Genomic DNA, 72,089 nt, shown 5'->3' with positions numbered 1-72,089 from the left:
AATATATCGGATGGGGAGGAAGAAATGAGACAACTGTTTCAAGAGAGTTGTGTTCGTAGTAATAAAAACGCTGTGTCTGGCCGTGATACAAACCAAGACAGTATCACACCAGCAGACAATGGTGCTAATAATAGTAATGTGTCCTCACAAAGTGAAAGTAAGAAAAAGACTCCTAGAAAGAGTGCAAACTCGAGACAGAGATCAAGTTCTAGTACAAGTAAGGGAGAAGGATCAAGTAGATCAAGTAGTTCGCGAAAGGGGAGACAATCCAAGACCCCATCAGGATCTCGACATGGAAGAGATAGTCGTGGAGAGGTATTTGTCATAAATTTTATGTTTATTTTCAGTAAATAGAAGATTCTAAAGTTTGGAATAAATATTTTATGTGTCTTCAAAAAAATTATCTCCCTTTAACTGTATAACGTGAGAAAGAAATTGTTACAAAATTCTTATTGCTCCCATTGTAAAATTGTTCTTACCCCCTAAAGAAACTGTAGATAGCTAATATTAGTATTTAATGGACTTTCATTAGGCTGGTTTGAAATGCAAATAAAACAGTTTAGGTTTATTTCTTTGCAGTTCTAAGAAATGGACTTTAATTATAGTCAATACCTTATACCTACCTCCAAACATGCAAATTTTATCACATTCTGTAGGATAGACGAATGTGTTATTTACCCTAGCCTGTTATCAACCAGGTGGCTGTAGATTTCCAACATATTTCCAAGTTTCCATTTGCTTGAAATTTTACGGTTTTAACAACATTTTGACATATCATCTATACGTTTCCAGTTGCTTGAAAGTTTATGGTTTTAACAATTTTTTTTAATTCATTTTCTGTTGTGTGAAATTTTTTTTCCAATTATTTTGAAACAGGGTGAATACAGTACATCACCATGTAAAGATTCCCTACCAACTTTTACCAGTGATATACATGTAACAGATAACAGTTTTAAACTTAGTTTACTTGATGAGGTGTTAACAGAGAAAAAAATGGTAAGTCTTAAATATTAGATTAATTCTTCAGTAGCATTTAGAATTCAAGCACATTAAGTGGAATGAAATGAGTTTAACGTCCTACTCTTCTGCACCAATGACGGAGCTAATGAAGACCGGCATACGACATACAGTGTGCTATGAGAGAAATTTTGCCCGGACAGCGGCCAATGTGTACGTGGGATCTCAGATTTTCATCCCATCGCAGTGAACCAGTGATGAGGGGGAACCACGTCCGAAAATCCTAATGAACTTTCTCGGTCAACACAGAGATCGAAGACATGACCTCCAGGTCAGCGAGCCAACTTCTTACTCACTGCACCTATTCAACCTCATAGGTTTTCTCTGAGTACAGACACCCAATCTTGCTAGAAAATACTGGATTACCCCAAAAACACCCATGGGGCAAGCACTGGACAAAAATGTCAGGATATCACTAACTGGCAACCCAACTGTTGTCTGCCAGCTTATTGTGTGTTAGCTAGCGTTTTTTGGGAAATTGATGTGTGTCAACGTACAAAAGACTCTGCAATTAAACAGCAGAAAAAGTTCACAGAAAATAATAAAGAATTTACTTAGGCCTCAACATGTATAATAAATGGACAGTAAGTAATGAAAAATACATTCTGAAAAATGGACCCTCCCACTATGAATTGAGTTGACAGAAATGTCCAACAACAGTGTATTTATAGCTTGAGGTATCTGCCCGTGAAAAAAAAGTTTAGAGAGGGATTTGAAGCAAATTTTTGATAAATTAATTAGTTTGAACATGTTTTTAGTCCAGGGGGATCACGTGGCTAAGTGGGTAAGACGCTGGCTCGCTAGCCTGGAGGTTGGTTGTTCGATCCCTGCATCGGCCGAGAAAGTTCATCCAAATTTTCCGGCGTGGTTCCCCCTTGTCAGTGATGCAGGATGGAGGGCCTGACAAGGACAGCCGTCTATTCCTTCGGATAGTCCAAATATATCATCAAATCACACAGTTTGTACACTGGAAATTATCTTTAAACCTCTGGCCAGTTAATACTGCACTATTTAGCACAGTATGGGCATCAATTTTCAACTATTGTCGAATATAACTATACGAGTCATGGGTACACCCACAGATTATGAAATTTTCAAATTCTTCAGGTTAGATTTGTCTTTTTAAATTCAAATTAGTCAATTCTTAATAAGACCTGAACAAAAATTGAAAAAAGGCACACATGTATTTTTCAATGCTTGGCAAATTCTATTTTAATAATTTGTTGGTGTTTTTTTGTTTTAATTCAGGCACTGATGAAATCACCTGAGGTTGTTAAGTTTTTAAAAGAGCAACAATCTGGTATGTTAGCAACAAGTAAACAGAAATATGAACCGAGTGGATCCTGACATAATCATATTCTTATAATTTCATTTGTAAACATTTTAATATTTGAGAATTTGTATATAAATTCCTGTCATTAATATATATACAGACTCAAGTGGAATATGTGGATTTCAGCTTTACTAAGTAATCATTTAGCCAGTTGAGGATAATTGGCAAAATGTAATGCAATAAACTGAATTGTTAAACATACATTATACAAGAGCTAAATCTGCCTATTGCAGGTCTTTCTTTAGATCTGAAATGTTATATAAACTATTAAATAGACATTTATTAACATGAAAAGCCAGTAATCAGCTTTCTATACCATCGGATATCTCCTATGTTAAGTATATTAGAACAGTTCAGCCATATTTTGATTTAATTCAAAAATGGAGAAGCAAGGCTTAGCTTCGAAGAACAACTAGTACGGTGGTTGCAATTAATGCACACATCTTGTTAAACCTTCAAAGGCTAATATCTTCGCTCGCAATAGAGTAATTTGGATGAAAGTGAAATATTTTGTTACCACACATTACTTAATGTAATATTCACTACAATCACTGATAAGGATGACATCGATGCGACTTAATGAGCCACAAATACTTTTTTCCTCCGACAAATTAAATTCTAAAACATTTTTTTTTTTATGTATTAGAAAAATAAATAAAGACGCTTGACGTATTTGTAGGTAAAAATTATTTCCTATTTAGTGTAAATGGGTATTAAAATGAGTAAAAGGCGCCATTCGCCCGAACCAGTAAGGTCTTATGTAAACAATGCACGCGCCAATGATTGATGCTGCGTGATGAGAAGTCACGTGTTGAAGGTAGTCATCTTTTACAGAGATATTAGATGACTTTCGTAATCCTCCGTGAAACAGATTGCCCTTTATGATGCAGTTAACATTGATGTTGTATGGGTTTTTTATTCACTGTATCTGTATTAAATTAAATGTATGTTGTCAATACAATGTTTTTTTCATCTTTGTATATTTGACATGTGTACATCGTTTTCAAGGGAAGTAACTCTACATAACGAACATATTCTTTAATCTGACATTTCAACAAATTTTGTAGGAATCTAAATTCAGTGTATAATGTAGCAGGCTTGTTTTGTTTTTAAAATCTTTTATCAGATAAATAAGTTCAATGGATGAATTCAACAAAAGTCGGTGGTTCGAACAGTTATTTGTCTTATCAGATGGTCAACTTGCTATTTGTCATTCTGAATAACTTCCAGCAGAGAGGCTCTTTTCACATTTTAATGAGCAAGACAAAAGTCACTTATATGGGCTGGTGGTCAACTGCTGGAAAGTATATGTAAATGTCTAACTGGTGACTGATGCAATCATTCATTTTTCGGTAGCATCAAATTTGACAGGGTGGTTTTAAACTTTTGTTCATAACCGTTTGATCACAAACCTTCCTCTCTAACCCTTGCACCACATCCCCCACTCTGTAGGGTCTAGTGATCACTTAACTAGGTTAAATGGGATTAGTTTTAATCAAACGAAACACTGATGAGTATGGTTATTTTAGTAATTCTCTTGCATTTAGGGGTTTTTAGCAGTGCAAGGAATCAAGAGAAAATACCTTGTCACGTACAAGCCAGAGATCGAAACTAGACAATTGGCCAGGTTGACTCGTATTGGACCACTCGGCCAATAATTCGCCCCATAAATACATTGTCGATAGTTAGGTCTATAGGCAATCCAAAAATCATATTCAGTGAATTCTAATCAAGTTAGGCTAAGGGATTATGAAGAAATGAAATGGGGTTTAACATCCTACTTTTCTGAGCTAACAAGGCTAATGAATGGAAATGTTGCCCAGACAGTGGCACTTTGACCTACTCTTAATCAAATTCCAACTGCTAAGGAAGGGATCTTTTGTGTACACGCCATTGTATACCTTTGTTTTTGATCTCATCCAAACAACCATACTTGTCCCTTGCCAGGCTTTTTGTCCTCCACTGATGAACTTTCTTGGCCAACACTGGCAATCCAACACTTTGTCATCCTGATGAACTTTCTTGGCCAAAACTGAGGATCCAACACTGGACATCCAGGTTAACGAGCCAGTGTCTTACGGAATCACTGCGCCTCCTAGGTTCATGAAGACTAAGTTTGACTTTGAATGTGGCAACACAGTGAGTATAACACAGTGAGTATAAACACAAGTATGTACCTGATGGACACAAAAAATTTTTTAAATGATAAAATAAACAAGTTTATATTTGTTTGAAAGAACACCTTTAATCCACTTGCATACATTTTCCTTCACATAAACATATAAGAAATCGCAGATGACTCCTCCAAAAATAGTAATATGTATATATATGAATACTTGTGTATATTTTTTTGCTACTCCTTAAGATTGGCATTGGCTACAATAAAATGTTAGTAAATGCATTCAGTTTTCAGTAGAATGGGTTAAAATAAAACTCAATTTCATCGTTACTGTTTTGCTCCTTTTAGTAGGTGTAATTAATCCAACAATTGAGAATTATCAATAATGGAGGTAGATTAAGAGAGACTTAAAACATTGTATCACTTCTTTATAATAAAATAGGTTGTCGAAACAGAGATCAATAAATGATTTGGGAGTTTTTTTTAATATTACATTCAGAAATCAAATTACATTCAATCTCGTTGTCTTACGTCACTACATGTTTATCCGAAATAGAATGTGAATATGCAAGACTAAGTGCACGGTTTGCGTTGACTCGGGAAAGACGTTTTTTTTTTAGCTCTTGTTCAAATTGATCAATAATTATTAAGTTTATCAAGTTTTTCGAAAAAACAATTTTTTATATTAAAATAACATCTTTAATTGTATTTATCAAATATTTTTTCAGACTCCTTTAGAACTGTGTGCTATAAATGGTCCGCAGTCCTACACAGTGACATGCAAAATATCTCTAGAAGAAATACTTAAAAACATTAAATTTGAACAATATGGATAGTTATTATGACCTCTATAGTGTCCAGTCTGCGAATCAAAAAATAAACATCATACAACCCAATTTGCGCGTAGATTTATAAATAATTAGCTGCAACCATCTACCAGTTTTCTTTTCAATTGTTGCATAATTTCAAATGAACATCTGATTTTTCAAATTTCTTTTTGAATGGGTTATTTGATCACTATGATTATTACACATAATAATACCCACTCTACTGACAACCTGCAGATTGAACAGCCTAGTATCAAATGATATGATATCAAGTAAAATAATATCACAGTTTGGCATCTGAAAAAAAGTTGAGATCAGAAAGATAATAAAATAGAAGTATTCGCTTTATCTTAAAATTCCTAGTTTCAGAAACCATTCTATATTGGTAAAGTTAATAACAATGGTTAATAATAATAATATAATAGCACTAGTATTCGTAAATTTCTGGGAATAACATAAAGCCTTTAAATAAATATATCAATCTTTAAAAAAATAAGTAAACATCAAGGAGAGAAATCATAACAATAATACTGTTTAGTAATATAAAAGACAAATATTTTTTTTTGATAGAATTGAAAATGCAATTATTGCTGTAAATTTTCCAGTAAATTATTTTCAACTGTTAAAATGTTATGTACTTTGATTATAGTAAATTTATTCTCCGCTAAATTATATTGTGTTTTTGATAAATTATATTTTCCATTGGATAAATTGTATATTTTTTTTTGTTACTTCAACATAAAATTATGTTCTCATATGGAAGACAGTAAAACAAACATTTGAATGAAATGTCATTAATAAATAAGCACTATGCTAGGATTAATTGGTTTCAAATTGTGGCAAAATGTGTAATAGGTCAAAAGATCAAATTTGCCAACCACAGTAGTATTCAGTATAAATTTGCATATTATGAGCATAAAAAATATGTATCACAATACATAAATATAAAGATATAAAATAGTATAATAATCCATTCTATAAACCAATTAAAATTAGAAACTGAATCATAAGACCAGTTTTAAGTCATAGATGTAAAAAGTGGATAACTTTGCCAATCTTAAGGAGTGGAATATATGTCAAATCAGTGTATAAAATAAGTCGGAACATTGATTCAACACATTTCAGTAATAATTGTATATTCAATGCAAATGTGATTTTTAACATTTCAACGAAAAACTAAGGAATGGCAAAAAATAAAAAATAGAAAGCACATGCTTTGCTCTTTTTTCTTTTTTAAATGTTATAACAAATTTTAATATTATTAAACTGTAACTTTTAACAAGAAAAAAAAATTCTCAACATTTCAAAAATAAAAGTCAAAATTAACTGTTAATGGAAAGGAAATAAAGAATCTCATCAAGTCCTCAGTTTTTTGCTAAAGATATAAACTGCTTTAGAAGGAAGTTCCCAACCCAAGATAATATAACTGGAATAAGACGGTTATAAAGTGGCTAATTAATTTATAACATTGCTGATCATATTTAATCAAATAATAGTAGTAAATGAGGGTTGAAATAAATCAAAAGGAAAAAAAAAAATATTAGCTAAATATATATATATATAAAGGAAAAATAACATTGCAAAACATCAAATTAAATATATATATATAATTGTATATGAAAAGTAATTAAGAGTAAAGAATTTCAAAAATAATACATAATAATACCAAGTAAAAAGAAAGGTCGGCTAAGAGGCCTTGTTAAACTGTTAATAATAATAAACTATATTTTCAACTTGGCTAAATACTGGAAGCAAAGGGTATTTTTCCCCTCTGTAAGTTGTTATAAACTAAGGACCTAAAGTGACAAAACATCACAAACTAAGCCAATTAAAAACAACTACAAATAATAAAGAGAGAAATATTAAACTAAAAGCTGATTAAAGATGGATAAATTATATAAACCGAAAAGATGGAAAAAAAGAAATCCCTGTCTCGATATACACTTAATATAGAATAAAATTGATGCATATCTTCTGGTTATACTTGTAACAAACATAGTTTGTATTCTTGGTGATTAAGTGAAGAATATAAGCTATGTCTATAGGCGCATCATCATTACCCTTTGTTTATGCTCATTTCTTGGAAGCTAGCCTCCCCCATGCTTTATACATTATACTCAGATTTGTAAAAGGGAAGAAGAGATATGATATAAGAATTTAACAGAATCAAAATTTTAAACATCAAATGCAAAATGTTCAAAACTAGGAGGAATTTAAGAGGAAAAATATTAATAAAAACCATCAAAAAATCAAAACTTTTTTTTTGGGGGGGGGGGGGTGTTAAGGGGAAGGGGACATTATATATATTATATAGTTATATTATGATTTAAATTCAAACTGGAATAATTGAAAGAACATGAACACCATTAAACATTTTAACTAATAATGAAAAAGCTCGTTGTGAAATTTAAAACCCAGACAATCATAATAGGAAAAGTCCAAAAAAATCTGAAATCGCAGGTTAAACACGAAGAGAGAACATGCTCAAAAGGGAGCAACATTCTCAAAAAATCGCAAACTGCAGTCCAAAAATTAGTTTGATAAAATATATTTCTGGAATACCTTTGAAAAACCAAATATTCACATGTGTTATCAATCGCCCTAAGGTTTAATAATGATATAATTATATGGCAAAAACCAATATGAAAAATTAACACGAAAACAATTAACAATATATATATATATATATACTTTTGATTAGATACATATGCTAATATAAGTATGGTGGGTAAAATCTATGTAATGGTCTTGTATACAAAAATCGGCATGAGCAATTTTAGCATCTACATGTATGTATATAATATATATATATATATAACTTGGTTTACAATTTAAAAAAATGTAAATATCTAACATAACATGTAATATTAACATCTTAAAAAAATATCAATCTATCAATTTGTAAAGCTTCTTACACTATGAACACCAAACAAAATAAAATAAATCAATATTTTAAATTAATAATCAAAAAAATAATTAGTTAATTAATAAATGAAAAAAAAAAATCCTTAATTTCTTTTATTGGTTAAAAAAAAATTTGTTAAAAAAAAAAAATTGGGAAAATAATTAATAATCCCATTAAGGCACGAACAGGACAAAAAAAAAAGAAGTCATGTCTTGACTGAGTATATATGACTAGAAAATAAGCAATTTGCATATTATAATTGTATTTGTATATGACAAAATAGATGTATAAGGGCAAAACGAGACCAAGATTACAATTTTAACAATTGCTACCATGTCTCATCTAAACAGAAAAAAACATGGCAAAATATATTATTTTTTAAAATGTGACTAATACTATTGATTGCTTACCACTATATAATTCTTTTTTTTTCTTTTTTTTATATAAATTATTCAAAAAATTAATACAATATAAATCATCCATTTCAGGAATATAATTTTGGACTGCTACACAAAAAAACATAAAACAAAAACTGTAAATATAAACTAAATATAAGATGGGTGTTAGTGATAAAGATTTCTATAACCCCAATCAGATAACATAGTAAATATAGATATAATATATTTATTTATATATATATATATAGTATATATAATATAAATTGGCACATTGTTTAAGTAATATATAAAGTATTTAAAACCAGCACATGATGATTATTCTTGGCAAGTGTGACAACATAGCCCTCTGATGTGATCTTCAAACCACAACATCTACTAACTTTAACATAAGGACATTGAAATTCACCAATTAGTGAGCCATCTCTCTGAAATACGCCAACATGGAAACGATTTCCGTGGCTATCTCCAATCAAAACATCTCCTGCATCACTGATATCTATGCCATTTGGGTAGTTGGTAATGTTTTCACAACCAATCCTTCGCAGAAACTGCCCCTCTTCGCTAAAGACAACAACGCAATGTCCCTGAAAAATAATTACCAATTTTCAAATTAATTCTTTTGTGCCGTCAAATAGAGAATAATATTTGTCACTGCACAACTGACCAGTGCAATCACTTTGATTTGAATTTAACTGTACTTAACCACTAAAAGCCATTTTGAGATAATTGATATCTGACATACTAAAGGGGAGAATTTTGCCTGAACAGCAACATGTCATCCCTAATGTTTTCTATCTAACCATGACTATTAGTCCTACCTTAAAGTCACAAACAAAATATTCTGTGCCGCTGACAGCTATGTCTGATGGTTCTCTCATATAGTCACTACAATCAAACCATTTAATAAGGTCACCTGATTCTCCAATACAAAATACTGTTGGTGATACACTATCAACAGCCACAATATTACCTACAAAACATCACAATATAAGTTCAAAATTCAATTAGCTACTCCTATGCAAATCTCTGTATTTAATAATTACTGCAATTCAATTCAATCAACCACACATGTAAACACCACACACCCAATTCTAAAATGATATGACTTTTTTTTTGGGGGGGGGGGGGGGGGGGGGGTTGGTTACATATCAATTACATAAGTACTCTAGAGTATAAAGTTTTCCTACCTTGGGAAGTAATAGCTAATCCTGCTACAATATCAATATATCGTATAGCTATCTTCTTTACGAAATGACCATTTCTAGTAAATATCTGCATTCGAGATCTTTCATTACCGCGATCACATACAACATATTTACCAGATGACCTCATCACAGCTATTTTACGTGGATACCATAGCTGACCTTCTTCACGACCTAAAATAAACAGTGCCTGGTATGAATTGTTGATAAAACCTGAGACATTAATTAAATTATAAAAACAGCAGTTAGGATCATGTCTTTTATATGCTAGAGTAAGAGAGGGGGTTTAACATCCACTTGACACAAACTAGGTCCTTTAGGGACTAGCATATCGTTCAATAATTCGTTGCGCATAGGTCTTTAGCAGTGGGAGGAAACCAGAGTTCCTTGAGAAAGCATACAAGGTTGGACAGACGAACCTACTCCTTGTCACGTACAATCAGGGAATTGATACCATGCCACTTGACTCAATGACACACCTTATGATTCAACACGCACTTTCAACCTATCAGCCACCCTTTTTATATTCTAGCAACATATTGATAAAAATGTTCTGTATTTCTGCAGCAGTCAGGCTAACGATGACAGGCATATGCTATGAAGTGTACTATAAGGGTTCTTTTACATGCACACCAACATGTACATGAGAACTTGATTTTCCGTACCATCCAAATAACTAGACGATGTTCCTTGCCAGGCCTCCACTGACAAGGCGAAACCCTGTGTGAAATCCTGAGCAACTTTCTTGACCAAAACTGGGAGTGAAATAGACCAGGCCTTGAGTTCAAAGTATTCTCAAGACTTCAGAATTTACTCAAAATTTTTCGCCTTATTTTAACTAAACTATAGCCCTTTGTCAAACTCTTGACTCATGTCTGGAAATACTTTGCAAACGTAGAGCCTGGTTAACAAACAAGCACCTTACTGAGCCAGGACATGTTCAAAGAATATTTTATTAAATATTTACCTGGAATACCAAACTGGTATTTAAAATCTCCAGTCTTATCAAATACTTGTATTCTATGATTGTTGGTATCAGCTACAATAATATCTTCTTCAATACCCAGGCAAAATCCATGTGGTGAGTTAAACTGGCCCTTACCTGGACCTAGTTGACCAAATTTACACCTGTAAATAACATTCATCAAAATTATAACAAATCTAATTATCTGACAAGTTACCCCAACCGAAACTAATTATCTGAGACTGATAAGTCACCCAAACTGGAACTAATTATCTGACAAGTTACACTAACTGAAACTAATTATCTGACAAGTTACCCCAACTGAAACTAATTATCTGCAACATTATATCATGCACCATATAAATCATATCAATAGAATAGACTAAATCTTATTTTTAGGACGGCCTCAGAGTAAGCACTTATATAGAGCTGTTAATGAAAGCTTAATTCAGTTAATGTCTTCAGATTGAGACATAAATGACATAATATTATTCTGTACGGGCAAAGAGCAAACCACACCAAACTGTTGTCACATATCTGTGTAATTTAACTTTTTGTAAACTGACCTATTTTGAAGATTACAATTAATTTCTATATTTTGAACACGTTTGTCCGTTAATAAAACGGTTACTTTAACCTGTATTTAAATGGTGTGATAAATTACCTTATCTGCATGGAGCTCATCTGATCTCCACGTCTAATAGGCGGGTATGTGAAGGTATTACCAATAGTCGGGGTTGTGATACCAGCTGAAAAATAGAATGAGACTTTTTTATCTGATCAACTTCAATGATTGCAAAGATTTTAGTTTCCTGAATGACCAGGAAGAAAAAGCCAAGGGTCAGATACTTGAAGAAAAAGTTAATATGAAAATTTTGAATAGCAGTTTCCTATCAAAATCTGTTACCTTGTATTTTGTCTTTATATAAAACAATTAACAGGCTTATTAGTTACCTACCTATATCTCTGGAACCACCAGCTGCACCGGTGATCATATTGTCCATTCCTGGTCCACCACCACTCACGCTTATACTTCTCATATTATCAATAATTTTACTGAATGATGTGGTATGTGGGTTAAATAAGCTTGCCAAATTATCTAAGTTTGTGTTTTCAGCTCGTTCAGCTATTGATGGTAAACTAGCCATACTGGTGGGAGACATCTCATTGTGTGAAAGAGGTGTTTGTGTTCTACTACTACCATCAGATGATGTGGAACCAGTATTAGTGTTCATTCCACCAGATAGACCTGATAACATGTGGCCACCCAATGATACTTGGCCTAAATTTAAACAAAAAATTAATGAAAATATAATGGCGTCACAAAGTAACAGCATAAGACCTACATGTAGAGTCACCACATAGCAAATGAAAGAAGTGTCATTTTCAGTATTCCGAAAATATGAAATTTTCTACAGCTTCGCCGACAAGATATTCTCAATTTTCTTCAAATATTTGGGAGGATACAAAGCAGGAACAAGCCAACAGTGAGGCTGATGTCCCCCGCCGAAATAGGAAAATAATTAGAGGACACATATAAATTTATCACAAATTATCTTTTACAAAGTATTGAACAATCAAACAGTATATCTTTACTTATAGTCTAAGCAAACAATGTTTTTGATGGAATAATTATAGCATATTAAGGGGAAAACATGCTCTATGCCTACAGATCTAGAGTTTGGTTGTATCAACGGGTCTATTTTCCATCTTGCTGCAAGTTGTGCAAAGTTCACTGTTTTCTTTCTGTCATTAAATGTCAATTCATTATTGCATACTACATATTTAATTAATTTATAAGTTTCTTTTTCAATTTGTTTTTTCCATTTATTTGTTTATTTACCTTGCCTATATTCATTGTATTGGATTGTATTGGAATTGCTCAATTGATGCTTTTATCAATACCTGGTTATAATATTATGACATGTAATGTGGCAAGTTGAGTCGGGACATGTAGGCTATAAGGTAACCTAAATGTATACATAAGTGGATTTCGTTTCATTTTTTTCGAAAATATTGTACAGATAAAAGAGGAGGAATTACAGGGGTAATACATTGGAAAGCTTCTTCAAGAACTAAAGCATAAACTATATAAACGAGCTTATAAAAAGGAAAAGTTTGTATAAAGACGTTTCGTTTGCACAACTGGGTGATGATAAATCACGTTTTGTCTTTCTAGCAGACGACACCGTTTTACGGCGAAAGCACGCGCTCTATTTGTGACGCTTAATTTATTTTATTATTCACTCGACGTCATCACTTAGTAGACTTACTATTTTTAATATGTTGTCTTCGGTATAAAGCTGTTTATGCACAAAACCAAATACTATGACATAGAATATTTTGTTTCATGGTTTATCGGCATTCTATTTGTCACTCATTCTATCGCTATTTATAGAATAGGCTACCTTTGTTACACAACTACGGTACCAATTGTATCTATTAATAAACTGCTCCCACTCCCAGGCTACAATTTGTACATGCTGTGTCTGCTAACAGGTATTTCCTAGATATCAACGGTCAAATTTCCCCGAATATTATTTTACATTTCTGTGATATGTGAAAAGGTTTGTTAAAATTAAATATTGAATACGATTTTATTGGAATGTACGATTTATGGGGAAGAAAAGATTTTACAACAGTGGAACGATATCGTAACCGAACAAAGCACGTGGTTTATTTAATGAGCCATTGATTGGCATTGTAATTGAATAGCGGTAAACGTGCGATATAAGCAAACTGACATGAACTCGCGATTTGTATTTTTCACAGATTATAATTTTTAAGAAGTAAACGAGAAAATATTTGTTACATTAAAGGTCTGTTGTAATATGCCAAGTCCGTGATTTTTCACAATCACAAACAATTACCCCTCCGATAATAATTGAAATTGTCGTGTCTAGACGAGTAGTTCAGTATTATTCAAAAATAAAGAAAACGAAATTCTTGGTGTAAATCATGTTGACCAAGTGTTGAAAAACTGATGCATATTTCTTTTTTTATTCAGGTAAAAAAAAAGTATGGCAAGCAACAGAGACACACACTCAGAACAGACTCCTCTCGTCAGCCCTGTCTCAATACCAGATGAACTTGAAATCGACCAATCAAATTGCGTATCGCTCTGCTTACCCTGAGCAGAAAATGCTCATTATCAAACTTAGTCAAGGTATTACTGTAATGAAACTATACACCAAGTTTCATCAATCTCACTTAATTAGAACTAAAGTTATCGTGTCCCAAAGCATCAACCAATCAAATTGCTTATCTCTGCTTACCCTAAGCGGAAAATGCTCATCTTCGAACTCCATCAAGGCATTGACCTAATCAACACATACACCAAGTTTGAACATTCTAGCTCAATTAGGAAGAGAGTTATCGTGCCCCAAAGTATCAACCAATCAAATTGCTTATCTCTGCTTACCCTAAGCGGAAAATGCTCATCTTCGAACTCCATCAAGGCATTGACCTAATAAACACATACACCAAGTTTGAACATTCTAGCTCAATTAAAAGTTATCGTGTCCCAAAGCATCAACCAATCAAATTGCTTATCTCTGCTTACCCTAAGCGGAAAATGCTCATCTTCGAACTCCATCAAGGCATTGACCTAATCAACACATACACCAAGTTTGAACATTCTAGCCCAATTAGGAAGAGAGTTATCGTGTCCCAAAGCATCAACCAATCAAATTGCTTATCTCTGCTTACCCTAAGCGGAAAATGCTCATCTTCGAACTCCATCAAGGCATTGACCTAATAAACACATACACCAAGTTTGAACATTCTAGCTCAATTAGGAAGAGAGTTATTGTGTCCCAAAAAGTGTGACGGACAGACAGACGGACAGAAAGACAGACGGACGAACCCATTTTAATAGTCCCCTGCTTTCTTCGAAAGGCGGGGGACAATAACTTATGGTTATTTTATCGAGGACTACAAAAAAGTATCAAATATGAAACTTACCAAGGCTTGCCATAGCTGCAATGTTGATCATGGTAGCACTATTATTACTATTAGTGCTGGCAGCATCTCCTACAGATATCCCACTGTCTGACATTGCTGGACTGTGTGAGTTACGTGATAAGCTGGGATCATGCATTGGATGTGACGGTCCAGTTAAATGGCTGGGAATATTGGCTATCAACGAGGAAAGACTCTGAAGGTTGCCACTCAATGAGACAGGGGGCAATGAGGCCATATTGGACATAAACCCATTGGAAGATGAAGGCATCATGTTAACGTCTTGATTCAACACACCATGTGGTAGGTTAAAACCTTCATTCTCAAACGATGAGTGGAGCGGTGACAACTGATTTTCACGCTGGAAGAAAAATTAGAATCATGTATTGAAAACAAATCAGATCACAAGAAATAAATTAATAATTCATATAGCAAATCATGCAGTAATATCTTCATAATAGAAAAGTTATTTCATTTCAATTTTATAAACAAAAAAAGCAGAAAACCACAATCAACAAAAGGATTAAGAACTTATTTGTTGCCTATTATAAGTAAAATGAAACATTACCTTTGGTTCATCTCGTCCAAAGCTACCAAAATGGTCCTCGACCATTTTTTCAAAGACAGCTGGGTCGGACTTAAATTCAATATTCAAATCAGTTTCTACAGCTGGTGTGTTGTTAATTAAGGACATCAACTGAGTTGAAATAATACGTTTTAAAACAGCAATTTGTAAGGAACTGCCATTTTTCAGTATGTGTTCGGTAAATTTACAGCTGTCCTCTATCTTATCCATCATGTTGTTAACACTGTGACATAATCCCATTAACTCTAATTCATGGTGAGAATGGATTTCATCTAATTCATTAAGAAGTGCAGTCTGTAATACAAATTTTAATACATGTATAAAATATGAAAAGAAACTAAATAAATTTTACAAATGAATACTTTGTAATTATTTCAAGTTCTAACTAGACTCAATCCTACTTGGGATATTTTGAGGATTCTAAAAGAAGAATATTTTTTTTTAATATTGGAAATAGTTAAAATTCATTAGGCTCTTTGTCTTGTGAACTTAAATTTGTGTGTATCCACAATCAATTGAGGGCACCAGGAAGAGGTACAGGCGTATGGGAATGACAACCATCAAATATTATATTTCTAAAAAGTAGGCGTCATTTTATTTCTTTCATAGAAACAATAATCATAGAAGAGTGAAATTATTACGGATAAAAATGCAGAAAGGTCATAATAACAAACAATTGATTTAACGTGGTCTAAATAGCAATAATTACCTTTCTTTTTTCGAGGATAGCTTTATAGCTTTGGAATGTTTCTTCAATGAGACTCTTGGCATCCTCTTGTTGACTTTGCAGTTCAGAGAGGGCGCCCTCAGCTCTAGATGCAGCTGATCTACACGGTTCAAGTTTACTTTGACATTCTGTTACTAGGTTCTCCAAGTCCTTCTTTTGGTCATCTTCGACATCAGCCAGTTTCTCATAGTTGTGATCTGGCATTCTGTGATCATTGACCATACATTCACTACAGATAGGAATCTGTAAATAAAATAACAGTGAAGATGTTAGTTTGGCTTAATAGAAAACCGTCACTACCACGCTTTGATTTTTTAGAAATGGCATCCATCATTCTAAGCATTTTTGACCACTGAAGAACCACCTCACTCAGGATATTGATTAAATGATCAACAGTATTCTTACTATGTTTTGGGGATGAAATTGAACTTTTAAGCATTAAAACTAAACAATAATCAATCTAATGTCAAAACATTTGTTATGTTGCATGTACACACACAGTAACTTCACCCACATGCTCTACCATTTATTACTCACAACTTAACAAGTCTTGAATAAAAAGCCCTCCTGGGAAACACGCTAGAATTAAACAATTCAAGTTTTCTATGCAAAATATGTCAATTCAAAAACTCTACTTTTACAAGTGGGAAACGAATTCAAAATTCAAAAATTCTTGATAATGCCTGAAACCCCAATGATGGAATTATTTGTCTTTGTTGAAAATTCTCCAACAACCATCCCTAAGAAAGGATTTCATTCTTTTATAAATTGTGAATCTGTACAGGCACTCACCTCACATGTGTGACAAAAATACTTCAAGTTTTCTGAAGAGTGAACAGAGCAGAATATTGGCTTGTGTATAGAAAGTCCATCACTACTCTTTAATTCATCAAAGGACAACACCTGAAAAATAGATAGAATTCACATTACATTTAAATTGTTATACGTCCACAGTAGCAAGCTAACCACATCGGTAGTTGCTTTGTGAATCTCAAGACATAACCAAGGGCAATAATAATCACCTGGTATACGAATATGTAATATGGTCTTGTAGCTACTTTCAAGAGCTTAATCTGCAACATTTTATTAAATCATTAAAGTCATGTTTATTCTGTTCATTGAACTGATCATTCTATTCAACAGAAAAGCTTTTTATTTTTAAAAGTCAAGCAGCCTTGACAACTTATTGTTCATGTAGATGACTTAAATAATAGTTACCTTATGATTTTCAAAACAGCGCATAAATTTATGTGCCGTTACACAATTAGGGCAGAGAAAGTTAGCACAATCACTACACCTAGCTACAGCCTTTTCCTTAGCTTTACAACTGGTGCAGACAATTTGCATACTCTCTACCCCGGACATATCCAACATGTCGGACAGCACATGTTCCGTCTGTAAATCCTGAACCCCTTTCATTGGAACCTGGGTGTCCTGCTCGCATACTGTACATTTCACCTTCAACGGTTTCACACCTTCAATAGCCTTTTCTTCCAACTGATTTTCTAGACATGCTTCACAAAACACATGAAGGCATGCAAGAATTTTAGGTTGGGTTAGCTTCTTGGTGCATATTGGACATTGCTGTTGCTCATTTACCAATGTTGGGGAGGAAGATGGGGACTCCTCAAGTTCCAGATCAAGATCGAGGTCAAGGTTAGTTTCTTCTTTGGTTGCCATTTCTCAGTTAACCTGGATAATAAATAAAATAGATAAATTAAATACCTTTCTTTGTACAGTATTAAAATGTGCAGAACAACAATTTTATTCTATAATCATCTAACAATTGCTGAAAACCGAAATTCTGTTTTATAGCACTAATTTATCTTCAACAGGTCTCTTCATTCAGACTAACATCAGAGATTATACGTGCAGACATAATTTATTCCTTATATTTTCATCCACAATTATCATACCTGTACAAGGTACATAAAATATAGTCCTCATTGTTTTATTGATTATAGTCATGATGACATGAGTATGTACAAGTTCAAAACTCTAACTTAAACTGGTTAATTTCTAAACTGTATTAGACAATAATCCCTCATATCACATAACAATCTCCTATAGCATATAATTATAATAGACCTGCATGAGCTCTTGTTCTAAAAATAATTAAGTACCATTAAGCTTTATTAATATATAATAATATCTGCTTAAACTAATCCAGTAATCCTTTCTTTTGTCTACTTTTATGTTATGTTTATACAGGGATCACGATGGCTAAGTGGGTAAGACGCTGGCTCGCTAGTATGGAGGTCGGGTGTTCGATCCCTGCATTGGCTGAGAAAGTTCATCCAGATTTTCCAGTGTGGTTCCCCCTTGTCAGTGATGCAGGACGGAGGGCCTGACAAGGACAGTTGTCTAGTCGTTCGGATGGGACGAAAAACCGAGGTCGCGTGTATACATTGGAATGCACGTAAAAGATCCCTTGACAGTTGGAATTCGATATAAGAGTAGGCTGTAGTGCCACTGTCCGGGCAAAATTTCCCTCATAGCACACTGTATGGCATATGCCCGTCTTCATTAGCCCAGTTCGGAGCAGAACAGTAGGATGTTAAACCCCTTTTCATTTCATTATATTTATACAATTAATTGATGGGCTTTGCCATTTGTAGCATACAAGTAAGTGTCTTAAATACAGGATATCGGATTTACAGACTAACTCTCCACTTTATTAAGCAGTGAACAGAACTAAAGATAAATCCAATACCACACAGATTCTGTAAACTTAAATAATAACTACATGCATCAAACTGACACAATCGAGATTCCTTACAAAGAGAGATGGGGTTTAATGTCCACTCAACACAAACCAGGTCAGGACAGTCATCAAGGGTTGTCACATGTTTTTTCTTTTGTCAGTAAGGGGAATGTTAAACACATAAAATCTTATTACAAGTAATAACCCATTAAGTAATTATAAGAAATCATTAGTATTTGTTTCGATTATTTGTCTCATGACCTTGAACAATTTATATTAACTTTTGCCTCTAGAGCATCCACAAAATTTTTCAAAGTGATCAAGGGTCGTAACTCTGGCAGTAATTATCGAAAATTGTTGAAAATGACTAGCATCCTTTGCCTCATGACCTTAAACACTGTATAAATTTAAAGACAATGGGATATTATCTTTAGCCTCTAGAGCTGAAAAGTCAATCAGGTTTTACATGTAAGTTTAGCCACTAGAGCTTCTACAAGATTTTTCAGAGGTCACAGGCCATAACTCTGGCAGTAATTATCAGGAATAGTTGAAAATCAATGGGCTTCATCGTTTCACAACATTTAACGGTGTGAATAAATTTGAAGTCAATAGGATATCAACTTTAGCCTCTAGAGCAGTGATTCTCAACCAGTGTGATGCAAGATCTTCACAAGTGTGCCGCGAAATTTTGAAAATGTAAATGATAGGTTGCCAGGCAACTAAACATATGCCCACAATGAAACATTTATAATACACTTAAATGTGATTAAGAGTAACAACTTATTAAGTAATTATCAGAAAACCATTAGAATTTGTTTGTTTTTATAAAGTTCTGCCCCATGCTAACGTTTAGTATACAAAACTTTTAATATTATGGATTTAGCTGTTCAAGTCATAAAAATTCATTGAAAATCAATATACTTGTTCGTCTCAAAGTCTTAAACTCTGTGTATCAATCTGAAGTCAATCGGATGATAACTTTAGCCTTTAGAGCTTCCACAAGATTTTTCAAAGTGATCAAGGGCCATAACTCTGGCAGTAATTATTGTAAATCGTTGAAAATCAATATGCTTCTTTATCTCATGTCCTTAAACAATGTGTATAAATCTAAAGTCAATTGGATATTAACTTTGGCCTCTAGAGCTTCCACAAGATTTTTAAAGTGATCAAGGGCCATAACTCTGGCAGTAATTATCGAAAATCGCTGAACACTGACCTTAAACACTGTGTATAAATTTAAAGTCAATCGGATATTAACTTTAGCCTCTAGAGCGTCCACAATTTTTCAAAGTGATCAAGGGTCCTAACTCTGGCAGTAATTATCTGAAATCGCTGAAAATCTATAGACTTCTTCGTCTCATGAGATTAAACACTGTATAAATTTAAAGTCAATCGGATATTAACTTTAGCCTCTAGATTGTCCACAAGCAATTGTGGACGCCGGCCCGAGGGACGGACGGGGGCAATGACAATATACGACCCCATTTCAATGTGGGCGTATAAAAACCATGTGATCACAATTCACTGGTGTCTACTGATAAGTTCATAGCTGTGTTTTTCTTTGTTTAGTTTGAATCATTCTATGTATCTATGACTTACCATGTTTTTATTTTGCGAAATTCAAATATTTTTCACATATATTTAGCCAGGTGTGCCACTATTTTTTCATGTGTTCCAAGGTATGCCGTTGGCAAAACAAAGTTGAGAACCATTGCTCTAGAGCCTCCACATGATATTTCAAAATAATTCTGGCAGTAATTATTGGAATTTTTTGAAAATGACTAGGATCCTTCAACACTGTATAAAATTTAAAGTCAATCAGATATCAACTTTCCCCTCCAGGGCATCTACAAGATACATGTATCTTAAAGTGATCAAGGGCCATTAACTATGGTAGTAATTATCAGAAATCGTTGAAAATCAATAGGATTCTTCGTCTCATGATCTTAAACACTGTGTCTAAATTGGATATTAACTTCAGCCAGATTTTTCAAAGTGATCAAGGGCCACTACTCTGGCAGTAATTATCGGAAAAAGGATTCTTCATCCCATGACCTCAAATACTTTGTATAAATTTAAAGTCATTCGGATATTAACCATAGCCTCTAGAGCGTGCACAAGATTTTAAAGTGATCAAGGACCATAACTCTGGCAGTAGTAATTATCAGAAATCGCCGAAAAAAATAGACTTGTCTCATGACATGAAACACTATAAATTTAAAGTCAATCAGATATTAACTTTAGCCTCTAGAGCGTCGACAAGATTTTTTCAAAGTGATCAAGGGCCATTACTCTGGCTCTAATTATCGCAAACCGTTCAAAATCAATAGGCTTCTTCGCCTTATGACCTTAAATACTGTGTATAAATTTAGTCAATCGGATATTAACTGTAGCCTCTAGAGCGTCCACAAGCTATTGTGCACGACTGATCGTCGGACTGGGGCAACGACCATATGTCACATTTCAATGTGGGTGTATAAAAATTTACATGTACCTGTGCTTACATGTATGTAATGATTGTAACATAGCTGTAGGATGTAGATAAGGTTATAATTGAAGAGCCATCCAAGTACTTACACACTCAGTGAAGAATAGTGAAACACTGGTTGACAATCTAAAATATTTCATTTTCCCTTGGTTGTTTACAAATGAGCCAGTGGCTCAGTGAATGGTGGTGAATCAAAAGCCGGGAGGTCCTGACTACAATCCCCATATTTATTAGATTGTCAGTTTTAGATTCAACTGGCTATTTTATTAACTACCCGTATGCAGTAAAGGAGTAGCATTCAAGTGGATGTCTTAAGAAATATAGCATGATGGAACAGGTAGCACGTCATGTCGGTCCCGCGTCATTTCGGACTCAACACAGACAACCTTTCGGACTTACTTGACAACTTTTTTGACTCTGTCTGGTGATGTTTCAGACTCGGATGAATAATTAAAAGACTGTTGAAAATTTGTGTGATATATTTGTAACAGCTGGGGTTTTTTTTTCATTTTATGTGAGGCTGTCATTTGTTGTGTTTTATTTAATTGATCAGCGATTCATGAGACCGGTGATAAAAAAGATAATAATGCTTGTTCTATTTTGTTTTGTTTCATTGGCGAGTATTGAACTTGACATTAATTTATAAAATATTGTTGAAAATTTGTGTATATTTAGTAATATTGCTAATGTTTTTATAATTGTGAAAGCCTAAATGTCTTTTACACGAGTCGGAATAATCGAATCAACACACGGACGATTGACAACTCGCATTTTTCCTCGTAAACTAAAGAACTGTAAGGTTTCTTTGCACATACTACAATAACATAGGGATTATTGGTTAATCAGCTTTAATTATCCCACTTTGATCGTTGCCATTTATAATATTTTCCAAAAAGAGTTTTCTTTGTAGGCACTAATTTATCGATTGGTACTGCTATCTATGGCAAGCTTGTCGACGAATGCATGTCAATGTGTAGCCTACAGATTATCGTTAACAATTTCTAGGGGCTTGTAGAAACAGTGCATGTCGAGTAAATATTTACTTTTGTTTTTTGTGTAGGTCATTCTGAAATAAATTCTACAGCATATTCTTTTTTTTTTTCAAAATAAATTACTTTTACAGGAAAAAAATGATAATGAACTGTAAGTGCAACTAAATTAAAGTTATATCGTTTCATAAACATTCAACATTGAAAATTTTGCAGTTCCTTGAGAGATCTCTTCAGTGCAAAGATCCACGATTCCACGTGCTGTACTTGATTGCGAGCGGTAAATTTTACCTGCATGTTTATTTTATATAAAATAGCTTTTGGCTCTATACATTTTATTATCAATTAAGGATTGAGATTATTTTCAACATGGGTCCGAAATGCTACGAGTCGGAAATGATGCGGGACCAAAATGACATGTAATCGATGTAACATAGCTGAGAAGGAATCAAGGTAGGTTTGTTGTATATCAAACACAGTTCTATAACTATCAATTAAGGTTTGAGATTATTTTCAACATAGGACACCTAAGTCACACCTTATTACTCAAATTAGCCTCGTTGGTACAGAAAATACAGGATGCTTAAAACTCCAACTCATTATTATATACAATTTGGGAAAGTCATACTTCAGACATGATGCTGGCAGCTTTACCAGACTTGATGTGCGAGTTGGTATTTTACTGTAGTTTACAGTCTTACAATTTTCATCTCTCAATGCCTTGACTCAGCCCATTGGAAATTTTCCTGATCAATAATTTGCCATGTACTCATCTTATTTTTACTACATATCCTGGTAGGACCTACTAAGTAGTTGCCTACTTATACATCTATTTATAATTATTATTATATTTTTGACTGTAGGTCACCACAAAACAGGATCTATATAAAAGTATGACTAAGGAATTTAGGCCAGTAAGGAAGTAAATGATTACTTTCATACCAAACCATGTCCTTGAACTACATGGAATATACATTTGAGACCTACAAATTTATGTCAATTTATGACCAGTAAATCAGTTAATACTGTTAATTAGAACTCCTCTTTTATTGCAACATCACACTATATTTGCCAGGTCTCTGCATTGAATGTCTGCCTGGAAGCACTAACTGTAAATACATCATATGTATCCTTGCATACAAACCACTTCCTCCTCCCAAATGACAACAGCGAACAGGTTGTTTCAAGATGCAGAGCTAGTGTAGTCTGAATGGTGAATATTTCACGCCTAGCTAGCCCTCATTTAGCATTCTACTCTGGAGTGAGCAGTACCGTAAAGTGAAGAAAAGCAATAAGAATTTTGCACAAAAAAATATCGACCAGAAACGGCTAAAACATACATACATTTCAGCTGTGAACTCTGAGTATTCTGCACGCCATGTTAGTAGTGGTTACTGCGAAGAGATAAAAATTCCACCACTTGCGCGCGCATAACCTTGATAAATGAATCCGCCCACGAAACCCGTTATCTATGATTTTTATTTCAATAAAATAATCTATTTCTTGCAATCGTTTTGTAAAAAAAAAAATAACCGAAAAGTCTACATTAGCTTCATGTATGATGGCCATATAACATCAAATGCGTCTCAGTTAAACCCGATTTTTTGCAGACAGACGTCACGATTGTCGTGTCTGCTCGACTGATACTCAAAAAGGTCAACGAAAAAACAGTGGTCGTTCGATAGAAAAATGGAAATAAACCGCATTTTATGCTACTATATTATACTTACATGGAATGCATATAAAGCTTCTTGTTTAAAGCCCTTATAAATGTTATATTTACGGGAACTTTAGCTTGTTTGTTGCATCAAGTAAGCTGCTTCCCGCCATCTTTGGATCGATAAGTTTACTAAAGTTGTTCATGCGCACATCAGCACGTGGCGGGAAAGGGGAACAACCGCATCACAGAAAACCGAAGTGACACTTACTCAAGATTAATTAGAATTATCTATAAAAACTGATTTTTAACTGAACATATCTTTCTTCATCTTATGACCAGAAAATGGAATTATAGACTAAATAATTAGTATAGACCACAAGTTTTGTATACAAGGAATTTCGATGATATCAGTTCACTTAGACAATACAGCTAGTACTTACACAGTTCAACAATAGCCTATTTTTGGACAGCTTTATTTAAAACAAGCTACCCGACTCAAGACACTCAAGAATAGCCTACTTTAAACACATTGAACCACGGATCGCGAAGTCCCGGGTTCGATTAAGTGTTAACCGGAAACGTTATGTACGGAATTTTGTGGAGGACGGGGCCTGGCCGTATGGCAAGGAATAACATCTAGAGTAATCCGGATGGTATGATAGCCTATCCGAGGTCCCGTGTATGCTGGCGTGAACGTAAAAGAACCCTAGACAGTTCTGATTTGTTGAAGCTGTAGACCTGAGCAGTTTCGACACTGTCCTGGCTAAATTTGCCTCATAGTACACTGCATGCGTATAGAGCCTATCATGTCCATTTTCATTAGCCCTGGTATTTCATTCAGTTTCGCCAAAAGCATCCCTTTTATTCAATCTGTGGAACTCCATATAATGTTTTTATTAAGACGCTGGCTTGCTAGCCTGGAGGTCGGGTGTTCGATCCCTGCATTGGCCGAGAAAGTTCATCCAGATTTTCCCGCGTGCCCCCCTTGTCAGTGATGCAGGACGGAGGGCCTGACAAGGACAGTTGTCTAATCGTTCGGATGGGACGAAACATCGATGTCCCGAGTATAGATTGACGTTCACGTAAAAGATCCCATGGCAGTTGGAATTCGATATAAGAGTAGGCCGTAGCACCGCTGCCCGGGAAAAATTTCCCTCATAGCACACTGTATGGCTTTTGCCCGTCTTCATTAGCCCAGTTCGGAGCAGAACAGTAGGACGTTAAACCCCATTTCATTTCATTTTCTTAGACCACCTAAATTCTTACAAACAATCTAATATTTTTTTCAGTTTTAAAAATGATACCCTGGACAAATCTAAATTCAAGACTACTTATTTGGATACGTGCATCGATTCTGTCAAAATGGGGATTGTTAGAATCCAGGGGCTTGTTTCACGTAATTTTAACTAAAGATAAAATCTAAATTTTAGTATATACTTCAATTTTGATTGGCTAAGCACTAAAATCAATCAAATATTATCCAATCAAATTACTAAAATTTGGATTTTATCTTAGTTAAAATTTCGTGAAACAAGCCCCAGATTTTATTGCATAGACATAAAGTATAAGGCGTCTATGCAATATATTACGCAAGAGCTTAATCTGCCTATTGCAGATCTTTCTTTAGGCCTGAAATGTTATCTAAATTATTAATTAGACATTAATTAACTTATCCAGACCATAATCAACTCTCGATAGCATCGCTAGTCTGCGATATTTACTGGATTAGAACCGGATCTGCCGCTTCTGATTAAATCAAAAATTGGATAATCGAGACTATGTTTTTTTTTATCGTACCGACATTACTAATGATGATCAAGGCTAGGCCGAAAATTCAATCGCTAAATACTCGGTTCGGGTGGATCAATTTGAAATTTTCAGTATATTCCCTTTACATTATCTATTTTTTACTTACTATAGTGAGAATTGTCAGCTCTTTATCTAATCTCCCATAATGTATCTTTAATAAAACATACACTATGCAAGAGCTAAATCTGTCTATTGCAGATCTTTCTTTAGGCCTGAAATGTTTTCTAAATTATTAATTAGACATTAATTAACTTATCCAGACCATAATCAACTCTCGATGGCATCGCTAGTCTGCGATATTTAATGGATTAGAACCCGGTCTGCTGCTTCTGATTAATCAAAAAGTGGATAACCGAGACTAGATATAGACCACGGCGGTGTCTCAAAGAAAGGGGTATTCGCAATACTGTCTTGACTGATACCAGTCTGACAAAAGGGGTTGAATGCGAATACCGAATGATGGAATAACATTAGTCTTCAGTAAATATAGATGTTCATGATAGGGTCTAAATATGGTGTTAAATGAAATATGATGAGGCAGAGATGCAATTTTTGTAGCATACTGCAGTGCAAGTTTATCACGTCTGTCGTGCAATGAGGGCTCGTGCGCCTCGACGTATAAACTCTGCACTGGGGATGTTCGGAATGCTCCTAAACTGATTCTAAGTCCCTGGTTGTGTATGGTGTCGAGCTCTTTGAGATAAGACTCGCGGGCAGACCCATACACAATACACCCATAATCGAGTTTAGATCTTATCAGTCCTCGATATAATCTGAGCAAGACCTTGCGGTCTGCTCCCCAGTCAGTGTTTGATAAGACTCTCAATATGTTGAGGGTTTCAGACATTTCTTCTTGAGTGTTTTTATATGAGGGATAAATGATAATTTCTTATCAAATATCAAACCCAAGAATTTTGTTTCCTCTACAACTGGAATGGGACTACCATCCAGTGTAAGCTCCGGATCAGGATGTAAACCTCTTCTTTGACAGAAATGCATGCACACAGTCTTGGATTTCGAAAATCGAAATCCATTGTCAGTTGCCAATCGTTGAATAGAATTCAAGCAAAGCTGCAACTGACGTTCGATTGTCTGCATGCTTGTCGATCCGTAACACATCTGAAAGTCAGCAACATAAAGGGAACCGTCGACCCCGCGTTTAAGGCACGTCGGTATCGTATTTATTTTGATAGAAAAAGTGTGGGAGACAATAATTTACCTGAGGGACTCCCATTTCCTGGGGAAATGGGTCAGAGAATATTGATCCCAAACGTACCTTAAACGACCTATCTTCTAAGAAGTTTTTAATGAAGATAGGTAAGCGACCCCGCAGACCGAGGTTATGCAGGTCGCGCATGATACCATATTTCTATGTGGTATCATAAGCTTTCTCCAGATCGAAAAATATAGCAATTAAATGTTGCTTCTGGATGAAAGCATCCCTGACAAACATTTCAAATCTAACGAGATGATCAAGAGTGCTCCTTTGGGACTGAAATCCACATTGGAGGTCTGTAATGAGGTTGTTGGACTCAAGGTACCAAACAAGCCTTCGATTGATCAATCTCTCCATGGTTTTGCAAATGCAGCTAGTTAAAGCGATCGGGCGATAATTGGTAGGATTCGTAGGATCTTTACCCGGTTTAGGGATGGGAATTATTGTGGCTTCATGCCACGAAGGCGGGATATTCCCATCAACCCAAATCCGGTTATAAAGATCTAGTAATATTAAGAGTGTTGGTAAAGGTAAATGTTTTAAAATCTGGTAATGAATTTCATGTGGACCAGTTGCAGTATCCCGAGCTCGTTTAAGAGAATCACGGAGTTCAGCAATAGAAAACTTGTCATTATAACATTCATCATTACGGGATGGATGATGAATTGAATGAGAAAGTACTGGCCAGAGAATTAGCAATATCAGGAAATGTTGTTAGGGTAGTATTATCAACATTTAGATGGTTAATTGATAATGCACTCTACTTTTACCTTTAATCCTACGAATCCTATCCCATACCGATTTGGAAGTGGTACGGGAATAGATCCTTGAGACATAAGCTTGCCATGAAGACTTCTTTGCTTGGCGTATGGTTCTACGAGCCTTAGCCCGGACCATTTGGTATGCTGCAATATTCTCCATGGAAGGGTGATTCTCAAGGCGTCTTAAAATCCGACCACGCTCTTTAAGAGCGGATTTGCAATCGTTATTATACCATGGTTTATTGAGACGTTTGGGCTTAGTCGTGGTCTTTGGAATCGCCTGCTCAGCTACATCCTGAAGAATTGAAGTGAATAAGGCCATGGGCTCATCTGCATCTTCTAACTCTTTTGCATCAAAAGAGAAGAGACACACAGATTCAAAAAGAACCAAATCAGCCTTATGTAACTTCCACCTCTGCGGCCTTTCAACCGGAGAGGGTCCATTATTATCTATCAAGATGGGCAAATGGTCACTACCACAAAGATCTTCATTTACTCTCCATGTAAAATCCTGAAACAGGACCGGAGAGCAAATGGTTAGATCAAGAGAAGAAAAAGAAGTTGTGGCAAGATGTAGATAAGTAGGCGAGTCATCATTTAATAAACACAAATTATTAATATTAATGAAGTCCGCTATTTGTTTACCTCTGTTATTATCATCTGGACTACCCCAGAGTGAATGAAGACCATTGAAATCTCCCATAATTATAAAAGGGAGGGGAAGTTGTGCAACGAGGTCATCAAGATCTCTGAGGTTCAGATGTAAACTAGGTGGTAAATATACAGAGCAGAGTGTGATAGGAATATGTAGAGTCACCCTCACTGCAACTGCCTGTAAAGGCGAGTTGAGGGCGACTTTACTCTGCGGAATATTTCCATTAAGGAAAATGGAAACACCACCGTGTGCTCTACCATCATCGTTAGGAAAATGATGGTAGGCAACAAAATGTCTGAGTGTTAAGACATCTGAACTCTTTAAAAATGTTTCTTGCAAGCAAATAGCTAAGGGGTTAAATTTTTGAATCAAGATTTGAACTTCATTAAAATTTGGTTTAAGACCACGACAATTCCATTGTATAATGGAATTTGCCATTTTCAGGGAGGTTTAACAGGACTTCTATGATGTTGTTTGGGGTCATGTACTTCAACAACAACATCCATAAGATTGTCCTGTATCCCGAACCTGTTATAGGTTCCGACAGGATCCTCGTCACCCTTCCTACTACGGAAGGTATTTAACTTTCGAGGAACGTCTTTATCAGAACGTTCCTTGTTTTTATTGTTTTTGGGTGGATTTCCACCATTTGGTAGAGGAGTAGGGGGCACAGACTCCCCAGACATATTAACAGTCTGAGTGTTGAGAGATGTATGTACTGGTTTAGGTGGAATCAGAGGTTTTTGATTGGACGAGGAATCTTCTGTCGCAGCTGGAAATTCAGCAGGTGTTTGACAAGCAATAAAAGCGGTCTTCGGCTTGACTGCATTTGCAAAAGACATTGCAAATGTTGGGGTTGCAGCCTCAACCAACTTCCTTGCTTCAGGGTAAGGTATGTTTTTTTCTGTTTTCACCTGCTGAACTTGTTTTTCTTTCTTCCATATTGGGCACTCTCTAGAATATGCCAAATGAGGCCCTTTGCAGTTAATGCAGTGATGATCGAGTTGACAAGATGTACTTTCGTGACCATCTTGTCCACATCGAGCACACACAGTTTTCCCCTTACACACGTTTTTACTATGTCCAAAGCGTTGACAATGAAAGCAACGCAATGGATTTGGGATGTAAGGGGTAACTGGTATGGCAAGAAAACCAGCTTTGATCATCCTAGGAAGATCTGGTTTTATCAAAGGTCAGGATATAGGTGTTGGTTTGGATAATAATACCATTACGTCTGATGGAAATACGTTTGACGTATATGTAACACCTTGTGAGGTGAGATTTTCAAGCATCTCTTCCTCACAGCTGCCTTCTAAATCCTGAGACCGAATAACACCTCTTGGTGAATTAAGAGAGTTATGCGGTGTAACTTTGATCGGAATGTTGGCTAAAGTTTTTGATTTTAATAACGAAGTAGCATGTGATTCTTTAGCACATTCCACTAACAGAGTACCATTTCTCATTTTTTTGACGCTTTTGGGCCCACCAGCTAAGCCAGCAAGACCTAAAGGGCATACATGTGTAGTAGTGCGGAGTGAAATGAAATGAAATGAGGTTTAACGTCATACTGTTCTGCTCCTAACCTGGGCTAATGAAGACGGGCATACGCCATACAGTGTGCTATGAGGGAAATTTTGCCCGGGCAGCGGCGCTACGGCCTACTCTTATATCGAATTCCAACTGCCAAGGGATCTTTTACGTGAACGTCAATCTATACTCGGGACATCGATGTTTCGTCCCATCCGAACGATTAGACAACTGTCCTTGTCAGGCCCTCCATCTTGCATCACTGACAAGGGGAAACCATGCCGGAAAATCTGGATGAACTTTCTCGGCCAATGCAGGGATCGAACACCCGACCTCCAGGCTAGCGAGCCAGCGTCTTAGCGACTTAGCCACGTGATCCCCTTTGTGCGGTGTAATGGAAAAACGGCGGCAATACTTCGCACGGATGTTTGTTCCACGTTATTGAGAAACAAAACACACATGCTCTGCGCGAGTTGTGAGGACACGCGCCTGCTATGACTCTGTTTTTATAAATAATGTACAAAGCTTATAGTATAGTAATTTTAAGAAAAGCTCCGATAAGTAGATAACCAAAATATTTTGCTATCCAATATTTTTCTGTAAAATTGTAGTGCTTTTGTTTTGAAGATTCGTATCATTGGAAGATTTGTAAATTGATTCTATTTGTAAATTGTCCTAGGGATGTTGGGGGGGGGGGGGGTAACGTCCACTTGACACAAACTAGGTCATTTCGGGACCAACATGTATACGCGTAGGACTCTTTTAGCAATGGGGGGGGGGGCGACCGGAGGACCCGGAGAAAACCTACCAGGTTGGGCGGTCGACCCTATGTAGCACCATGGGTCTTTTGTTAGACGTATCTATCTCAGTTAGTTAAGACGTTTGTCTTACCAGGAAAAACCATGCAACAGTTCGTTTTTACATTTTATATATACTATTCAAAAAAAGTAGGGGATATTTGATTTTTAAGTGTTATTAAAGTCACCTAATGAAACTGACGAAGAAACAAATGACAAAATGAAATGAAGTTCACATTCATCGATTTATTCCAAATGATCGTTAGACTAAGTAAGGCACAGACTGACCATTATAAGGGTAAAATGATACCCGGGGTCAAACAGCAAAGTTACCACAGCATCACAACCAAGTCAGTAACGGGTAAATCCTCCTCTGTTTGCCAAACAAGCATTGATCCGACGTGGCATACTCCTAATGAGACGTCTAAGGTCATTTTGGTCCAGATTGTCCCATTCCTGTTGCAACGCAGCAGCAAGTTCTTGGACATTGGCAGGACGTTGTTGACGTTGACGTAACCTCTGTCCAAGCATGTCCCAGACATGCTCGATGGGGGTGAGGTCGGGACTCAGTGCTGGCCAAGGTAATGTGGTGATGTTCTGTTGTTGGAGGTAACCTGTAACGATCCTGGCCCTGTGACATCTTGCGTTGTCATCCTGGAAGATGAAACGGCGGCCATGACGTCGTGCGAACGGCACAACATGGACTGCCAAGATGTTGTCCCGGTAGTACTGGCCTGTAACACGCCCTGCAACAACATGTAAAGCCGTTCTTCCAGCAACAGTGATGCCTCCCCACACCATAACAGAACCACCCCCAAATCGATCATGTCTGATGACGTTAACGTCTTGGAAGCGCTCGTTTCGACGACGCCACACCCTCCTACGTCTGTCCAAAAAATCAACAGTGAACCTTGACTCATCTGAAAACATCACATTGCTCCAGCGTCGATTATCCCAGTGTTGACGATCCCTACACCAACGACGTCTTGCCTGAATGTGATGATCTCTCAAACAAGGGATCACGCGAGGACGTCGGGCGCGAAGGTGACCCCTATGCAGTCGATTCCGAATCGTCTGGCCACTCACTCTCACACCAGTGTCTGTTTGAAGACGAGCGCTGATCTGATTTGCTGTGATGACACGATTTCTCAAGGCCAAGGTACGGATAAATCGATCCTGGGCTTGAGTTGTCGCCCTTGGTCGACCTGAGCGTGGTCTGTCCTGTACAGATTGTGTATCACGGTATCTGGACCATAGCCTGCTTATGACAGACTGAGAAACATTCATCGTCCGCGCCACAACCGCCTGTGTTGTGCCGATCTGTAGCATGCCAAGGGCACGTAACCTTTCATTTTGGGTAAGCCGACGCATATCAAAATTTGTTTTCTGGTCACTAAAACAATTAAACTGATGTTTCCACCCTGGAATTCAATGCCACAATGACTGTAACATTCAAAGTCAGAGTCGTGCAAATCTTGGGTTGGACCCCCATGATGATCCCAAGCATCACATGCATTCCATGCGGTAGCTATTGGTGCGTTTGGGCGTCACATGTAACTGGAAATGTTTCTTCTGTTAGGTTCTATAGTGACTTTTTTCGTAGTCATTTGCATATTTTAGTATTATGCCCCCAAAATCAAATATCCCCTACTTTTTTTGAATAGTATATCATAGCTGCTTACATATGGTACAATGCATAATAGAATAAAGCCATCTGCTCCAACCTCATCCAGCCAGACTCGGCGGGGCGAATCTGCTGATAGAAATTGTTACATCTTTTCCCTTCCAGAATCTGTCTGCTGTCTGACGAATTCTCACAAGTATGATAGTTTTGTAGCTTTGGGTTTTAGACCTTCAATTATCTAATTGGTCAAATATGATGTAAATAATTAGGGAGATTGGTTAATTAAGCCAAATGACGTTGAAACCAGCCTTATATAGTTAGTGGAAATTTACTGGAGAAATTTCCCACAAGATATCTGTTATCAACCTAGAATTGAATGCTTACCACATTAGGACTCTTTTTATGTAACAATATGCCACTCATTCGCTAACTTGATTTAAGTACATATATATACGTGAATCTAATAACTTGCCGCCAAAGATATTAATTAATACAATATAATGCCATCATTAATTTTAAGAGCAAAAATTCTAGCAATATTGCTACACCTACTCCTTGTCACGTACAACCGGGACATCGAAACCCCACCAGTTGACTCAATCACAGACCTTATGATACTGATATAAAGACCCCTACGCCCAAACAAATTATGAAATAAAGCTGAACCGTGTGTTAGTCCCGAAATGACCTAGTTTGTGTAAAGTGGACGTTAAACCCCGTATCTCTCTCTCTCTCTCTCACCAAAATTGAAAAGAATTCTTCGAAAACTGTAGCCTATATATCGGGGTCGGCAGAGGGAGGATAAACCCGGAACAGAAAGTCATAGAAGGCAGATATCGAATAGGGTTCGTCCTCTCATGACCACGATGCTTCACGCCAAAATTGGAGAAGAATCCGGCAAAAACTCTAGGCAATCGCTTTCACAAGCCAATTGTTGACGGAGCGACGGACAGGGTGACGACATACAATACACCCACATTGAAATGTGGGCGTATAAAATTAGAAAACTCAGAGAGAGAGAGAGAGAGATAGAGGGGGGAGGTTTAATTTAATTTCAATAATTCGCATACGCGCACGGGTTTTCAGCTGTGGAAGTGAAGTGGAGAACCCGCAGATGCCCCAAAAGATTGTACAGACGAACCTACCCCTTGTCACGCCACATGACTCAATGACGCATAAGACCATTCCCCAACCCAACCCCATCTGTAAAGAACGGTTGTTTGTATTATACGAAAACTGGGTAAAAATATAGAAAAAGAACACTATATGTTGGAGTTTTTTTGTTCCTGGATTCGCCCTTGCCGAATTATGCTCGTCGTTCACTTTTAGAGCATTTTGGCGACGGTAATGTGATACAAATGGAGAAATGTTTTCTCGTTCAAGAATCGTCGCTCAACCCGTTCTTACGTTTCCGACCAGTGGTGGCACTATAAATTGATATAATAATATCCACATGCTCAGAGGCGTAGCGGTGAAATAGATAGAATCTTAACTAATCCTAATAATTGTTGTAAATAAATAGGAGTTAGGGCCTACTATGCCACTATTTTTTTTCGGGGGGGGGGGGGCGGGGGTCCAAGTATATTCAGCCCCTCCCCCCCCGAATAACAATTGGGGGCGGACTCCTCCCTCCCCCCATGTGTGACGCCCATGCACATGCTTGTAAATTTCACATGCCGTATGAAGCAATATAGTAAACGGAATTCATGACTATCAAAATTTTTAATTCTCTTCGAAAAGAACTGTTGGCCATTTTTGTTAAACTTTAAAGACGAAACGAAACATCAAATGATCACCGCTTGGTTGGATTAATAATTAGGAGTAAATAATGACTTGAGATAGGCTATATATTATTGGCAATTATCAAACTGCTTTCCAGTCACCGCTTTGATTCTGGGAGCTCACTGTAATCAGCGGCGAGTTGGAGATGCAAGGAAAACGGTTAGGGGACTCATGCAGGGTGTGACTGTTTCCGTTAGTGTTACTGACAGGGTTATGACCTCCACTTGTTCCAAACATCGTTATATAAATAAATACTTGTTAGGCAGTCGCGCGCTTACCACGAGCCAGTGTAATAATATTTACCGCCCTATGCATGACTCGCGCATTCGGCTGATGTCATTCTAAAATCACCTTATGAACCACGACCTTATTATTTTGTTTCCGGGTCATACATTCAAGCTTGTAAATAAGCAATGACGAAAAATCATCCGATCCTACCTTGCAATTTCATTGGATAAAGTCTCGTGGTGTTATACTCAGTCAGAAACGAAAATGGCTGACCAAATGAGCTGGTCGGTGAATGCTAATAATTTGCCCGATCTTGGGCCCGATTTATTAGCCACAACAGACATAGATAATGGCGGATTAAATGATGTAGATGGTAAGTATCAAAATGTTAAAATTTCATGAAATTCTATGGTAAAGAAATGATTTTATGTTGAAAATAATACAAACATTGAACAACATCGACTGTCCGGCTGATCAGCGACCACTCATCCACTATTTGTGACTGTTCTTTATTCATTATAATATTGGTTGTAAATTTGTAATACACATAAAATGTAGAACTATCCTGTAGACAGGACAATAAAACTAAAAGAACTTTTATTAGCCTAGTCTAAAACTATAATACACGGATTCAAAAACAGGTCATATAACTAACTTAAAGTTTAACTTTTACTTTAACTTTAAATAGCTAAGTCCGTAACTCAATATCATCCAAAATCTTCGACATGGATTTGAAAACACGATTTTTTTTTGCAATTTAAATCAGCATTGGTGTTGTGGTCTTACCTGGAAAAGATGGGCTTCTGATATCCAATATTTAAGACAAAATAAACATTTTACCATTGGTACACGAATCGTGTACCATAATGCGTTTCAGCGCCATTTGTAACAAGGGTTACAAGGTGCTCAAAGAATGCGGGTAGACATTCCACAAGTCGTGTCAAACGATGATGCCATTTTCTTATTTGGAGAGCATGCGCAATATATACTATCGGTGTTAACTGGAATAACCAGACGCTAGAAACTGTATTTCGGTTGAGACTTCTGGTGTATTTCGCCGAACATAACTAATGACAAATCACAGTAAAACGGAAACGATTGAATGTAAAACAGTTTATATCAATTCATATTACATTATTATATGTGTTGCGACCCATTTGTGCCAATTTCTAGGCCCAAAATATTAGCGCTTTAGCTCCTTTAACCTAGTCAGTACGGTAGTCAATAAGTCATGAGCTTATGGTCGAGTTTGGAGAAGGGGCATCAGTAACAAATTTTGGGATTATGGAAATGGAGGTTTTTGTTTTAATTAGACTCGAAAATTACAGGTTATTATATTTAGGCCCTACGGTTTAGCAAAAATTGGAAGCTTGAGTTAGATTATAAAAACATTAGATATGAATGTGATTCCGTGAATCAGTAGACGAGTAGGCCTAATCTCAGATTGCGACTTCAACTATCGTAGGCCAAAGTTGGCCTTCGATCGAAAAAACGAATTTCGAGCCCTGGATATGATGAATTGAAAACTTGATCGATCTATACAGCTCCCTATGTATCATGACGGCCGCCATCTTTATAAATTGCCTTGAATCAATTTGATGGGTCTGTTTCAAATCGTATCCAATCCAGGAGATTATATAGGATTGATATTTTGATTTTCTTTTCTTAATTAAATGTTTTATAACTAAATAAGCGTGGAATAAGCAGTTAGAAATTTGATATTTTCTGAAAAATGCAAATCATGCATCGTTTCTTTCAGTTTCTAGAATATTGATTAAGAAGCCTTTATGTCTACTTTTGTGTATTTCAGATATTTTACAGTATATTAACAGCGCTGATCTGAATGGAGGATGTGATCTATTTGATAGTCAGCTCGATCAGTCGCATCTTAAACAAGAATCAGAGGTCCTGTGTTTTAATGGTACACCAGTATCCTATGGAAATGTTTCTATACAACATGATGTTGACCTGAATTCTCCACCCATAGCTGGCCCAATTTCTAATCCTGCAGTACTAAAGCAAGATGTGAACTTTGGTTTGAATTCCCCACCAGTCTCCCTCCTTGTAAAGCAAGAACCAGTTACTCATTACCCCGAAAATAAACTGTATAATGCTCTAGATGTTTTGGAAAATCTTAACTCCACAGCTTTGAGAAGCATTCTAGAATTGAGTGAAAAGACTGGACCAGAAAGTACGTTCAGTACATCAGCTGCCAAACTTCAGGCAGTAGTACAGCAAGCTCAGCTTGTCACACAACAAAAACAACAAATACAGAGACAGCAGCAATTACAGGCACAACAGGCAGCTGTCCGTCTTCAAAATCAACAGGTGACAGTCTCACCACCTACTCCCAAAACACAACAACAGTTGAAATTAATTTTACAACAACCCTTGGTCACAAGTAATGGACAAACACGATCTACGCAGGTTGCACCAAATACGGTTGTTAAGCAGCAGCAACAACCACAACAAACAGTTACTCAGACAAATAACTCCATTAGTGTTCAACAATTACAGCAGGTTTGTACCATTTTATTGCAGAGCTCCCGAACCCTGGAAATTCCAGGTCTTTATAAATTTTGCTCAAATATTCGAAATTTGGTCAAATTTCATTAAAACTTCTTAAAAAAACACTTTCTTTTTTCATTTAAATATCTGACGACAACTTAGGCAATTCAAATATTGCTATTGAATGCAAAACATCGTCATGATAGGTGTGCCTTTTCACTGTCTTGCGGTGTAATAATAGGAGAAACTATGATTTTGAGTAATTGCTGTAAATGATAATTATGAATTCATTTCTGCAGCAGTTCCTTGAACTTGTTAACGCTAGTGTTTATGAATACAAGATTGTCTTAACACTGGTTTTTCACAATTCATACAGTTATTTGGACTTAAAAAAACATTAAAATATTCTAGGAAAGTATCAATCTGTGATCTCAAAATACGGAATTGAGATCATTGCATAACCCGCTTGAATCAGATATTATAGAAAGATAAAATATTGCTGATGTTGGTTAAAAAATGTGGAACTAATTCTTTATTTTCAGCTTTTACTGCAAAATCAAGTCAATGCTTCGGTAAATTCAACATCAGCACCTAGTAATATTGTTACCTTGTCCAGTACACCCACAGTTACATCGTCTGGCATCAGTTCAACTCCTCTACAAACCATAGTATCCAGCTGTGGCAATACCATATTAACCAGTATACCGGTACAAGTTGTCGACAATGAAAAAGTACCCATTAATCGCCTTAATTCTGTTCCAAAGATGAAAGGAAGGGGAGAGAAACGCACTGCCCATAATGCCATAGAAAAAAGATATCGTCTCAGTATAAATGATAAAATAATTGAATTAAAAGATCTCGTTGCAGGCAAAGAAGCTAAGGTAAACACAGCCAAAATTAAATTTTACATCTTGCATCAAAAAAAACTGTCAGACCTATATAAGTAATGATGTGGTATGCCGCTGGTTGAAATAGCTTTTGATAAATTATGCAATATCATATGTCACGCTGTAAAAAAGTTCTTTAAATAAATGAAGTGGTATTTTGTCTCCTTGCATAAAGTTTTTCTACCATTTTGATTTTTCAGTTGAATAAGTCTGCCATATTGAGAAAAGCTATAGATTATGTGAGATACATGCAAGCTTCTAATGCTCGACTGAAACAGGAAAATATGGCGTTGAGAATGGCAGCACAAAAACAAAGTGAGTACTAACTAAATACCCAATCAATTTTCTTTAGAGGGATACAACAGAAATAACATTCTGAAGATAAAATAAATGTTTTAGTTAAGATATATTTGGAATGAGGGATAAGTTAAAATGTTGTTTTATTATTTTCCAGATTTAGAAGAGTTGTTATCGATACCAAGAGATATGGGAGATGCAAGTGGTATGCCATTGACCCCTCCATCCTCGGATCATAGTTCACCAAGTCACAGTCCACATACCTTTGACAGTGATTCCTCACCTAATAGTCCACTCTTTGATGACTCACCAGGTAATATTTTATCTTTAGTAACAGGCCTGAAAATAACGGTTTTAGATGAACCTGACAAAATGTCAGACACTAATGTAATAGTACCTGACATTTTCAACTTAGTGTTCAACTTAGGGAACAGATGTTTTAGACGATACGCTTTGCCGATATATGCAGTAAAAATAAACTAGAATTCATTTGTTTTATAGGTTCACCCATGGATAGCTCTAATGAAGACAGTTTTGATCAGTCAGGAATGTTGGATCGATCAAGAATGGTTCTATGTGTGTTCATGTTTGCTGTCCTTGCTTTTAATCCATTTAACGCTGTTTTCAAAAGTGGAATTGGGCAAAAGTTTTCATCAAATGTTGGACATTCTGGAAGAACTTTACAAGGCATAGAAGATTCTGGTTAGTACATGTATTAACTATGCACTCTAAAACAACAAAAAGAAAGCACAATTTTAGAAATTATAATTTTAAACTTACAAATGTTGAATTATAAGGCTTAAATGAAATATTTGAAATGGCCTAACCTGTTGTGTGGTCTTGGAAATTTTATTTGAGACGATGATGGCATTGATCACACGACCTGCAATTGAATTGTAATGTTAATCTTCACTATCATGAATAAATATTAAAATTCGAAATATTAAGATATATTATATTTCCCCCTATTTTATTTTTGGGTACTTTATTTCAGATGTAGCAAGTTGGTATGATTGGATGTTACCTACTGTGTTTCTCTGGTTAATGAATGGTATTGTTGTTGTTGGTGTATTGGCCAAGTTGTTTATTTTCGGTGAACCAGTCACTAATAAAGAAAGTAGTGCAACTGTTTCATACTGGCGTCATAGGAAACAAGCAGATGTAGACATATCACGAGTAAGTTCAAATTTTATAAAAATTGTTAGCTAAAGGAATTATAAGTTTGTATTGTAGAAAGAGTGGTCAACCGGTCATAAAAGCAATCTGGAGTGTTAGTATGGTTGTATGTTTACACCAAAAAAGTAAAAGTCCTTGGCAGGCATGTCAGCCCTGAAGCACTCAACATCTGGAGATCAGAGGCTTTTTACAAGAAAACAAATTGGTTTTGATTGCCTATCTCGTTTTGTACATGACGTAGGTCTTTTGTTGGTGTTGGTTTTCGTAAATGTGACAAGTTGCTTCACAAGATGGCTGAAGGATTGAGGAAAAATGTTACATTCATTTTTCTTTATTCTGTTCTTGAAACCGCCCAAAAATAAAAACGAGAATTTGTACCAGTTGACTGTTCCCAAATGCCCGTATTTGTATTAGGAATGTCCATAATATGTGTATTTTTAATCTAAAATTAAAAAGAAAATGAACTAACGTCGCTTGTGGAGGACGCCATCTTGGAAATTGAGTTGTCAATCCGGCAGGCGAGCAAGTTGGAAGATCGGCATAATCAACTTGGTAAATCGTCATGGTAAATACAACGGTTATGTAAAACCGATTAGGCAAATTTTTGACGTAAACATGATTGAATGCGATTTGCAAATCGATTAGCCATAATTGATATCTTATAAAAATGCTGCAAAAAAAATTTTGATGCTTTTATGATCATTATTTTCAATTTTCTTTTTTATAGGCAGATTATTCAGCAGCTATCAGCCAACTACGATTATGTCTTCTAGCTTTGGGTCGTCCTCTACCAACCTCCAAGTTTGATGTGTTTAGTAGTCTATTATGGCAGTCATTCAGACAGTTACTACATAGACTGTATCTTGGTAAATGGCTGTGTGGTAAAGCTGGAGGTTTATTCAGTCGTGTCTCGTCTGATGACATTAAATTATCGGCTAAAAATGCTGCCTGGGCTTACCATAAACTAAATCAACTTAATCTATGTGGTTAGTATTTGTTTTGAATTTTAAAAAAATTACTTTTAGAATTTAAAATTTATAATTTCACCCAATAATGAAGTAGATAAGTCATAACTGATCGATTAGTCCAAAACTTGAAATGTTTTAGTGGGCCACATTAAATTTATTGTCCTGTATTTTTGTACACAATTTAATAATCAAATTTTACTTATTTACTTCTGATCAGGTCATTCCAAAAGAGGTACAATGTGGGGTTTAAACTTGGCTATATCATCAGTGAACATGGCTGAAGCAGCAAAAGATAGTATTTTGAGAATGGAGTTGGCTGAAATTTATTGCACTACTGCTCTGCAAGTTAGAAATGCCTTCACCAATAAAGTCATGTTTGTGGCAGTAAGTATCTTTGTGGATAGAAGTTTAGAAGATCAGGTCCTGAGTTCACAAAGCATTCTCAAAGAATTTACTCAAATTTGTTCACATTGGTTTAACTAAAATATAGCCTTTTATAATACATCAATAAGAAATTATGTGCAAAGTTTTGTGTTTCTGGATCAAAGATATTTCTCATTAACAGTGATTGAAAGAAGTCTGAAAATGCTTTGTGAACTGTGGAACAGAAAGGCTTTGTGAATAATTATTTATAATTTTATCCAGTTACTTAAAATTGTTCTCAAAAAATCAGTCTACAATATTTTTGGTTTTGATTATAAATTTATTATGTTATTTTTCAGAGATATTTCTTGAGTCGTGCACGACATGTATGTGCTGGTCATAATGATGAAATCCCTTCCAGCATACAATGGTTGTGTCAACCTGAAGGACACCGCTTCTTCATCGATTCTAATTGGTCCTTAAAACGACAAGAAACTATTCTATCTAGTCATCAGAATAATGGTAAGGGATTATGGTACCATGGTAATGGTACCTCATGATTGTTTTAGGGAAAAATTTTCGGGTTGAATTCACTTAGCAAAATAATTTTGACACCATCAATAAAAGATCCCTCTGAAATATTTTGTACAATTTGGATATGAATCATCACAAGTGGTAGATTTTCTAGATGTTGAGTAAAGATTATTATTTTATTTATTACAGTTGATCCGTTAGTTAGAGTAAGCCAGGCCTATAGAGAAGAATTATTTGAGAAAGCTCTATATTCTCTTGTATCACCTAAAGTACCAGGAAGGTAGGTCAAAGGTTATTTATCATATTATTAATTTCATTCATTATCTTTATATAAGAAAAATCTTTTCAATTTAATTGTATACTTACGAATAACCTTTTACTGTAAAATGTTATGAATTCAAGTCTTATATTCAGAATTTCTAATCTGGTTTATTCTTTTAGAACTGGTAATTTGTCGGATACAATGCAGTATGCCCAACTATTAGAAGAATGTTCTACTGAAAGAGGAAAAGAGAGTATAAGTGATATATGTCAAGCTATAGGTAAGTAGAACTCATATCCAAACAGATTTTTTTTTTTATTCCTCACTCAGTAACTTTCTGATATGGCAAATATGGTCACTTGTTGAAAGGTTTTGTGTTCTTAATTGAGGCAATTTAATATTTAGTTGAAATATTGGACCTATTTTACAAAAAAAAAAATATCTTAAAATGTTATTGTAAATTTTTTTTTGTTGTACAGAAATTGATGAAACTGCTAAATGGTGGTCAGCTGTTGTTGGTGTAGCATATTATTGGTTAATGGGAGATGATGAAAATGCTTCACGTTACTACTCCATTTTGGATGTTTTCCCTAAACGACTACAAACAACAGAGTAAGTTTCTTTACAATAAAACAAGTTAAACTGTTATTATAATTAGCTTTAAAGTATTGATGGTGTATATATCAACAGTGAATTGGCATGGCTAGTAAGAAGGAAGTACAAAAGGTAATAGAAAGTTATTAAATTAATATTAAATTTTGAATTCTGGTAGATTCAAACATTATAGGGTTTTAGATGCGTCAAAAGCCTTTGTAATAGTAAATGTGAGCTAACCACACTACAAGCCAAACAAAACCGACAAGACAAACAACATAGATATATGGTTTTAACTGTATCTTTTTTTATTTTCAGTGATCCTTTACCAAGAGCTGTTTTATTTGCATTTAAAGCTAGAAAGAGTTTGATCATTCAGCCCAGCACATTAAATGGTTCTGCATGTATCAGACAATGTGATCGTGCTGGCCGTTTATTAAGAGAAAGTCTTAAATTAACCTACTTGTCAGAAAATGTGGATATTATCAAAGTGAGTTGAATCTTTATTTTGATGCAGATTTATTTTATAAATTTGAAGTTATCCTAGCAGTTGTTGGGGAGTCGGGGGAGGGAAGACAGTGTAAAGTACAGAAGCAGAATGAAGAGAGGGTTTTAGTGGTGCATTGTAGTTGCATTGCATTTGTTATAAATTATGCAATGCATCTGCAGTGCAATCATTACAACTGCTCATGCCCATCATGAAAGCAGGCTTGAACTGCAATGTAACTGCATGATAAAATGGCTAATTATATACCTGTACAAGTTTTGTATTTTCTTGTTTAATCAGATCCCAGAGAAGCAAGTTGGCAGGTTTCTGATTATTGTGTTCTGTAGAATAATTCTAATTACTAAAGTCAGACTTACTGATTTAATTATAACGCATCTCTCATTGAAATTGTCATATTTTAGGCATTACAGCTATTACTATGTGATTGGTTATTGACAACAAGAACAGAGATATGGGAGCTTAGTAAAAATGGTAATGATGGTACTACAAGAAGAGCTTCACAAACTGAGCTTATTGCTTTCCAACAAGACCTGGCTAGTCTTCGTAAATTATCACAAAATATGAAAATAGCTTTATCAAAGGTTAGTATTACAATAAATAATCCTCAATACAGTATTAATATTTCAGTCAACAAATTTAATTTTTCAAAATCATTTGAGTTAGTATTTTATTTTTTATTTTTATTTTCAGTTTGATGTTGTGTTTTGCATTAACTAATGTTTTCTGTCTATTTGTAGGTGTTTTTACATGAAGCTACTGGTAGAATGATGGCAGGTGCTAGTCCCGCCAGAACACAACAATTATTAGACTGTAGTATTAGACGCAGAGTAAAACTACCAGTTGAAGGTAAATATATTTATAAATTTATGAAATAGAGTAACTAGGACATTGGATAGGAGGTTCTTGTTAGTACTTGTGATTGACTGGTCGTGGAATTCATTCTAAGACATCAGATTCTTAATTTGTATTTGCAGGTCAGGGACTGATTAATTTTGTTTATTTATAAATTATAAATAACCCATATTTTTACTGTTATATTTGAGTTTCACAACATTAACTGTATGTCACTTCTTTCATAATAAGAGTTTTCAGTGCTTACCAGTTAATTGATGGGTTGGTTTTTTTTCAGAATCTTCTTCAGATGCCGAAAGCGACATTCCTGAAAGAGAACAAGCTACTGCGCTCCTTATGGCTGGACGTCATTTACCAGAAGAACTTGTATCCAGTATGTCGGATAGAGTTAATCTTATCAATGAAGCACAGCGCATGTATGAAGTACTCGGTGATAAAAAATCTGTCCAGACCTGTCGAAAAACCTTAATTGACATGAAAGAAAATGTACAAAATATTAATGAAATCCCAGTCAGTTAAAGAAATCATTAATCAATCATCTCTCATTAGTTCCGTTATATTCTGTTCAACCGTTTAAAAATATTTTGTAATTTTTCTGCTAGGAGTAAAATACACAAAAATATTTATTTTCAATTCAAATTTTGTTATGTTCTGTTACTAGAAGTTATATTTTTGTTTAGTTTTAAAATTGAATGTTTTTGCATTTCTGAAACATTAATTTATGTTATTATTTATTGTAAGATGTCATTTTGTAAATATTTCATTAATCAGATGTAAATTATTTTGTCTAGTAAAGAAATAGATTGTATGGATGAATTTTGATAATGATGAGTTGAGAATAATGTGATAATAAAATTAATAATGTCTTGTATTAAAATCATGCCTTTGTGTTACTTTGATCTTTAATCCAACATGGGGTGTGGGCTCCGATTAAGATATTTTTAATCTCCCTAACTTTTGTTTAAAATTGTCTTGCTGCGATTGGCTGAATATTGATTGGTGTTACTAAATACAAGTAACAAAACTAGGGACCCTTGTCCTGAAGCCTACTTAACATTAGATGATTGATTTATGTGTATGCAAACTTCAGTGAAGTGTTTGACTATTGTATGGATTATCGTTGGGGGGGGGGGGGGGGGGGAGGGGTGTCTAATGGTTTAACATGTGGGCATTAGATAGGTCTGTCATTGAGTCAAGTGGCTTGGTTTCAGTAACCTGCTTGTGAATGGTGAGGAGTAGGTTCTCCTGTCCAACTAAGTGGGTTTTCTCTGGTTTCATCTAAATATTATCTAATTATGTCAGAAAGTTATGCCTGGTCATTACAGAAACTTGTGTTTTGACAAATTAAATCTGGGCATATTGTCTACAATCTGAATAGTTGATCAACTGCAGTGTGAAACGATGTGTCAAGGGAGACAACTCATGGAAACCACTGCAGTCCTCTCAAATGACATTCTCAAAGAATATTCAATATCTTTACTATGTTAATGGATTAAAAAATCTTGCATAATCTTGTTATAATTATGGCAACATCTAAATTAAATTTAAAAACTTCCTACAGCAAGTCAAATCATTGCAATCAAATTTAGTGTAAATGGCTATTGCACCACTCTGTTTAAGGGATCTGCAGTAGCTCGGTATAACGTTGGCTCTCTCAGGTGTTGGCTGAGAATGTTCATCAGGATTTTCCGGCATGGTTCCCCCTTGTTAGTGATGCAGGAAAGGGGGCCTGGTAAGGAACAATGTACAGTTAAGAAAGGACAAAAAAACTGTGACATAGGTGTGCATGCAAAAGACCCCTTGGCAGTTGGAATTCGATATAAGAGTAGGCATAGCACCACTGTCCAGAAAACTTTGTAGTACTATTTGATTTTTCAGCTTCACTTCCTTGATGAAAATTATAACTACAGTTCAGATTTTATTTCTTTCTGGTTTTTTTTTTATTTATATAAAAAACTTCTAGCATTAGTCACAAATCTTCTTCGCTCCCAAAATTAGTAATGGCTGTTATGTCAGTCAGGCAGTGTGAGCTCTGCCAAATACTATCCCCCCACTCTTATTTTATAGTGCCCACACCTTCATTGGTTGAAGTCATAGATTGACCACCGTTCCAGTTTACAAATATGGAATAGGCATACCCCCTACACTGTACTCTGGGAAGAACTTATTACTAAAGGTAGTTTTTATCGAGCACTGATTATAGCCAAAGTGATTTGCATTCAATCCAAATTTTCATCTTTAACGTCAATCTAATTCAAATTGGTTACCCTAATCAACAAATTTATCGAGACCGATTTCCGAAGCGATTACATCAAATTGCCAAATCACTTCAGGGTGCGATTTGATCGGGTGATCACATGTTTTTTTCAACTGTGTCCAACCACAACAATTGTTTACAGCTAATCGGAGCATTTAACAAACTCGCCAAAGTACTATGAAATCGACTAGACTGTCACATGACATCTCCACTAAATTCAAATCGATTTGGCAAGTCGATAAAAAAGCCTTAAATTTGGTCAACAGACATATTCCATTCCTGACCATGAAGACGACAAATGTGTTATTAACCCATAGTTCAATTTATGTAGATTTCTATTATTTCAGGTGTTATTTTGCTTGACCAAGAATCAATAAACAACTATCAGTCAAGGCCATAATATTATTATAACTTTCCCATATAGCACACTGAATGGCGTATGTCCGTCTTTATTAGTCAAGTTGGAGTAGGACATTAAACCCCATTTCATTTTCATTTTCATCTGTTTAAATTAATATGAATATGGTAAAATGTTTCATACTTCACAACATACTCAAATTTAATATTTCAGGTTAAGTAAGAAACATGGAGTAGGATGTTAAATTTTATTTATTTATTACATTTGATTTTAATCAACACTTGTTTTAATTGAAATAAATTTCTGTACATTACAACTCTTTTAATTTTTTTTACATAAAGCCATCAAGTTATTAATAAAGTTTATTCATGTACAATTATGATATGATAAACTGTAAAATTTCTATTATGTCACATCAAAATAGCCAAAACCATCATTCGTTTTTTTATTCTCCCATCCAAATAATTGAACAAAAAAATTAACCATTTGTTTGTCTCCCTCCCTTTCGAGTTTCTGTTTAAAATATTTAACTGTTTAGAAATGAATGCCACAACTTAATCCTGATTCCCCCTCTAATATGTGACTTGATGAATACAATACAACAATACAGTGCCTTTGAAAGTGTGGTCTATAGATATGGTCTATCCAAATTGTTTCAATGAGATTTCATAATTGAACTGGAATTCTATGAAATACGATAACTGCTTATTACTGAGCGACCTTTCGACAAGCATTTACTAGATAAGGACTAGAGAAGCCTATAATTGTGACCTGTATAATGTTCTACCTAGACATAATATTGCAGGCAATGACAAAATGGTTTCCGGTGATATTGAAACAGACTTGCTGTTTTTTATTGAATAAGTATCACAGAGCTTCATGGACTAGGATAAAGGAATTCAAGTGTCTTTCACACAAAATTAATCAGTTTTATTTACACAAATAAATCTGGTATGGCTACTTTCAACATTTATATTACATGTCATGAAACACATTATGGTAGAACATTCTAGTACTTTACAATGATATAATTGATAAATTTCTTAATTACACAACCTTTATTTATTTTACAATACATGTATATACAACAATATATAAAGCAGGGCAATCTGAGATTTCATTATTGAATGATTTAAACAGTAATATTCACACAAATAGGTGAATTTAAATAGGTATTGTCAGACTAATCTAAATGACTCATCAAGTAATAAGTTGTTATTCCCCTACAGGAAATAGTTAATAATATTCATTTAATGAAATTAACTATTCAAATATACAAACAAATAAAGCAAGCAAATTGATTTGACATATAATTGCTAGAAATATGAAAATGCACCAAAATCCATTGAATTAATCAACTATTTATTAATTAATTACAATTTCCTCAAACCTAAACAATGATTCAGACTTCTTTTCATCTTCCCCAAAATATCTACACAGATCTAACACAAAAGTTACCTCTTTGAGTCCAGCTTGAATCCTACTAATTTTAGTTTCAATTGTTTTACAGTTACAGAATTTTGCTTAAGGGAGGTAACTCTCATGACATTTCTGCTTGTCGTGTGACCATTAGGTTGTATATTTTTTTTAAATAATAGGAAGTTTAACTAGAGTTGGCATTTCTGCAGATGTTGTCAATTATACCATACCAAAAGAAATGAAATGGGGTTTAAGTTTAACGTCCTACTTTTCTGCTCCAACTGGGCTAATGAAGATGGGCATACGCCATACAGTGTGGTATGAGGGGAATTTTTGCCTGGACAGCGACGGTACGGCCTACTCTTATATTGAATTCAAACTTCCAAGGGATCTTTTACGCAAATGTGTACACTGGACCTTGTTTTTTTTTTGTCCCATCTGAACAACTATATATTGTCCCTTGCCAGGCCCTCTGCTCTGCACCACTGACAGGGGGGAAGAACACCGGGAAATCCTGATGCACTTTCTTGGCCAATGCAGGGATCGAACAAAGGACCTCCAGGTTAGCGAGCCAATGTCTTACTCACATAGCCACCGTGGTTCCATACAATACCAAATATACATAGATCTTTAGCCTTATTATAAAGAAAAACAACAAAACAGTTATCAAAAAATGTCGACAAATATACAGTGCAGACTAAACTTTGAATTTGAAGTGAGGTGTATCAATATATTATTCAAATACACTGAAATAGCACTATGTCATGTGACAATATGACGACACTGAGAAATTTGTCTAACCATGATGGTGACGTCATTTCACTGAAACAGTCCATTAATAGACAGGTAGATTTCTGAGGATTAATTTTAATGTCAGAATCACAACAACTATGATTGAGACAAGGATCATGCTAATTTTAAATGATAATCAGAACTTTGTTTATAATATGTCTTATGGTTCAGACATCTTTATTTGAAATTGTTTCACCCTTCATACCAATGCCATTCTCAAGTCAAATTCAAAAAAAGGTTTCAACCATAAAGCATATTTACAAATCATGAAACTATTTGTTCACTAACTGGTCATAACATAGTCTACTTTTTCGGCTACACGCTTACAACCAGTGACAGAGAAAATCTCTTCTCCTTCCGGGAAAAAAGTAAGTTCATCTAGCACTTCTATAATGATCTCTTCTGGTATCTTATGTAGAGAAAGGTTGTAATAGCCTCTTGAAACCAGTGTATCTTTAATACATTCTCGAACATGTGTCTTCTCCAAGGGAAGAAATGGTAGAAATGCTGTTACAAGATGTTTTGAAATTAACTCACTGTGCCATAATCCACCTATAAATAAAAAGAGTAAAACGTTAAAATTCAATTTCAAGATGACTTGGCAGCAGAAAACTACCAGAGTTCAATATAATCACAATTATCATTAACGAACGAAATGTTAAAATAGTTGTGAAGAGCATTGTTCCTCCTACAATCTGAAATTAGGTCGGATCAATTTAAATAATATTTAGACCAATGTGCCATTTGATAAAACTCATTTTTATTGGGCATGGGTTGAAAGTTTATATTTTCCTTTTATTCTGGAATATTGTGCCTTTAAATTCAGTTTTTCGCTTCTGTCATTTCACAACATGACGAATATAAATAATTTAACATAAAATTTACTTTTAAGAGATTGCCCACCTCCAAGAGATGTTGAAGTAGTGACATGCAGAGTGGGGATGGGCATTCAATCAAAGAGTGACATTAAAATTGATTATTCTTTTTTAATTTTAAACATGCATTATGCAAGAGCTAAATCTGCCTATTGCAGGTCTTTCTTTAGACCTGAAATGTTATCTAAATTATTAATTAGACATTAATCAATTTGCTGTTCGACTTCCATTCGTAATTAAATCATGAAATGTATAATCGAGATTATGTTTTTTATCCTACCGACTTTAGTAATTATTATTGAGGCTAGGCCGAAAATTCAATTGCTAAAATCTCAGTTCATAGTGGATCAATTTGACTGAAATTTTCAGCAAATTCCCTTAACAGTATCTAGTTTTTAACTATTATACAACTGGCAGCTCTTTATCTAATCTCCCATAATGTATCTTTAAGTTAGCTGTTAACTTTATTATACATGATGCCCTATCTAATTTGAATAAAAAGTTTATTTTATATGTTTTTACATATTTAAAATGTCTTCCTTTCTCACATTTGTGAGTACTAGGCCCTATACTTGAGTTTTGGGGGACATACAATGAAGGAGTTGTCCTCGGGCATTACCAAACCTCTACATGCCATAGTGTTGTAGAAAAGAGGTAAAAAGGATGACAATTCATCCAAAATATCACAATATTAAGAGGCTATACTTACTCTGAGATTCTGCATTAACAGAAGATTTAGTTATAATGGCTTCTATTTGTTTAAGTTTAATATTACTTCTTGGTTCTCCACTCAACCAATGTTTATAACTGTATTCTATTATATCAGTTCCGGCTGTATTACTGAAAACATGATACACATCAAAATTATTCATTTCATATCCATAAATATTGACTTAAAAGAATTCGTGGACAATTATGAGGAAGGAAAGTGACATTTTTTATCCGATTATATTGGATCCTTTGATTTATTTTACAAAATTTCTGATACTGTAATAAACTCTGTAGATTTAAGTACAGTTCAAATATAACAGATTTTAAGGAAGCATTTCAAATAATTTTGTTTTGAGACATAATCTGACTATAGTAGCATTACTCAACAGTGGATTAGGGATGGATACTGATAATAAGATTAGTCTGAGCTTAAAGTGACAGTGATTAAGTTAAAAATTCTAGAGTTACGTATGTCAAAAATAGAACTAACATAAACTCTGCCAAATTAATTACCGGTACTGAAAGCGCCAGATCAACGCAAAACAATCTCATAGTAGTGATGGATGTGATGCACAATACTGCATGTAAGTATACCCTTTCTAGAACATTTCAACACACTTGTACTTCTTTAAGTGGCATCATTTACTTGATAAAGACGAGAGTTTCATCGTCGAACTGTGGCATGTTTATAAACCAGTAATTGTTATTCCATAAATAGTGTTAGTGTGGTAAGACACTTGTAATTTTGAATTTTGTATCTGATAACTTCTGGGAAGACCTTTTCCTGTTAACAGTTTAATATTGCCAGAAATCTTACCTAAGAAATATAAAGATAGCATGTCTGTAGTTGACACCACCTAGTTGTTCATAGTAATCTATATATGGTTTAATAGTATCTAACAAACCAGCAGGCATTTTATCCATTTCATCAAATATAAACATAGAGTGTTTACACAATGATACATTTGTCTCAATCCAATTCCTTAATTGATTCTGTAAAATGAATTAAGATAATAAACATTACATTGTTGCCTATGTACAGACAGAGTGTGCCAGGATTTAATAACAACACCCAGTGAAGACACCATGACAAATTCTTGATGATGACTTCAACAGTGTTGATTGCATTAAGATAGTTTGTCATACAGTACATCAGTGATCTTTACAATGCTATATTTGTATTTTAAAAACAAATGTGCCAAAAAGCCCAAATTGGAAAATAAATTCATGGTTGTAGTTGGAATATGTACAATCTCATTAAAATACAGATCTATTCGTTTCGTTTTTTTTATACTTTCAATGGCCTACACTACATGAAGATCTGACCAGTTGTACTGGGGGGCCGGGGGGAGGGGGGGGATCCTATGACATCAAGACATTGATTAATCAATCAGCGTTGACGTTTCTAGGGATTTACCCACAGTTCCCTGCAGAGCACGCCAGAAAGTTTGCCGTAACAGACCGTTTCATTGGCTAATTCATCACATCAACCAGAACGCCTGTTATATAGCAACTCTTTCAGATCCTAGTGTTGTGAAGAGAAGTGAAACGAAATTTTGAACTATAAAAAACGAAACGAAATAGGATTGGAATATCTAGGTGTTTGAATTAATTTACCTTATAAAAATGTATCATTTCGTTATGAGGAAATTCTTTTGTAGCTGATAAAAGATGGACATGTTTGCTCTTCATTCCTTTCTTGTATACATTTTCAGCTATAATTCGACTCACATGGTTTTTACCAGTCCCTGTTCCACCATGAAAAGATAGAACTAATGCCTTTGATGGATTTGAATTATGGACATGGGCTTTAACATGATTTACTACAGCTTGTAACACAAGATGTTGTCCATATAATTTTTTATCTAGTATAGTCTGTAAACCTGAAGCAAATAATAGAAAAATAATATTAAGCAGTCTGATTCCATAATTTGATTTTAACTGGGTATTGCAAATAGCATACTAGCCCTTGCCAATAAAAGTAGCCTACTTGTACTCAGTAGCAATGCCTTTGGATGGAGCCAGTATGGTCATGAATACTACCTTGGACTAGTGCTGGATTGATAGGTGCACAAACACTCTTAAATTGTTTTAATCCTTATTTTGATCCTTATTTTGATCCACATCAAAATATAGACCTGGTTATGAATCGTGATACAAATGGTATTGTAGCACCTGAATTGTAATACGTATCATATCGTGACTCCAGTGGCAATTTACCCAGAACTACCTTGGATACCAATACTCATAACTCAAGGCACTCACGACTTCAACTAAGGAAATGTAAGTGACTAGGTCTTTTAATCGCTTACCCGTCTCCAACCTACATGTATGTGAGGATCCTCTTGCAAGTCTCCCTGGAAACAATTATCTGCGATATCACTCTAGGCAAAAGCTGACATTAAGCCGCACTGATTGACTTGACTGACTGACTTGCCAATAAATTTAAGTTCAGACGGTCAGCAAATGACCCAATTATTCTTGAAGGAACATATCTTTGAATAGAAATTGCTCACCCATTTCCTAAAGATATATATTATATTATAATTGGTATTTGTCAAAGAGATATGTAAATACATTTTAACCATCGCTTGTGCAGAAACTGCTCCAGGATTCCCTTTACCTGGCTTGGGTGCTTGGCCAAAGAATTAATTAAAGGCACTAAATCTTGATTCTTTGGCAACTAGAAACGGACACAAATGTAATATGAATAATATAAACTGATTTACATTCAATCATTTCTGTATTTACTGCAATTTCTAATCAGTTATGTTCAGCAAAATATGTGGAGTCCAAATTGAATGACAGTCTTAGGCATCTGGTTATTCCAGTCTACACCTCTTGTATTCTCCTGTAGGATATGTTTATCCTCGTTCATCGAGATGCTTCATTACAAATGGCAATGTTCATTTTGTCTTAAATATTGGATATCAGAAGCCCATCTTTCACAGTAAGATAACAACATCAATGTTGATTTAAATTTACAGTCTGTTCCAGCTGATACTCCGACTCGAAAAATGCTTGTCATGCCTTCATTTTTTAATTACAATGGCTATAACTTTGTGACATACCTGGAATTGTCATCCCTTTGATTTCTTCCCTTAGAATAAATGACTAGAAGTCTGATAAAATCCAGTATTCTCTTGTAAATTTCATATATTTCGACATTGTCACTTTCTCAGAACATAAACATTTCGACTACGCATGCGTTAAATGGGACACTTGCATTTCGCATAAATGTAAACAGGTACTTCACAAATTTGGTGCATTCGGGGTTAGAAATGTCTAGTGAAGGAGAATTCTTCCGTTTGTTTCGCGATAATAATACTTATTAGGTTTTCACACTTTGAAGCTTGTTTGAAACAATATTGTTTTTGTTCAGATTGATATGGTTTTTTTTCTGTTTCCACCTTGCTTATTTCGCACAAAATTCTCATTGGATAATTTTGAGTGACTTAAAGATTAAAGCTATTTTGAAAAGTCGGCACATGTCAGAACCATGCGAACTCTCAGAAATAAGTAAATTGGTGTAAAAGGTTAGCCCTTATTTAAACTTGAATAAATATGTCGGGTAAAATGATTCTGAATTTTGTTTTCTGGGACTTTATAGCTCTGATTGAGAGAAACAAGCATTTTTTTTTTTTTACCTTTTCGGAACACTTTTAGAGGTTAAAATTTAGCTGCTGTTGTAAATAAGCAGAACAAGACTGAAATCAATTTTCGAATTTCGTTTTCCTGCAATTTAGATCTTAAGGCTGAAACACAACTATTTTCAAAGGCATATACATATATAAGTCATATATAAGAGCAAACGAAAATCCATAGATCATTTCAAATTTTTGACATGTCCAGGAAATAAGCAATTTTTATGCTCATAAAGGAATAAATAGTTGTTTGATTTTCATAAAAAAAAAATTGCAGCATTCTGTGAATATTCCTTAGATGTAACCAACTGGTCACTGAAAATGACGTCATTCTGGCAAAAATTATATTTTTGCGAATATATACATCCACAGATTTTAATATTGCCCACTGTTCATTACATTATCGATATTCATAGAATTGCATTGCAACAGATTGAATGGTAATCTGATTAAAACACAGATTCTATTTTGTTTCGTTTTTATAGTTCAAAATTTCGTTTTAATTGTCTTTACTACTCTAGAATCTCGAAGAGTTGTTATTATTGACATGTTCTAGATGATGTGAGGGATTAGCCATTGAAACGGTCGTTACGGCGAGTTCTTGGACTTTTGTTGTACGGAACTGTGGGTAAACCACTAGAAACGTTAACACTGATTGATTAATCAATGTCTGATGTCATAAGATCAAAAGTCGCGCTGCAGAGGCGGATCCAAGGGGTTGGCCCCTCGCCCCCCCCCCTAATTTTCGGCAGGGCCCTTTTTTACTGCTGAAAGTGCCTTTTCTCAAACCCAAATATGTCCGTTTCCAACCCGTTGCAGGGATCCCAAATGACCCAAACCATCGACTCAAACACATCAGTCTGGTCTAATTAATGCTTCCACTTTCAAACGAATTCTTGTTGTTTATGTTAGTTAGTTTGTTAGTTGTATTTTACGTCTGCATCCACCGAGGTGATAGGTGTTGTTTAGCTGACGGTGCCCTAATATGCTATAGATTGACTGTAGACAGACATCAATGATAGCATCTTGTGGAATCGGCGGCGTATACACTCATGCCCATCACCGACGCGCATGAGTTCAGCTTGATGTAGTTTACTTAGACAAAAATATCAGCCAAATAGCTCTTGGAATGGCTACAGATACAAGGAAATGACGGATAATTTTCTTGTGTCAAACAATTATATTACTGTAGTTATTTGAGAAACATAATACAGTGAATTATAAACCAATGAAAAGTTTTTTAAAAAATATTGCCTACGTTCTAAATATACACGTAAATTCTGTGTACAGGGCTCTACAAAGCCGGATTGCAAATTAAGGACGGCTAAAAACTGTTCACCAAAATTAGATACATTTGACCTGACCAGTTAGCGACCATCCACAATCTACACAGTAATGGCTCGTATGTAAGTGAATTTCTTTGAAAGATTCATTATGTAAGAGCCCCCTTTGCCTATTGCATGTCTTCCTTTAGGCCCTAAATGTTATTTAAATTATTAATTAGACATTTATTCTCATGACCAGTAGGCCTACATAATCAACCCTCTAAAGTATCGGATGGTCGTGAATTTTAATGGAGTGAAATGGATAATCGAGAATATTGTTATTATCGTAAAAATGGTAGCAATGGAAATCGAGACTGCGCTTTTCTTATCAAAACTCCCAACATTTATAGCTTCGCTCAGAATTTTGTAATTTGACTGAAGTGTCAATATATTCCTTTATCATTATCTATTTTTAAACTATAATATTTAAACTATCAGCTCTTTATCTTAATCTTTAGTTAACAGTCACATATGTCATGTTATTGATTTAATAACTGTCTCAATGATCTTATATAATAGTAGTAGTATTTTTGTTGAAGGTTTCATTAGGAACTGCGCTACATAGAAAATTAGTTGATCACCATGCCAGTCATAGCTCAAGTTTAAAATTTCCAACAGTTCTCAAGGCAAATTTTAAGCCACTGAATAATGCAAACCGCCATAACCAATGGACATTGTGGACCGAGTTACGTTTGAGTATGTCTTGAAGCCTCCTTCCACAATTCCATCACATGTCAGCACGGTAGCGGGTTAAAATTTGCATGTAGCTTATATCGATATCAAAAAATTACAACCTTCGGACGGAGGGCAATTAAATATTCAAGTTAGTGGGACAAACAACCGTGGTCTGGGATTCAGTAAATAACTCTTTGAAAAGAGTTATATTCTACTGGACCGAAACAACCACCAATACATCCAAGTAGGGTGAAACGACTTAAAGCAAACCCAGCACCTCTTGTCCATTTAGGCTCGCCCGGATAACTAGGCCAAACATGGCTGTTTCCAGTAGTAAGATGTCAACAAACTTCAATTTTACAAAGGAAAACAGCTATAAAACTTGACCTGAACTTATTCTCACAAGAAAGAAAGCAATGGGGTGACCATTCGAGGTAATTCACGAAGTTTTAGCCATTTTAATTAAAATTTGAAGAAATGACAAGCAATTTTCGAGTCGTAGTATTACCTGGAACAGACAATAAGTCGTGTTTGCAATATCGAAGACTGTGGATGATACTGAGTTAGCGACTTGCCTCCTTTAATGCGTGCCGTGTACTCAAAACAAAAACATGGCTGTCAACAATCAAATCAAAATAATTGTGGTCAGCATTTATCATTGCATGAAAATGGCTAGATGATTATTGAGAAAAAGTCTAATATTTTAGACCGTAACAAAACAATAAAATTTATGACACTGCGAAAAATAATATACCTGTTGTGTTTTTAGTAATCCAATAATTATCACATTCACTGCCAAACTTTGATTTAACTGAATAATAAACAGAAGCCACAAAACCGGTAACGGCACCAGCCACTTCCTTGTAAAGGTTTGAAAACGGCCCCAAACAATTGACAGGTGACACTAGAAACAATAGTAGCAAAAATAAGGTTACGTGTTTCTTTCTGTTTATGATGCGTCGTTTCATGTTCAGATATTAAAATTTTATTTTGTGGAATTTTAGCTTTATTCTCTCTTCCTGCTTCCGTTGACCCATCCACTTTCACTTTCACATGTTTCCATTTGAGAGTTATTTCCCATTAACATTCGAGATTATCATTCGGATTTACCTCGACCAATTTGTTCCCAGTCCACCCCCCACCCAATAATTTTGAACTCTCACACTTTTTAAAACATGATTTACTAATGAAGTCAGCAGCCGGATCCGTGTTGTTATATTAACCCTATCTTTTTAAAAGTCACACTTTATACTCTGTACGCTTTTCAGTTGTGATTTTCAACATTCTCATTTTATATGGAATTCAATATTTTGTGTTTCTGAGAATTGATCTGTCATACGTTTACGCGATCGACATACTGCTATATTAACTGTTCTGTTATCACTAAACTATGACACATACTTATGGAAGAACAATTACTGATTTATTTAGGCGACGTTTCAGAGAGTATTCTCTCAACGTTTTCAAGTAAAACGTTATCAGGTCAGTTGTACTATTAGTCAGGTCATACCATTCTTCATTGCCATATTTTTGGGGGAAACATTATAATCAACCTTTGTTATCAATTACCTTGACACATATTTCTATTTGATGCATGTACTTCATTCTGTAACTCAGTTTTAAAAATGTGTTATCTTATGATGTAAATCAAATAATTCTGTTATCAATCAATTTAATTGATAACTGCTTGAACGCACATTTGTTCTTCGTGTTCCATTGGCATTGCAAGTCAATGACGCGATCAGGCCTACAGTATTAATTAAGGGATAACGTCCAGCCCACCGCCTTGTAAGTAAAACATCCAGAATAATATTATTTTTTTTAATGAATGTATTTTGATTCAAAAATACCATTTACAAGATGTGGAGGTAAGGCAATGATTGTGCTTTGACTGGCGCAGCTTCCGAGCAGCAGGTTTTCTTTCTTTCATATACGATTTTGTTAGGATACGAGTTTATAGTATGTGGGTTGTCTTTTATATGCGCCAAGATTGAGAAAAAATCCCTATATTTGAAGAACTATTTGAAAGACGCGAAATATTAACCTTAATTTTTGTGAGCCCACTATCCATGTTGACCCAATTTAGAACAACGGGGTTTAAAAGTAGGTCAAAAAAACGTTGTTGTCCGATTGAACTATTTGATCATATGACTATGGCCATGTTCGGACGGTCACCAAGTTTTTGACCCATATATTTAAACTTATGGGTAGATAAAATGGTCAAAAGTGGGATATTGGAGAGTTGAAAATTGTATTTTCTTCATACCAATTATCCATACAAGTATTTTAGTTGAAACCCGAATAATGCCCATTGAATTGTTTCTATGTTATGTACGTCAACGACTTCAGACTTTGTTTTGAATCATCAAATTGATTTTCTTGAAGTTGAACTTGAAGCCATAAGATTAAGAGTCATATGACTATGATTGAATTCTACTCTATTCAACAGAAATGTATAAACGTAAGTCAGAGTAAGTAAAAGTTAGCCTTAGATCGTAGAAACAGAATTAAAAAGAGGAAGTTTGAGGAATATATCAGGTTCCTATTATCTAAGCAGCAAAAGAAACGTCAGGTTGGTAGGTAGGCCTATGTTACTCTGAATAGACGACGCATTGCATAGAACTTGCCAAATGTTTTTATTGTATATTTGTGACCACATCTTTAAATAGACGCATTGCATAAAACTTGCCAAATGTTTTTATTGTATATTTGTGACCACATCTCCAACTTTACCTGAGCAATAATAAGGCTCCTTCCCAAACACAGAATTGAACCCAGCAAATGTTCTCAAAAGCGCAACCAGACTTCTGAGATAGTAATATGTTTTCTCCATGATTTTCATGTAACTCATGCTGCACGTGCTGTTCACCGGGACCAGCTCTATAAAATGAACCCCCATACCTGGTTGAATCATTCACACTACAACGTCAGCAGCATGCACTGACTCACGACAGCTCAGGGAACCAGACGCTTGGAAGAAATCGACACTGGCCACACTGCTCATGCCGTTGCCAATCACTTCCAGGTCAGTGTTCGGACCATCTACAGGCTAAAGCAACGCTTTTGGGAACACATGGAAGACCCATCAGTATCGATACAGTGCGCCAACGTCACACCAGAGAGAACATCCATTGCCGTAGACCTTACCGTGGACCAATCCTCACCCCTCGCCATCGATATGAACATCTACAGTTTGCCCAACAACACAAGAACTGTCGACACATGCAATGGAGAACTGTTCTGTTCACAGATGATAGCCGGTATTGCGTATCAAATGTAGATGGCAGGACCAGAATATGGCGTCGACGTGGCCAGTGTTATTCTGACCAATGTGTCATGGAACGAGACTCATGGGGAGGTCCAAGCATAATGGTTTGGGGTGGAATCGTCCTGAACCAGAGAGTGGGTCCTGTGGTGTTTCAAAATCTTGGTCCAGGGAGAGTAGGCGGCATCACAGCAGTGCGCTACATCGATCAAGCTCTCAGACCCCACGTCATACCACATTTTGCACATCATTAAAACAGCGTTTTCCAGCATGACAACGCCCGTGCCCACACCGCCAGGGTTACTTGGGAGTTGGGACTTTCTACAGCAGAATGGTGTCAACGTTATGCACTGACCAGCCCTTAGTCCGGACTTAAACCCGATTGAACATCTTTGGGATGAAATTCAGAGGAAACTCAATAACGTCGTACCGAGACCAAACACAGCCGATGGATTGCGCCAGGCTTTTCTGAGAGTGTGGTTCCAGGTCCCAATAGCGTTCATCAATCGACAGGTCCACTCCATGTACAGACGCTGCGCTGCTGTTATTGACACTCGCGGTGGACACACCAGATACTGATGTATAGACTGTGTACAGACTCAAAACCTTCTCGTAATGTCTTGGAATTGTGATGAATTAATCACTAATGTGTCAACATACTATTCACAAAAAATTGCTTTGATCCATTTAGTAAGTCATTTTGAAATCGTACTGACGTTTTTTTTTGCTGTTTAGTATAATATAAAATATAACCAATTCTCAGATTCTGCTTAGCAGCTTACTAGTAGTAGCCTACTTATAATATTATCATAGAATATGACATTATTACTATTAGATTTATAGATGAAAAATATATAAAAGTGGATATACATTATTAAGAAAGTAAGTACCAAATATAAAATCAATTATTAATACATGATAGTTACTTGGACTACCGGGTTCTGGTGAAAAAAGATCTTTATAAATGAATTTTTGGTAGTAGAACTTTGACAGTAAAGTGTAGGCAAATGCTGCTCCCCAGGCAATATGTCCTCATAGCCCACTGCATGGTTGGCGATCTTCATTAACCTAAATTGGTCTGTATGTTGGTAGGATAGTGCTTGTCTATATCTTCTTCCAATAAAATTCATTGGCTGCAAAGACCAACTGAAAGTCAAAGATTCAGCGGCAAGGGACACCTTGAAAGGAAAAAATTATGATATTTTCCTAACATTTTCATCTTATTTTTTTCTTTCTTTAATAATTTTAAGAATCTTTAGGTCTAATAAATAGTAACATAATATCGCTATTGGATAGGCTTACTGGCAAAAACGTCATGGCTCATACTTTAGTATAAACCCTTACTAGTAGATGATATTAATTTGTATGGACATATAAAACACAGGTTCAATGTTGATGATTGATCAGTTACAATTATGAATACTGATATTATTTTGTCAACCGTTTAATACAATGATGAATTGTTGAGTTTTCTATGTTATCTGCACTCAGATAAAATATTAATTTGTTTATTTCTTTTGACTCACCAATATAAAAATATGTCTTATATTTTTCAGGTCTCTTCAAGCAGATAATATTTAAGTAGATTTGGTGAATGTCGTGCTGGTTTTATAAATTATTAGATATACTCTCAGCAAGTTTTTAATAGTATTAGTAAAGTGAACAATAAGCAACAAATCATGGAGCATGTTGAAAACATGTTGTTAAATTTAAACACGACGACGATTGCTCCTTCAATGACTACAATGTTAACTAATTCAACCACAGCAGCACCTTCTACAACAGAGTATCCCGAGTACATGGGATTTATATGTGCAGTAGTAGCTGTTGTATTTTATGGTAGTAATTTTGTTCCTGTGAAAAAATATGAAACTGGAGATGGTATGTACAGTATCAATGAAAATCAACAATTTTATTTTCAAATATAAGTTTTCAGCAAAAGAGACTCTTAATTTTGGCAAGAGACTACACAATCATCAATTGAATATGTCAAGTAACTATTCCGTTGGCCAAGAAAGTTCCTTACAATTTATAGTGCAGGATCCCCTTGTCGGTTGTGCAGGTAGGACGTTGTTTGGATGGGACAAAATACTGCTTTCTTATGTACATGTTGGCTGGCACACAAAAGAACCCCCGACAGTTGCAGTTCAGTTGCTTTCCAGGAAAGAGTTTCCTCCTGGTATATGTCTGTCTTCATTAGACTGGCAGGTGTAGAAAAGTAGGACTTTAAACCCTATTCTGTTCATTTATTTGTATTTTTTCCTATAGATCACTATAAAAAAAAGTAAAAATAAACCAAACCTTGTAATATCCATACTGAGTTTCAGTGGTTGCTTGATTTCCTTAAGAGGGGCCAGGCCACATTGGAATTTTAATTACCTAAATCAAGTAGATCAACAACATAAAAGTCCACACACTGTGTTTCAAACTGCTAGAATGTACTAGATTATACATTTTAAATATGTACCAGGTGTTTGTCGATTCCAAGTTTATAAATTCTCATTTGAAATGTATGTGGTGCCAACCTGACATCATCTTCTCACCAATCTTATGTAACATAATGTTAACCGGATATGTTAATAAAAAATATGTATTTATGTTACAGGAATGTTTTTCCAGTGGGTATTGTGTACTGCTATATTTATATGTGGTCTGATTTTTCAAATAATTAGAACTGCCAAATTTTATCCTATAGTAACATTAGGTGGAGTACTTTGGGCTACGGGTAAGTTATTTCAAGTCGTAGTAGAATTTCAGTTAGTGAAAATATACTGTTAGTCAGGGATGTTGTTCTGAAAGTAGGTCACCAGAAGTCGGTCACCAAAAGTGACTGGTTATCAGCTTCAGGAAATGGTGTCAATAAGAGTTAGCTTTATTAATTAATTTTCATCAATGAATCTACCAGTAGTCTTTCTCATCTCCCATCCTTATAATTCTTACATTTCCTTTTCTATATAAACCCCAATTACATTACAAGTCAGATCTAACCCCTTTCCATAACATTTTTAGCACTGAGAACTGGCCCACCAAAGTGAGGATGTCTTGATCTAGTGTCAAGTGCTGTGTTGTTAAAACTGTGTAAATGAAAACTGGGTCTGACCCTGTTGTTTCTTGGATTAGTAATGACTTGGATTTTAGACCTAGCAGAACATCTTTGCTGCTGATGTGTGTGTATTAGTAAAAATAGTTAAGGTACCCCATAAAAATAAGCGTTATCGTCAAATATCCTACAAGGGGATTATTGTAGAGGCACAAGCCACCCACCACAAAAATGGTTGAATATTTCCCAAAAGAAAACACTGAATCTAGGGAGAGAAAACTTGATCCTTGTGCATGAGATAAGGCCACTTTTGGAAGAAATTGATATTGAATTATCAACATTTTTACAAGTCAAAAAGCTAGAATAAAAATATATGTTCATCTTCCTATCAGGGCCGTAACTAGCTCAGAGCAACAAGGGGGGGCGAGAAGTGTTCTCAGGGGTGCTGTAATATTGACGACAATGTATATCTATTTTTTTTTTATGGTCGAAAATTTTTTCACAGGGGGGGGGGGGGGCGAAAATTTTTTCAGGGGGGGGGGGGCAAAGCCACCCTAGTTACGGGCCTGCTTCCCATAGTTAGATGTTCAGCTCTAAAACTCTTCTAAGCCAATGTAATTTTCAAAATATTCTGGAGAAGGGCCTCTCTTTTAATCTGTCATTGTATTGATTCTGCAGGTCATGTTTATTCCGATACGCTTAATTTATCATGTCAGGTTGGATTAATTCTTTGTTTACCAGATGATTCTGTTAGTAGGTTTTATCAGTGTTTAATATAGGGAGGTGGCTTGGTTGAGTCATCTAACATTCACTTTAAATCATATTTTATAATATTCCCATTTTTCAAGAAATAGGGTCAAGTCACTGAAGTCGACTTAGGTGCCTAACATCATGGGTATTTCTTCTGGTTCTCTAATTCCACCCCCCCCCCCCCCCACTGCTTGAATGACAAACATTTGAACAGTTCCATCAAAAGTGCCAAAACATTACTTGACTTTAGTAAAAAGTTAAAAACACGCATGTTTCAACAACCTTATCCAGGCTGACATTAGGAGCGCTTAGAGCACAACTCGACATGGAATAGATGCTATATAAATAACTTTATTACTATTATTAATAAAACCCCATCACAAAAGCCAAATTTTTAAATACAGATATATGTTAGTCCCAAAATGGCTTTAGTAGATTCTCTCTCTCTCTCTCTCTCTCTCTCTCTCTCATTGTTATAATCTATTTCTATTTTTATTAGGTAATGTATGTGTAGTTCCAATAATTAAAACAATTGGTCTAGGATTAGGAATGTGTATATGGGGTATGTCTAATTTAGTAGCAGGATGGGCCACTGGAACGTAAGTAAATCAACCATTATTTGATTGTTTTTCAAACCTATTTTCCTCCTTTCTATGGAGATTTTGACCGCATTAAAAATAAAATGCAACTGAATGCAGCTTGACTAGGTTTATACAACAATTAGGATTGAGAACTTACATGGAATATTGTTTTGGATTATTGATAATTGTGCAAGTCTAATTTTTTTTTGAATATGATATAAATATTAAACTAAAGAAATTTTATTTTTATTTGGAAAGTTAACATCTTCTTTTTAAGATTATATCATCTTATTTTATTTTTATTTGCTACATCATTCCTAAATCTTGACTGAGTATATGCTAGCTGTCTTCAATTTCACACTTGTTTATGACTAGTGAAAAAAAAAGAAAGGATTAACATACTGAAAATATTCTTTATTTTATTTTTGTAGGTTTGGACTTTTTGGTACTGAAAAAGCAAAGTTAGCAAACGAAACAATGAATTATGCTGGGGTGGCTTTAGCAGCTTTTAGGTAAGGAAAATATTATTGAGAACATCATAGCAAACAATATAGGACAATATGTTAAAGAGACAGTGGTGCTATGGGGATCTTCACCTGTCATTCATAAATAATTTTTGATTTGTCAGCAGGTCCTGAAATGTAAAACTCTACACGAATGATTATATATTCCCATGAAATCACAATTTTTTTTGTGTACCCTAACTGTGGCTTCTGCTGAGTTTGGCCAGATAACCTTTTACGTTTTATAGCAGTGTCATCGTTTATTGTATTTTACTTTTACTTTTATTTTTTTCAGTACAATATTGTATGTTCTTGTTAAAAGTGAAGTTAGTAGTGGTTCATCTGCAGTTCCCTCTAAATCAAATGATGCCGAAACTGAACGTTTGTTGGATACAGTTAGTACAAACCTTAAACAATTTGTTTTTCTCACTTAGGAAATTTCTTCTAAACCCATTTAAACCTGAAATGGCCAAAAGAAAATTACTGATACTAATTTGGATTATATTGCAATTAAAACAGTTATTTTTACTTTTTCACACAATTTTGTAAGACAAGAGACATTCTTGTGTCCTTGGTCCAGAATTTAAGCTGCACCTCTGTATGTATGGGTGTATTAATTAATTATTTACACAGTCTCAATTCGATTAGTTAATTACAGGAGTTCTATTTTTGATTTGTCACATGGTAAAACAACAAAAACAATAAAATAAAAGTAGTCTATTGGCACAGATTTTGATTAATGAAATAAAAGTGGCGGCACTATGTGATGATACTTGGTCATTTTACAACCTTTTTATTTGAAATAGTTCATTCTGGAATCTGAATCCGGTGCCATGAAAATTTTACCAGTCATAGTAGTTTTCACTTGTCATGTATCAATCTTAAATGAGCCACAACTCACTTTTTAGCATGTCTTCAGTTCAACAGTATATCTCAATTAAACTGATAATTTGCGTGGCAAATACTGGTATACCTCTAATGATGTGTGATACAGCATCCAGAGTCCCAGAGTGTCTCAAGCTCTGAAGTATGATTTTTTTTGCATTCTTCAGGTATTTTTGTGTATAAATTATCATAAATTAGGCATTAATACCACATAAGTTCAATGTTTACATCTAATACAATTCTACTGGATACTGGCACTGCAGACATGCATTGGTTCCAATAATAGTTTTGAGAATATTGAGCTGTTTGATAATTAGGCCTGTAACAGTAGAAAGTATTAAGTATATTACCAATAAAACATTTCTGGGACAACTCATTTAAAGAAATGTAAATATTAAAATGTCTTTTGTTTATTAAAGGAAATGTATTTGTTATTTCTATTTGAACAGAGTCAGGTTCAAGATGAATTCCGTAATGCTGGTTCTCTGTATGCCTCTTCATCAAATGAAGTTTTAGTCTTTAACAAAAAGAAGGTAACATTAAAAGCTTAAATGATTTTTTAATGGAATTACCATAGTTTAAACTGTTAATTGGCTCATCAGGATTTTCCCCCATTTCAGCGGTGCAGGACAAGGGTCCTGGCAATGAACAACGTATAGTTGTTCGGAAAGAACAAAAAACAAGGTCCCATGTACATGGTGTGCACATAAAAGAACCCTTGCTGGTTGGAAATTAATATAAGAGTAAGCCGTAGCGCCAATGCACAGGCAAAATTTCCCTCACATGCCCGTCTTCAATAACCCAGTTGGAGCAGAACAATTAATTTATTACTTTATTGAAGAAGGACAATATGTTCTATATATTCCATATTTATGTAATTGTGTATGTATGTGAATGCATTTAATTTGAGAGAGAGATTACAGATAGGCATAGTCTGTTCTCGAATTCAAATTCAGGTATTTACTGAATAAAACTATTGTTTATTGAAAAAAGAACAATAATAAAGAATTCACACCAAAAGACAGACATGGCAAAACCAAATCCACATGTGAAGCCAAAGCTGTTAGCTACATTATACACATGAGAACAACATCATGTTCACTCTCAGATGCAGACTGTTTCAGATTTTCAAGAAACAATTGTTAGGCCATCTAATTAAAAGTTAATCTTTATTTTATTACCATTTATAAATTTTGACGGTCTACACTACAGAAACTTAAACTTTTCTGTTTTGGTTTTTTTCAGCTAGACAACGATGAAACATTTATTGACAAAATGTCACCAGGTTCAAAGAAAATAACGTAAGTATATATTCAGTATCCAGTTTCACAATGTTCACAGAGAAATCATCTGGTAATCTGAGATTGGAATCCTTAATTTACCTTCAAGATTATGCATCTAAAGATTTTATAAAACGAATTACAGGTGCCGTGGCCCTGGCTATTGAGTTTTGACCATATAGTGTTTATATCGTCTGCCGAATTTTCAAATCATTATATCTTAAATACTGAATGGATTATATTATCCTTAATCTGATTAAAACACAGATCCTATTTCGTTTCTTTTATATAGTTCAAAATTTCGTTTTACTTGTCTTTACTACACTAGGATCTGGAAGAGTCATCATTGACGTGTTCTAGATGATGTGAGGGATTAGCCAATGAAACGGTCTGTTATGGCGAGCTTTTGGCTTGAGGTGCACTGAACTGTGGGTAATCCTGTGGGTAGTGCTGATTGGTTAATCAAATGTCTGACGTCATAGGATCAAAAGCCGCTTGTATGACTTCTAACGCTACCTCCCAAAACAACTTGTCAGATCTTCATGTATCGAAAGTATAAAAATATGAAACGAAATATAGATCCGTATTTTATTCAGATTGTATTATCCTTAGTATCGGGTGTATTATATATGGTCTTCTTTTTACTCTATCTCTCAATGTACAATATAATGATAAAAAAAGTTGAAGCAGTCAGGATTTTAAGTATTTTATATACAATTTGTTTTATTTTAGGGGTATTGTATTATCATTAGTATCAGGGCTATTATATGGTGTCATCTTTACTCCATCTCTTCATGTACAATATACAGATAAAAGTAGTGGAAGTAGTCAGGATTGTAAGTATTTTGTATAATATACAATTTCATATTATTTTTGCAATTAGTGATATTTCAAAGGGATGATTTGACTAAGCCTTTATATGGAGGATGTTCAAATAAATTGGAATGATTTTGCTATCGATGTAAATTTGCCCACATTCGGTCTGTTTTTGTATGTTAAATATTAAGTGAGCCTTAATATTTCCAAATGAACAGTGCCTAGTCATTCGGATGAGATGGAAAATTGGAATTTGAAATAAGATTAGACCATAGTGCTGCTGTCCCATCAAAATTTCCCTCATACATGTAGCTCAATGCATGGCGTATACCCATCTTCATTAGTCCAGAGCAGAAAAGTACAACATTTCATTCCTGCTATACATTGGTTTAATCTTGGTTATGTGGAAATATTATGCTTAATAAATGTTGACATGAAATTTTATTGTCTGATTAAGAATTTATAATTATATTTCTCTTTATTTCAGCCTTAGATTATGTATTTAATACTTTTTGTGGTATATATTTGGCTAGTACAGTGTATTTTGTTATATATTGTGCTCTGATGAAGAATAAACCACGAGTATATCCAGAAGTGATTTTACCTGGTATTGTTTCTGGCATCATGTGGGCAATAGCAACCATGTGTTGGTTTGTAGCCAACGAAGCCTTAAAATCAGAAGCTGTCACATTTCCAATTATTACCACTTGTCCAGCTCTGATGGCTACTCTAGTATGGGGTGTATTGGTATTCAAGGAAATTAAGGTAGGTACATTTGAACCCTGTTATGACGATACGTGAGGCAAAATAAAAGAATTTCGAGGCCTTAATATTAGTTGTAGTTGATGTTGGAGTTGAGATTTGTATTTATATCTATTTTGTCAAATTTAAAACTAATGCGAAAGTTCATCATGGTGTGTCGTTCTGTGGAATTAAATAGTTGTTAAAAATGGTGAGAATTATCCAGGGACAATATACTAAAAGAGTGAGAGAGAAATGAGGTTTATCCTCCACTTGACACAAACTAGGTTATTTTAGGACTAACATATAGTTCCATTTGTTTTGAAAAATTCACTTGTACTTAGGGGTCTTTAGCAGTGGGAGTGCAGGGAAAACTCAAGAAAACCTACAAGGTCGGACAGGAGGGAATCCAACGAGAATTCATTAAACCATTCGGCCACCCTCCATCCCCACCCCTAATGAACTAAAACTCAGTTCTATTAGTTGTTCCTGTGTATTGGTATCGTTTTAAAGGTCCAACCCAATATCATGAGTAAGAGGTTGACATGCTAACCTGGAGGTTCCATGTTCAATTTCTGTGTTGATCAAGAAAGTCCATCAAGATTTTCTGGTGGAGTTCCCCCGATCAGTGGGATAACTTATAGTCGTTCCGACAGGACAGATAAACCGAGGTCACGTGTATACATTGTCATCCAGTCGACTGTTGGAATTTGATAAAAAAAAAAGGTAGGCCGTAGTGTCGCTGTGCAGCCAAATTTTCCCACATTGCCTACTGTATGGCTTATGTCCATCTTCTTGAGCAAAATCAGTGTGTACAACAGTAGGACGTTAAACCCATCTTTTTGGTAAAATGCATGTTTATCAACGACAATTGAAGTGATTGAGTATTTTTAATATTACAATTCGTAAGAAATTGAGTATTACCAGATTGTCAATAATAATAAATAAGAATAGACTTAAGAAATCAAAAAATACTGTATTTAAATTCACAAATTACAGGTAATTATGTTGATTTATATATTTCAGGGAAAACGAAATTTTCTGATTTTGATTTGTGCTGGTTCAGTATCTGTAACAGGAGCAGTTTTAGCTGGATTGTCTGCTGGATAAAATGTTCGATGAAAGGGGTTCTGACAAGTGAGAGCTGATGATCAGATTAATCACTAAACATATCCTGGTACATAATAAACCACAACTAAAGAGAGTTTAATCTAATTGAAATCAAATGTCAATTATGTTTCGTTTGATTTCTAATTTTCGATGCTATATTAACCTATTTTCTTAAACCAGTATCTAGATCACATGACCTTATTGATTAATCAGATTGCCTGTATTGGTTTTCAGGCCTGTATTTTGTAATAAAACTATGGAAAATTATTAAATTCCAAATATATAAGAATGTATACTATCTGATAAATATTTATTTAGTAGAACATGGCTATACAAGAAAAGATGTTTGATTACAGTTTACGGAAACAAAAAATTAAATGAAACGAAATTGTAATATGATTTTTATTTAGATTTTAGAATGTTTTCATTCTTCTGAAAAAGTGAATGTCAAATGTTACATAGAAAATTATCAAGTTTTAAAGAATTGCAATTGGTATCAAATTTAAATTAAAAGATAAAACATTCTGAAAAGTTGATCCATGACACAAAACAAAATCTCCTGGACAACCTTAAATATCTGTGCAATATCATTAAGAATTGTCAATTCATATTCAAATACTCAATTTTGGAATACTGGTATTCAGTGTTGCCTCAAGGTTGTTCCTAATAACTTATTTTTTTCTAGAACACCTGATACCACTTCAGTCATCATTTGCTTGATAAAGATTAGGGAAACTTCGCTCTGTAATTGTGTTCCATAGTATTGTGTCCTGTGTATTAACCTACAACTTGATTAGTTCCCAATTTGTTATTGTACTTTTATATACTTTGATATATAGTTCAGGTTTGTGGATTTGTTCAAAGATATATTTCGGCAATCACAAACCTAAATCCATAACGATCAGTTTGAAAATGTATTGGATATGTTTTAAAAAAAGACATAAATATCAAGGGAATTACTCATTTTTATTCTGAATTGTTATATTGTGTATATTGTTTTCGTGTTCACCAATATTCATTTCCTCTTTTAACACATTCCAAATTTTATAATATATTTTGTTTTATTCATATTGACACTTTTTCATTGCTGTGTTCAAAAAAGATAACATCCACATAGACGGTAATTATGGGTCAATGCCTGGATAATTCAGGTAGTTTTACCAGTGTCTCATTCTTGATAAAGAGACTAAAGTGTTTTCAAGTTAGATGTGAAAGAAAAATGTTTTCAGGAATAATTTACGCTATTATGTATTTTAACTTTTTGACTGGTATATGTTGATTATTTGTAGCAAAACTGTGATATTAATCTGAATAAAATTACTCTTTTGACTTGAAACAAAACATGATTTTTTTAAAAAATTTTTAGCATTGCAGATCTTTCTTTAGGCATGAAATGCTATGTGATTTATTAATTATTCACATGACAAAAGCCCATAATCAAATTTCCAGACAATCGGATCGGTGTGATTTTGAACGGATTGAAACACGATTGTCATTTAATAATTTAAATTTAAAATGGATAATCGAGACTTCACTATTCATCAAACATTCTCAAGTTCACTAATTTGACTGAAATTTTAAATGTATTCCTTTTCCATTATCTATTTGTAAACTATTATAGCAAGAATTGTCAGCTCTTTATCTAAATCTTACATAATGCATCTTTAACGTAAATGTACTTAATAAATGATATGTGATAAGTATGTCCAGATTTCTTTTCTATTTTAAATGGTATTCAACCACATGAAGTATTGTATATAAATATGTATTGGTTTTGTGTGTCAAAGCCCACTTATTATGTATGACAACACAGATCAAATAATGGTTAGACCATTCTAGCGACTCCATCATAACAATTGATTATTAGAAATATATTGGTTTACATTTTTTTTAACAAAGATATTGTGATATATTTTGTTTACCTCCAATTAGCAAGATACATTTTCCTATGAATATGGCCATTTTTAGCACAATATCATTTTTTACACATAAACACTATAAATATAATTGTATTTATTGTGTATAATAAAGGTTGTATTCTTTGAAATATCTAATTTTATGACATGTAATTTGACTGACATGTATGTTCTGCAGTCAGTCATGTTTGATCTCCAATCAGTCATGTATGTTCTCCTCTCTGCCATAGCTGTTAACTATGATTGAAACAAGAGCCTTGGTTCACACAACCCTGTTGCTGTTTCACAAACATATCAGATTTATCTCAATATTAGGCCATACTAAAAAAAAATTCTGGTCCTCAGATAAAGCTGATGCGGGAGGGAGGTTTTTGTTTCTGTGTTTTTATTTCGTCAAAGTATCCCTACAAGGCTAGATGGCTTCTAATAAATATCATATTTCAATGAAATGAGGTTTAACGTCCTACTGTTCTGCTCCTATACTGGGCTAATGAAGACAGGCATACGCCATGCAGTGTGCTATGAGGGAAATTTTGCCTGGACAGTGGCACTATGGCCTGCTCTTATATCGAATTCTAACTGCCAAGGGATCTTTTACATGCACGCCAAAGTATACACGGGACCTCAGTTTTTCATATCATCCGAATGACTAGACTGCTGTCCTTGTCAGGCCGTCCATCCTGCACCACTGACAAGAGGAAACCAGGGATCGAACATGCGACCTCCAGGCTAGCGAGCCAGCGTCTTACGTCAAGTCATTTATTTTATTTAAACTACCTTTAAATCAAAAAATATAAAATGTTTAAACTTCTTTAGTTTCGGTTAAAATTAAAATTGTGGATTTTATTGATTATGTTAATTATAGATGACAAGTGGTCTTGATTGAAAATATCTCTAAAGCCATTGTTGAGTTGCGTGTTCAACTGTCAACATAAACCAACTTCTACTTAAAGAGACATTATGGAAGATTAGATAAAGAGCTGGCAGTTCTCACTATAATAGTTAAAAACTAGATAATGTAAAGGGGATTTACTGAAAATTTCAGTCAAATTGATCCACTCTGAACTGAGAATTTAGCATTTGAATTTTCGGCCTAGTCTCGATCCTCATTACTAAAGTCAGTACGATAAAAAACATAGGTTCAATTATCCATTTCATGATTTAATCATGAATGAAAGTTGAGCAGCAAATCGGATCCTAATTATACCGCAGGCTAGCGATGACATCAAGACTTGATTATGGCCTGGATAAGTTAATTAATGTCTAATAAATAATTCAGATAACATTTCAGGCCTAAAGAAAGACCTGCAATAGGCAGATTTAGCTCTTGCATAATGTATGTTTAATATGCTTAAAATTTCATCATAAAAATCTTGTTCTATACTAATGAAATCAATACATAAGATCAACCCTATTCAATACATGTATTTTGAACTAATTCAAAGAAATTTATATCCTCTAAGTAGTGTTATAATTGTTTTTAAATTAGATGTATATATATAGATAGATAAACCTTTGTTCAAGTAGAACAATACTGTATACATATGCAAATAAGTTTTTATATAATTTTAATATTGTGGGTATATTAAATCGTGGACATCTTTATGGATTGTTCTAATGGAATTTTTCTGTTTGTTTTTACTCATTGAAAAAGAAGATAGTGGCACTAGATTGTGTCTGTGTGGTATATTTATATTTGTGTATGGTCATCAGAGCTCTTATATTTCTCACTATCTCGGGGCCTACTTGTGACAGATGTGGAGCTTTTGACACATTCCAGGTACGGTATGGTCAATGTTCAATGTGTAGTCGTTTTACAAGCACACATGGAAATGTGGTTGTATATCGTCGAAGCCCTTTCTTGTAAACACTCTAGAGACTACCGTACATTGTAAGGCAAATAAGCTGATCTCTTTGGA

General features: G+C 34.8%; 4 protein-coding genes and 1 long non-coding RNA gene across 8 annotated transcripts in view; 3 read left to right on the top strand and 2 right to left on the bottom strand.

The window, feature by feature from the left end:
• Window positions 1–3,441, top strand: part of LOC126830836 (uncharacterized) — a 3,468-nt gene extending 27 nt beyond the window's left edge. Inside the window, exons 1-3 of the long non-coding RNA XR_007683995.2 lie at window positions 1–315; window positions 877–996; window positions 2,266–3,441. The exon at window positions 1–315 is cut by the window's left edge and continues 27 nt beyond it. This is a non-coding gene — a long non-coding RNA (uncharacterized LOC126830836). The remainder of the gene's footprint in view (window positions 316–876; window positions 997–2,265) is intronic.
• A 1,134-nt stretch (window positions 3,442–4,575) lies between these two features.
• Window positions 4,576–24,074, bottom strand: LOC126830832 (brain tumor protein). Of its 2 annotated transcripts, none has more exons than XM_050561262.2 (12): window positions 23,950–24,074; window positions 17,257–17,730; window positions 16,831–16,941; window positions 16,021–16,281; window positions 15,294–15,605; window positions 14,729–15,086; window positions 11,724–12,047; window positions 11,430–11,514; window positions 10,769–10,929; window positions 9,787–9,975; window positions 9,418–9,569; window positions 4,576–9,183 (listed from the first exon to the last, which is right to left on the bottom strand). In XM_050561262.2, the coding sequence occupies exons 2-12, from the start codon at window positions 17,716–17,718 to the stop codon at window positions 8,875–8,877; spliced, it is 2,724 nt and encodes a 907-aa protein (XP_050417219.1). In that variant the 5' UTR covers window positions 17,719–17,730; window positions 23,950–24,074; the 3' UTR covers window positions 4,576–8,874. The 2 variants fall into 2 exon arrangements, with proteins under 2 accessions (XP_050417219.1, XP_050417220.1); XM_050561263.2 differs by lacking the exon at window positions 23,950–24,074 and adding an exon at window positions 23,564–23,615.
• Window positions 24,075–34,515: 10,441 nt separating this feature from the next.
• LOC126830830 (sterol regulatory element-binding protein 1) lies at window positions 34,516–44,107 on the top strand. The gene is made up of 17 exons (XM_050561258.2): window positions 34,516–34,651; window positions 36,089–36,798; window positions 37,329–37,667; window positions 37,874–37,988; window positions 38,128–38,283; window positions 38,472–38,672; window positions 38,965–39,146; window positions 39,874–40,132; window positions 40,332–40,498; window positions 40,837–40,999; window positions 41,201–41,291; window positions 41,453–41,553; window positions 41,753–41,885; window positions 42,186–42,357; window positions 42,777–42,956; window positions 43,113–43,221; window positions 43,505–44,107. The coding sequence occupies exons 1-17, from the start codon at window positions 34,543–34,545 to the stop codon at window positions 43,744–43,746; spliced, it is 3,429 nt and encodes a 1,142-aa protein (XP_050417215.1). The 5' UTR covers window positions 34,516–34,542; the 3' UTR covers window positions 43,747–44,107.
• A 1,973-nt stretch (window positions 44,108–46,080) lies between these two features.
• Window positions 46,081–56,364, bottom strand: LOC126829793 (torsin-1A). The gene is made up of 5 exons (XM_050559922.2): window positions 56,038–56,364; window positions 51,257–51,522; window positions 50,457–50,632; window positions 49,638–49,768; window positions 46,081–48,605 (listed from the first exon to the last, which is right to left on the bottom strand). Exons 1-5 carry the CDS (start codon window positions 56,249–56,251, stop codon window positions 48,337–48,339), a joined length of 1,056 nt encoding a protein of 351 aa, XP_050415879.1. The 5' UTR covers window positions 56,252–56,364; the 3' UTR covers window positions 46,081–48,336.
• A 1,215-nt stretch (window positions 56,365–57,579) lies between these two features.
• On the top strand, window positions 57,580–69,595 carry LOC126829777 (transmembrane protein 144). 3 transcript variants are annotated; one of them, XM_050559899.2, is made up of 11 exons: window positions 57,580–57,744; window positions 60,105–60,429; window positions 61,154–61,273; window positions 62,838–62,937; window positions 63,351–63,431; window positions 63,718–63,817; window positions 64,757–64,840; window positions 65,553–65,608; window positions 66,320–66,423; window positions 66,891–67,168; window positions 68,171–69,595. In XM_050559899.2, the coding sequence occupies exons 2-11, from the start codon at window positions 60,228–60,230 to the stop codon at window positions 68,252–68,254; spliced, it is 1,209 nt and encodes a 402-aa protein (XP_050415856.1). In that variant the 5' UTR covers window positions 57,580–57,744; window positions 60,105–60,227; the 3' UTR covers window positions 68,255–69,595. The 3 variants fall into 3 exon arrangements, with proteins under 3 accessions (XP_050415856.1, XP_050415855.1, XP_050415857.1); XM_050559898.2 differs by having other exon boundaries at window positions 57,580–57,754; XM_050559900.1 differs by having other exon boundaries at window positions 57,738–57,855.
• The last annotated feature ends 2,494 nt before the right edge of the window (window positions 69,596–72,089 follow it).

Source organism: Patella vulgata, chromosome 8, assembly GCF_932274485.2.
Source record: "Patella vulgata chromosome 8, xgPatVulg1.2, whole genome shotgun sequence".
NCBI lineage: Eukaryota > Metazoa > Mollusca > Gastropoda > Patellidae > Patella > Patella vulgata.
This window is presented reverse-complemented; position numbering and strand designations above follow the sequence as displayed.

Bases quoted from the DNA above. Each gene is read 5' to 3' on its own strand.
- LOC126830832 (XM_050561262.2), bottom strand. From the start codon at position 17,718: ATGGCAACCAAAGAAGAAACTAACCTTGACCTCGATCTTGATCTGGAA. The intron at 16,942-17,256 runs GTAACTATTATT...TCTATTTTTCAG, and splicing joins GCTGTTTTGAAAATCATAAG to GTGTTGTCCTTTGATGAATT. The intron at 11,515-11,723 runs GTAGGTAACTAA...TCTATTTTTCAG, and splicing joins TGGTGGTTCCAGAGATATAG to CTGGTATCACAACCCCGACT.
- LOC126830830 (XM_050561258.2), top strand. From the start codon at position 34,543: ATGGCTGACCAAATGAGCTGGTCGGTGAATGCTAATAATTTGCCCGAT. The intron at 37,668-37,873 runs GTAAACACAGCC...TTGATTTTTCAG, and splicing joins TTGCAGGCAAAGAAGCTAAG to TTGAATAAGTCTGCCATATT. The intron at 38,284-38,471 runs GTAATATTTTAT...TTTGTTTTATAG, and splicing joins ACTCTTTGATGACTCACCAG to GTTCACCCATGGATAGCTCT.
- LOC126829793 (XM_050559922.2), bottom strand. From the start codon at position 56,251: ATGAAACGACGCATCATAAACAGAAAGAAACACGTAACCTTATTTTTG. The intron at 51,523-56,037 runs GTATATTATTTT...TATTTGCTTCAG, and splicing joins GATTACTAAAAACACAACAG to GTTTACAGACTATACTAGAT. The intron at 49,769-50,456 runs GTAAGATTTCTG...TCATGTTTTCAG, and splicing joins GCTATCTTTATATTTCTTAG to TAATACAGCCGGAACTGATA.
- LOC126829777 (XM_050559899.2), top strand. From the start codon at position 60,228: ATGGAGCATGTTGAAAACATGTTGTTAAATTTAAACACGACGACGATT. The intron at 63,432-63,717 runs GTAAGGAAAATA...TATTTTTTTCAG, and splicing joins GTGGCTTTAGCAGCTTTTAG to TACAATATTGTATGTTCTTG. The intron at 64,841-65,552 runs GTAACATTAAAA...GGTTTTTTTCAG, and splicing joins TAGTCTTTAACAAAAAGAAG to CTAGACAACGATGAAACATT.